General features: G+C 40.5%; 1 protein-coding gene across 1 annotated transcript; it reads left to right on the top strand.

Annotated features, from left to right (window-relative positions):
- The first annotated feature begins 34,045 nt into the window (after positions 1 to 34,045).
- Positions 34,046 to 58,010, top strand: LOC104230790 (uncharacterized). The gene is made up of 3 exons (XM_009783670.2): positions 34,046 to 34,476; positions 54,063 to 54,254; positions 57,281 to 58,010. Exons 1-3 carry the CDS (start codon positions 34,046 to 34,048, stop codon positions 58,008 to 58,010), a joined length of 1,353 nt encoding a protein of 450 aa, XP_009781972.2.
- Positions 58,011 to 72,089: the final 14,079 nt, after the last annotated feature.

Genomic DNA, 72,089 nt, shown 5'->3' with positions numbered 1-72,089 from the left:
CAAAACGTAACATCTTTGTAATGTAATACTGCAGGACGTAACATTATCGTAATATATTACTGTAGAGCATAACATTGTAGTAATATAATACTGGGGGATGTAATATTGACGTAATATTGTGGGGTGTAACATCATTCCCCCCTTTGGAACATTCGTCCTCGAATGTTGACTGATGCTCTTATCATTTTCGTAACTTATAGCTCTTATAAACACATTAATACTCTTATTTCCATTCAAGCAGTTGCTCTGTGAATAAATCCAAAGTCTAGGGTATTGCCCCCTTTAGTCTTTTTGCTCATATCATGACCTGTGGTCGAAATCTTCCTAATCTTGCAACTTTTATTACCTCTTGTCATGCGGCTTGTATGACCCTGGCTTTGTAGGTTCACTCATGAGATTCATCTTTCCTCTTTCCTTTTACCTTTCAGTCAATATGTAGGCCTTACTTTGTATATACAAGGCTTAATAGGATGCCTCTCCGAGCCTCTATAGGTATACTGAAATCCTTTGCTCGATACTTTGTAGAACTTGCGAATATGGCCATATCTTATTTCATAATGTATCAATGTGATTCACCTTATGGGGTATCCTAATTTCGTGTCGCGAACGAAATATTTTATCCTTCTCTTCTTCTATTTTTTTTTCAAATCAATATTCAAACGAAGGCCCAAACGTCATCCTTTATCTGTCACAATTATACCTTCATTTTATTACTAGGTCAGCATTTCATTCTTTCTAATTGCTATTAATCTTAGATTCCTTTGAGTTCATTCAGGCTATACTGAACTTTCACTAACTTAGAGAAACAATTATCTCTCTTGTTTTCATGGACTTAATCCTGAGAACTTATCCATTCACATCATCATTTCACTTGACTTTCCTCATCCTTACTCATGTTTTCTTAAAATTTTGTCGTTCTACCATACTTTAGCTTGCAACATATAATACCACTTTTGTCACAACCCAAACCGATGGGCCGGGACGGGTACCCGGTACCTTACTCAATTGAGTACCAACGTAACGTATCTTTCTTAATACATCATCATATACACATGCATACGGGCCTAATAGGCCAACATGATCCTTTATAAACTCAAAACATAGGCTGACAAGGCCGTACAATCTTTTATGTACACGACATATGTCTACAAGCCTCTAAGAATACATAAATGTCATAAGGGTCGGGAAAGAGTCCCGCCATACCAAACAATACACGTCTAAATCATACTAACTAAACGAGCAACTTCGAAGCAAATGGAGTGCACCAACATCTTTCGCTAAGCTGATAGCCTACTTGGAGGGCTCTCGACCTGTCTATCGGGACCCGCGGGCATGAAACGCAGCGTCCCCAGGCAAAAGGGACGTTAGTATGATTAATGTACTGAGTATGTAAGGCACATAAATAAATACATGAGACATATGGAATACATATAGAGTACATGACTCAACGTGTAAGTCTGAATAACTTTGTAAATCATGCATATGCGTATGAATGTCATGTTGTGCATAGGTACATATTTCATAATATCATCAGCCTCTGAGGGCATCCCAGCATATCATATCGTCCATTGTGGGAAAAATCATCATCGTATACCAGCTGATCAGGTGGTGGTGCGTAGATAACGCCACAACCTTTTTCATATCCCATATACATATATACATACATATATACGCGTATATAATGCTGTTTGATTTATACTTACATATATATGCGTATATAACGTCGTTTGAATCATATTTCGGCCACTGTGAGCAACATCATCATCATATACCAGCTAATCAGGTGGTGGTGCGTATATAACGCCGTAATCTTTTCCCATTCCATATACATATTTATACATATATATGCGTATATGATGTCATCTGGTCATGGGTCAATGCACATTAATGCAATGCATGAAAAGTACGTCAATAAAATCATTCGGAAGGTCATAAGACCACTTTGCCTCTTGAGCACTATCATAAAGTAACATCTTTTCAACTTTCGTATTTTTCTGAGACCCATGAACACATGATAAAATATTATGACACATGAGAATTAAAGAACATAGATATTTCTATTACTTCTATGAGTAGAGTCACTTATGGAATTTGTGTATTTGCACGTTTCGTTCATATCGTATGGATCATGCCAAAAGAAAGAAGGGATATCCTTAACATACCTGGAGTAGGGAAAAATTCGTATGATATTCTTGAAAAAGGTTGCACCGTACTTCCTTAGAATCGCAAAATCCCGTTGTTATTATGCAGTGTAACATTGTACGAAAATTTTGCCCATAATCCGTCACTTTTCCTAATCAATTCACGTTCCATTGTGAATTACAAGTCTTATAATGAATAAGGAGATTCTTGAAAATTTTGAAATTTGTTATCTCCACCCGTGAGTCTATGAATCAAGATTTAAAATGGGTAAAGAGTCATCCATCTTTTTTAAGATCAAACATGTCCATTATTTTATAATATACATATAGATTACTTCTAATATTTAAACCCAAGAGTTCTCAAATCTTGCCACATTAACAAATGACATTATGAGTCATTTAATGTATTATCAAGGGCTGCCACATTTTAACTTTGACACTTATCCAAAGTTTACAATTAATTTAATTAGGTAATTTTCCGCTACCCGGTAATTAACCAATTACCCGCTTAATTAAGAATTGTTTCAAATTACTTAAAATTCTACTTATTTTTAATACACTTTATACATCCCACTATCATGGTCGTATGGTACCTTGTATGACACTAGTCCATAAGTACCGAGTATATTAGCTCGGGCCGTATTTTATCCCAACATGTCAAACTTGGACAAAATTTATTTTCTTTGACTTGCTTCCCCTTTTACCTTCACGAATTTACTCATCATTTGTTTGAAATAATATAATCCTTATATTCTCAAAATAATCTTTACCTTGGACTAATGTCAATTACCTTACGACAAACGCAATGTACAATACTACAGGGTGCAACACTATCGTAACTTATTACTGCGAAGCGTAACATCTCCGTAATGTAATACTGCAGGACGTAACATCATTGTAATATATTATTGCAGAGCATAACATTGTCGTAATATAATACTTGGGGATGTAATATTGACGTAATATTGTGGGGTGTAACATGTACCCAATGTTGATGGGCTTGGGGAGTTAATTCTAGAGGATTCCCATAGTTCGCGGCATTCCATCCATTCGGGGGCCGAAAAGATGTACCGAGATTTGAGATAACACTATTGGTGGCAGCGAATGAAGAAAGATATAGTTGGGTTTATAGCTCGGTGCCTCAACTATCAGTAGGTGAAGTATGAGCACCAGAGACTAGGTGGTTTGCTTCAGTAGATAGAGATTCTTGAGTGGAAGTGGGAGCGAATCACCATGGACTTCGTAGTTGGACTCCCACGATCTTTGAGAATGTTCGATGCCATTTGGGTGATTGTGGATCAGTTGACCAAGTCCACGCATTTCATTCCTGTGTGTACTACCTATTCTTCAAAGTAGTTGGCATAGATTTATATCTAGGAGATTGTTCGTATGCATGGTATTCCAATTTCCATCATTTCAGATAGAGGTACTCAGTTCACAACTCAGTTCTAGAGGGTCGTACAACATGAGTTGGGTACTCAGGTGGAGTTGAGCATAGTATTTCACCCCCAGACGAACGGATAGTCCGAACGCACTATTCAAATGCTTGAGGATATGCTTCATGCGTGTGTAATGGAGTTTGGAGGTTCTTAGGATCAGTTCTTGCCACTGGCGGAGTTTTCCTACAACAACAGTTATCAGTCCAGCATTCAGATGGCACCGTATGAGGGTTTGTATGGTAGGCGGTGTAGATCCTCAGTGGTTGGTTCGAGCCGAGCGAGGCTAGATTATTGGGCACAGACTTGGTTCAGGACTCCTTGGAAAAGGTTAAGGTGATTCAGGATAGACTTCGCAAAGCCCAGTCCAGATAGAAGAGTTATGCGGACTGGGAGGTTCATGATGTTTCCTATATGGTTGGGGAGCAGGTCTTGCTTTGGGTCTCGCCTATAAAAGGCGTTATGAGATTTGGGAAGAAGGGGAAATTGAGTCCGAGGTTTATTGGTCCTTTTAAGGTATTGAGACGTGTTGGGGAGGTTGCTTATGAGCTTGCCTTACCTCCCAGCTTGGTAGGAGTTCATCCAGTATTTCATGTTTCAATGCTCCGGAGGTATCATGGTGATCCGTCACATATGTTGGTTGTCAGTTCACTCCAGTTGGACAAGGATCTATATTATGTTGAGGAGCCAGTGGTGATATTGGACAGGTAGGTTCGAAAGCTGAGGTCAAAGAATATTGCATCAGTGAATGTTCAGTGGTAGGGTCAGCCGGTCGAGGAGGCAACTTGGGAGATCGAGCAGGATATGCGCAGTCGTTACCCTCATCTTTTGACCACTTCAGGTATGTCTCTATGCTCGTTCGATGACGAACGAATGTTTTAAGAGAGGGAGGATGTAATGACTCGTCCGGTCGTTTTGAGAATTAATGCCCAGATCCCCTATTAACTGCGTCCCCCGTGTTTATTTCTGCTATTGTGAGTTGCTGCAAAGATTTGTTCGGAGTTTCGAAGTGTTTTGGTACACTTAGTACCTAAATGAGAGCTTAAGCTTTAGAATTTGGACCGTGGTCGGATCAGTGTGAAGAAGGCCTCAGAATGGAATTATGTCAATTCCGTTAGCTCCGTTGGGTGATTTTGGTAATAGGGGCGTGTTTGGATTGTGTTTTGGAGGTCTGTAGCTTATTTAGGCTTGAAATGCCGAAAGTTGAAATTTTGAAGTTTCCGGATCGATAGTGAGATTTTGATATTGGGGTCGGAATACGATTCCGAAAGTTGGAATAACTCCATAGTGTTGAAGGTGACTTGTATGCAAAATTTGGGGTCAATCGGACATGGTTTGGTGGGTTTCGGCATTGGTTGTAGAATTCTTGAGATTTCAAGTTCATTAGGCTTGGATTGGAGGGTGAATCATAGTTTTAGCGTTGTTTGATGTGATCCGAGGGTTGGACTAAGTTCGTATGATGTTTTAGGACTGGTTAGTATGTTTGGTTAATGTCCTAGGTGCCTCGGGTGAGTTTTGGATGCTTAACAGAAGTTGAATTGCACTTGGCATTTTCTGATATTACTGAACCTGCCATAACCGCACATGCGTATCTGGTACCGCAGGTGCGGCACCATAGAAGCGGCTTGATGATCAAAGAAGGGGAAATAGGCCAGGGCTTCAGGAACTGCAGGTGTGGCTGGGTGACCGCAAATGCGAAACCGCAGATGCGGCCAAGTTATTGCAGATGCGCTCCCAGCCCGGTTAAGTGAATTTCGCACATGCGCTGACTTTTCCACAGATGCGGGACCGCAGGTGCATCCCCCCTTACCGCGGATGTGGTAATCGCTGGGCAGATATAGAAATTTCGAGGGTTTGAAGTTCATAACATCAAATTTGATTTTTTAGCTCGGGAGAAGGCGATTTTGTGAGGATTTTGAAGAGGAAATCAGTGGATTTGGGCCACTCGGAGTTGGATACTCGTGGCAAAACGTGATTTCGGATTGATTTTGAGCCGGTTCGAGGTAAGTGGCTTTCCTAACCTTGTGTGAGGGAACTCCCCTCAGGATTTTGGTATTGTTTTTATATGAGTACTATATACGTGAGGTGATGAGTGCGTACACGTGCTAATTGTTGAAAAAACTCGTTTTCATTAAGTAAATATCTATGTTTTCTTGTAATTGAGCAATACTTGTACTTGAAGCTTCTTGTTTAGTTTAGGAAAAGCATGCTTATGTGATCTAGTTGTCTTACCTGCTTTACTGCTTACTTGTATTTTGTGCAGCATATTTATAGTAGAATTCTTGTTTATTCTCGAATAGAACTGCAGATTCTTTCTTGAGACTATTGTGTGTTTACTTTGGGACTACGGGAGGATATGTCGCGAGATCCCCTACATGTTTACTTTGGGACTACAGATCGGTATTTCGGGAGATCCCCCTGCACGTTTACATTTGGGACTACTGACGACACCTGGGAGATTCCCCTATACTGGATATTTACTTTGGGACTACAAATTGGTATTCCGGGAGATTCCCCTACATATTTATGATTTGGACTACGGGACGATATCCCGAGAGATCCTCTGCACATTTATGTTTGGGACTACGGGACGATATCCTAGTAGATCCCATGTAGCTATCTCTGTGTATTGAGCATATTCTGTCTGTGATTTTTACTTTTTATCGATTGTTTGTATTTTAAATTGTATTGTCGCACTTCATACTATTTTACCTTGTTATATATATATATATATATATATATATATATATATATATATATATAACCCTAGTAGGACCCTGACCTTCCTCGTCACTACTCGACCGAGGTTAGGCTTGGCACTTACTAGGTACCGCTATGGTGTACTCATGCCTTTTCCTGTACATGTTTTCGTGTGTAGATCTAGGATCTTCTGCTTAGCCATTCTATCAGTAAGGCGGGTGACATCAGAGACTTCGAGGTATATCTGCCACGTCCGCAGACCTAGAAGTTCCTCTCTATTCTCCCCTCTAGCTTTAGACTTCCTATATTTTCTTTTGATTAGACATTCTGGAGTTAGAATACTATGTAGTTTCTATAGCTTGTGATTTCATGAGCTTCCAGGTTTTGGGAGTTTGATTTAGTTTGAGAGTATGTATTGTATATGCCAAGCAAAATTTTTTAAACTTTGTATTTATGCTTTTACTCATAACTTGCCAATTTCGTATTTCATTTTCTTTTCTCGCAATTATTTAGGCTTACCTAGTCGTAGAGACTATGTAATGTCATGACAGTTCACGAAGGGAGAATTAGGGTCATGACAGTCCTATTTGACTTTCGTCTCTTGAATTTGGACGATATTGAGTTCACGCGTTATTTTTCACCATGTGAGCCCGATCTGTTCGGATCTTGCTTCACTGTAAGGTTAGGGTTTACAGATCCTCTTTAATTCGAACCAAAACTGGTTCAAGCCTTTGATTTTAAGTATTGTTTCGTCTATATTCTCCCTATTATGTGTAAATCTGTCTATTTCTGTCGATTTTTTTTTACTTACCCTAAATTAGGGTTTCAGATCCTTTTTAATCGAACCAAATCTGGTTCAATTCTGTGATGTTTTTGAATAATATTCCTGTCTATGTTCATTTTGTGCAATATGTGATTCTTTTGCCTTTATCTTCTACCGATTTGTGTATTTTACCTAAAAATTAGGGTTTTAAAATTTTCCTTCCTTACTAATTTAAATGCTTGCCTTTCTAGTGTTTGACTAATAGTTTCCATGTTTATGTGTTCAGTTCCTACACTATTTAAACCCCTCCCCACTCCCCTTTAATTAAGTTCGGAAAAAAATCCTTAAGAACACAAAACTAAGGTTGTGCGCTTCCACTCTTAAATAATCTTGTTCTGTATTCTGATTCTTGGCCGGCTGAATGCCAAGGCTAGAATTTCCAAGTTCTTGCTCTTGTTTGGTGATATTTGCCATACTGTTGAATTCCTTCTTCCTTGTTTCATCTTAACTGGTGATTTACCATACCTTTTACCATTTCATTTTGATTATCTACCATTCCATTTATGTGTTACTTCGATTAAACTATGTTATCTTAAATGCTATTACATCTGAGACATGCTTAAATCTACTGTGAGTTTGTTAGTTCGATTCTACTTAGCCATATGTCATTGATAGCTATCTCTTTAAGTTTAATTCTATTATAATCCTACTCTTTGAACATGTTCTCATATCTCCTTCTATGGACTAGTTAACTATGTATAGATGTATGCATTAATAGAATTACAAGTCTGTTTGTTGAATATGCTATAATGTGGCATGTTTGATTTTGTTTCATCATACTTTGACACCTCTAGTAAATGCCTTAATTAGTTCCTAACATGTCATGATCTATTGTTAATTGGTTTCTTCTTATGACACTAGTTTCTGTACTTAGCCTAATTTGGATCCTCTTTTATCACTATAAATCTTTTTATTGTGACTTTTGATTGACTTCATTTCCTGAAAACTTGACTAAGTCTGCCTAAGTTCAAGCATGTCTGTTATTTGTGTGTATATGCTCAATTTGAATTATGTCCTTCAGTGAAATCCCTTAACTCCATTCTATTCCTTTACTATCTGGTCATTCTGAATTCTTATTCTTAGTCGGCTGAAAGCCAAGGCTATTTAGGTTCTGTCATTTTGCCTCCCTAGTGTGAGTACTACTCAGGATTCATGTGAGACCCTTGTGAACTCTGACGCACTAGGACCTGGTCCCTAGTTTTTTTCCTAAACTGTTTCTGATCAATCTCTCTGGTGTGAGCACTACCATGGGTTCTTGAAGCTCTTGGGAACTCTGACACACTAGGGACTTGGGCTATGTATGCTCAGTCTTGATATATGGGTGAATCACTCAACAACTCGTTATTTTGTATCTATGAACCTGCATTTTAGAGTTGTTGTGAGTTAAAGGCCTGGCCTGTCCAGGTGTGTTTGGGCCTGCTATAGGCTCCTTATAATTATACTTATTCTATAATTTATTACATTAGATTTTGATCTGTAATAATTATTTATAATAACAATTTTGGGGTGTTAGTAAAATTGGGAAGGGCTTCTAGCTTATATTTGCAAAAAATTGAATCAAAATCATGCCTATAGATCCAATAATATGTTATTAAATGTGGTATGTTAGAAATCATGCATATAGGTTTGAATCAACCTAATTATCATTTCTGCCCGTTTGTTCATGAGATTCCAAACACTGTGTTGTTACCTTCACTAGAAAGCATTCCTATAGGATTAAAACAGATAATTCTGGATATGTTTCTGTGATTGCCACTATTTATTATCAAATAAAACTCTGAGCGCCTAATTTTTGCCCCACATGAAAATAACTCCTAAAAATAGACCAAAAATAATTTTAATAGACATTAAGAGTTTTTCTTTATTTAGTTGCATTTCATGCATGTATAAAATCATAAGAAAAAAAACATAAAAATTGTCACATTTTTATTTCATGTCATCTTAGGTTTAATTTGCATTTAGGAATTAATTACATTGAGTTAATTGCATTATCAAACAAAAATCACAAAAATATACATTAGCTTTAATCAATTAGTTTAATTAATTACTTAAAACTCCAATTAGGTCTTTTTGCAAATAATAAATTCAATTACAGTTAATGTGGCCATTTTGAAAGGTCCACTAAACAAAAAAGGGTTAGTTTTGCCTTAAATTCCGAATTAGGCCAACTTCAAAATGACCCAAATCCCTTCAAGCCCAACAACCTGGCCCAATTCCCACTTTATTATAACCCCTACTCCCTTACCCAAAAGGATATAGAGAAAGACCTAAGAAGACTTAATTAGAGGACAATGATCAGACCCCTCCTCTCCAAAAAACAAGAACGACGCCCTCATTCTCCTCCTCTCTAGCAAAACCCTAGTAGTTCCATCACCTCTCTAAGCCTAGCCAGCGTCGTTTCCCCTAGTCTCTCTCTCTCTCTCTCTCAAATCACCTTTCTCTTTGCCAAGCGCCGGAATCCGGCGAGTCAGCAACCACCGGCCACTGTTGCTCGTTCCCCTATTCCCATCTCTTTCGTTCTTACCTCTCACTCACGCCATAGAGACGGATTCCCCTAACCAAAAGCCCGAGCACCCCCAATTCATTTCTTTATTCAAAATAGAGAATCGGATTCCCAATTTGAAACTCAAACAATTTCTCTGAGATATGAAACTGCCCGCATGAAAAAATTAAAAAAACGAACAAATCGAAAATTGAAAGAAATGAAGAAGAAACAGTTTCAAGTGTTCATTTGAAGTCGGCAAAAAAGAAGAAACATCAAAGGTTTTGGTTTCTGTTAGAGACATAGAATGTTTCGTCGGTTCTTTTACTGTTTACTTCAGTGATTACATTTTTAGGGTGAATTTTTCAAAGCTAATAAAAATGACCAAAATTAATCTACAAAACTGTTGTTGCCATCGACTGTTGTGTAGCTGAGCTCCATCCTTACTTTTTCTCAGCCTCTATTTGGCTCTTTCTATTGCTTTGCTTGCTTAAGAGGTAAACTCAAAAGAAACCTTTTGTATTTAGTTATATTTAGTAATGAATGGATCTCTGTTTCCTATTTGAAATCATATTTGAACATTGGTTTGTTTTTGGGTGCCTATGAAGGATTCAACAAATTTTCATGTGTTTTTTCCATGCTCTAGTTATTTTCGTTTAGTGTTGTGGTGTGTTCAAGCTCTACTCAATTGCTCTGACGCCATTAATTGATTTAGGTTGTTGTTTACCGTGAAAATGGTAACAACAATTAAATTTGTAAATGGGATTCTAAAAATACGTGATCTATCCCCGAGCTAGTTGTTAGAGCAGTTGATGCTAATAATATGAAGTTTAATGATGAAATGCAAGTTGAAACGAGATAGTAATCAAACCAAGGGGTCTGCTGCCTTGGTATAGGTCTGGTCGAAGGGGGACATCGGGGTCGACGTCGGGGTCGAGCTCGGGCTATCGGGGACTGTTGGCAATGGGATAACCATTAAGATACGATTTAATAAGGATCTTTATACCTAATACCAGGTGGTAAAATGAAGAACAAATGAGAAAGCGATAAATATTAAAGTGGCCTCGGGCCAGTGAGAGAAAGCAAATTTAGAAAGAAGAGAGAGAGATATATTATTGCATTTATGGAGAAAATGGAGCAACGTCAGCTCTTTACAAGGTAGGGTGAGTCCCCTTTATATAGGAGGGGAACTTGGCTACAAGTACGTGGGCATTAATTACAAAGTATGGAGATGGGATGGCCTGATGCGATGCCTCAGCATAGGCTCTGGATAGGCCGGCCCTGTCAGACTCAGCCGTGTGCCTTGGGAGCTTTCCCCTCTGTCCTGGCTATGATCTCCGTCTTCTCTAAGTCGGGCCTTGATGAGCACTGAGGTTGGGAACTCAACCGTGGCTTCCTGTCCTCGGGGTCTCGAGGCATTCTTGTGAAATGACTTGAGAGCGAGAAATCAAATCCTCTGATTTCGCCGCGTATAAATAGTCTCCGCATTTCCCAAAGCGGAGTGATGGGAAACGATTTTGATGTTTGGATCCTCGAGCTCCTTTCGGCGACGTTATTCCAATGATGTGACTCTTGGCGCGAGCTTTGTGGTAACCGGGGCATCCACGGGCTTGTGTATTTTTTACTTCATTCAATGCACTCCCGATTCCCGCCCTCCAAGGTGAAGGTACCGCCGCCAATTTGGTTTCCCAAGGGTGCATTAACTACGTCCGTCGATCAATCTTTCAAAGCCTCGACAGCCGTGTTGTAACCCCCTATAAATAATGGTGCTTTGGCATTATTTTTCCTATCCCAGTGCTTTTGTTGGCTTATTTGACCATTCCTTCTTATCATCTTCTTCTATCCTTGAACATCATGCTTAGGGCTCATGGACTCAAGCCCGTTTGGTGGAGCTCCCTTAGATCGTGTTGTGGCCATTTGTCGGGACTTCCCTTTGTCGAGCATAATTGTGTTGTCCCATTATTGTTGTGGTCATTGATATGCTGGCCTTTGCTACTGTTGTTGGCTCGAGGTGATGATGGATGGGGAGTCGGTTTCCCCCTTATGTAGACAGTCGTCCAGATTATGCACCGCTTCTCACTCTCCTACCTAGGCCTGGGGTGGTACTTCATCCCTAGGGTTTTTTCTTTCCCAAAGGATAAAGTGGAACTACCGACCGTTGAGGCTGAGGCCCACCTAATCTTTAACCTTTGGCTTCAGGGGGCCATGTCTCTTTTCTATGCCTCCTATGCATCCCCTCCTTTTTCTCTTCTTCATCTTCTCCGGTAGGAATCCCTTGGGGGATTGAGCTGGGAACCTAGAGGAGGTGGTGGTCGAAGGAATCACCCTCGAGGATACCTGCTCGAGGGGGCGGTGCTTGAGGATACTGATACCGGAGATGGATCTTCGATGGTGGACTGGGCCCTCGGGTTTTATCACATGTACATCCTTTCGTTCCTCCTGTAGATCTCTATAAGCTTTTGTAATTTTATGTAAGGATCCCTCGAGGGCTGTTTGTACACGTATTTTTACGAATATGAATATATTCTATTGATTTCTACTTTCGACCTTTGCCTTATTTCTGTATGCTCTCATGCCCTTCGAGGCCTTTCGAACGTCTTCTTTTATTGTTGACCACTAATATCTGACTTGGGTGCGAGCGTTCTTTCCGATCTTCTACCGATCGACACAGCTCTCTTCCGAACCCATTGTCGAACCTCGGACCGATCCTGAATTGATCTGATAAGCTCGGGCTGTCGGGGCCCTCCGAGTTGTATGGAGATAATATGCCGAATTTCGGGGCCTTCGAGGATGTTATCCTGAATGAAGGTTAGCTTTGGGTACTTGGGGGCCCTTTTGATCTTGCTGCAGATGGTCTTCTTAAAATGTATATGATAGACTTCTGCTGAGGAGTTGCTTGTACTCAGGCGCTGCCTCGGACCTTCGTGGAGCTTTCGTGATCGGAGCTTCTTGTGCTTATTCCTCTTTTTAGAAAGGGAACCATGAGATCAGGTACCGCCTCGCATCGAGTGATGGCTTTGAAAGCTTCCCGAAGTCTGACTTCTTTTTGGCGGGGATCCTTGGGGTAGAGTGCTACCTCGAGATTGGAGATAATAGGATGATTCCTCGAGTCTTGGCTTCTCGTCGAAGGATGCTTTCGGGATCGGGTGTCACCCTGTCGATCTGTATCGAGGTTGTAGGTTTCCCGAGGCTCGCTCTAGGTAGGCGAGTCGTCGCTGCTCCTTGCATATATGTGTGGCGGATTCGGCTTCTTCGTAAGACCTCACTATTTTTGGATAGATGCTCTTCCTGCTTTGGCATAAGGTTCTTCATTTCTTCAGGCACAAAAAGTGTTGGCGCACGTCCTCACTCTGATCTGTTAGTTTTACCATAATCATGGCAACCACTTCGGGGCCGGCCCGGCAGGGAGTGGGGAGTGCTGCTCCTGGCGCTCATGAACTGTGAGATTTTGCTCTGAAAACGATGTCTTTAATAAGGGGGGAACATCTAGAGATGGTGATGAGATATTTTGGATGGAGCGAGGGGATAGCACCGCAGGTGCTTTCCCCGGATGAGAGTATTACGGACTCTACTGATGGGTTCCTGAGCGTATACCTATATCCTTTCGCATTTGGTCCCCTTGATAGGGTCGTGCTTGATTTTTGCTTGAAGTATCGGGTTACTTTGGCGCAAGTACATCCGTCGTTTTGGCGAGTGGTATTGATGATGAGATTTTTTGCGGAGAAGGCTGGGCTTGAATTCATGCTTAACCACCTCGTTAGGCTATACCGGCCCTTTCACCACCAAGACCTGCTAAACCTGAGGTGCCATTCGTCCATACCCGTTGTAGTTGATGACAAAGCGTACGGGGATCGAGAGTGGGCTAGTTAGTTTATCCGGGTCCGGACGGTCGAGATTATCCCAGTGGAGCTTTTGCCATTTCCCGAAGGGTGGAATTATGCACGTGAGTGGAGCGTCTGGTGCTTTTTCAGATTTTGCCTATAGCAAAAATTAGTTGAATAATAGTGTTTCTCCCTTGTTGCAGCAACTTCATGGACGCCGGGCAAAATCCTTGACCTGCCCGGCTGGGTCTGAAGGCTTTTGACCCATTCGACATGCGATGAGCATCGGTGGCAAGCTGTATTTTGTGCTAGATTGGGAGCAAAATACCAAGGTATGCGTGCACGCTACCTTTGCCTTGGCCTTCGTATGTTTGAGGTAACATTTCCCTCCTTTCTTTTTACTGGATTTGTCGTTCATAGGTATTAGGCAGTTCTTCGGGATGACGCAGTGCTCTTCCGAAGGGAAGGAAGAGGCGTCGGCCTCCGAGTCGAGGGATGACAGTGATAAATGGGATTGGGACCTGCAGTGTGGTGGAGCCTTTAGTGGCGTCGAACGGACCTGTGTCTTCGAGGAGAGGGCATCGTCCGAGTCTGCTACTTACGGAGTATCTGATTCCCGGGCGGCGGTTCCTCCAAGTGAATATGCATTACTCGAGGTTAGTTCTTCTGGGGCCGAAGAGGCAGGATCAATAGGAGTGTGTTCTGACTTTGAGGAAGTCCGTCGGCTTTACTTCATGGTGAGTTTAGGCGCAGTTTTCCTGTATTTCGCGTCCTCCTCCCCCTATTGTATTTTCCTTGTGCAAGCCTGTGATAGGCTTATGTTTGAGCCACTTCGTCAAGGGGCCAAGCTTCAGAAAATTCTGGATGAGTGCTAGTCCCTTACGCTCCTTAGCGAGGAGAAGGAGGCTGAGTTGCTGCATTGGTGATATGAGGCGTACCGGAGCTCGAATTATGAGAGATATTTGATGAAGCAGGTAACTTTTTGCAGGTCGTGCTTTAATCCCTTTGGACCTTAAGGTTAACCATTTTTTTGTTATATTAGCTGCAGAAAAAGGCGGAGGCCTTTGGAGTTCCTCAAGGGCGACATCGGCCACGTCAAAACTATTTGTGGCGAGCTAAGGGCTTGGGTGCAAGCTCAATCTTTAGAGGAGATGGGCGCCTCGGCCAAGGTCCATGCCTTCGAAGCACAACTTTTCTTGGTTTGTTACAATGCCAAAGTTCAAGTGGATATGATCGGGGAACTTGAATCTAATCTCTCGAAGATCAGGGCTGAAATAATTGACGCCCGGGCTGAAGCAGCACTAAGCCGAACCAAGGCTGATCAGGAGATGGTGATTCGCATGAAGAATGTTGCCGATGCCCAAGCCGAGCTGAAGCAAGCCCTCGACCGGGAGAAGAGGATCGAGGAAGATGTTCGTTGCAGATCCCAAAAGGAGATACTCGATGAGATCGGTGCAAGGGGCTTCGTTCTCTTGGAGGAATTGGCTTGAGCAAGGGCGGATGAGCATGACCCGCGGTCACTTCTTGCTGATGACGCGAAGAGCGAATCCATCAAGTTGCATCCCTTTGGAGCGGAATGTAGATTTCGCCATTTTCCCGCTTTGTATTTGATATTTGTAGAGTATGTTTGTAGATGGGGAGTTCCACTTTTTTGCGTATGTGAAATAAGAGGAGACTTAAAGCTTTATTTCTTCCGCATCTCTTTCTGTATTGCTTTTGACCTGGCGGGCTGGTTTCGGAGTTTGGCGGGATCCTTGTAGGTCCGAAATTTATGGGGCTGGCCTGGAAGCTTTTAAGTATGGTTATTGACGAGAGTAGGCGTCGGGGCCTTCATTTTTTGCCCAGCTGTTTAGGCCTAGTCTCCGAGTCAGGTCTTGACTCGAGCTTGCCTGCCTTTAAATATTCTATGCCCTTGTCTACCTTTAAATCTTCTATGCCCGTGCGGGCAAGTAGTAGTTGTTCTTATTTCTTGCCCTTGGGCATTTGCCGTTTCGACTATTTTGGCTCTAGTTTCTGAGTCGCATTGCGATCCGAGCTTCAATTGACCCTCAAGTTCTTTCCTGCCTGCATGGGCGGATGATGATGGCCTTTTGTGGTTCGGGTCAAAGTGACCTTACAGATGGCCCGAAGGCTCATTCGGCTGGCGATAGTGGAATTTACGTCGTACCCTTAAGCATGTTGTAGTTTAACTATTTTGGATCCAGTCTCCGAGTCGCATTGCGACTCGAGCTTTAATTGACCCTTAAGTACTTTTGATTTTCAGACCGGCGATAGTGCCTCTTATGCTGTTTTGGTCGTTGAGACCTTTTAATATGTGGCCCAAAGGCTTGCATAGTTAACTATTTTGGATTCGGTCTCCGAATCGGGTTACGATTCGAGCTCATTTTAATCCTCAAGTTGTCAATCTTTAAGCTGGCGACAATGGCTCTTACGTTGTTTGGTCGTAGAGACCTTTCAATGTGCAGCCCGTAGGTTCGTTTTGCTGGCAACAATGGCTCTTACACTATTTTTGCCCGTGGGCTTTTTGTAGGCTCTATTTTCTGCTCGTTAAGGTCTTTTGAAATAGTTTTGTCTGACCTATTGTTGGTTCCGAAGAACCTCAATTTCAAGTCGTTATCGGTGATGTTTTGAGCACCTCGGAAGGTTTATAGCTCGTAGGTCAAGTAGATCGATGCCTTGCGATTTGGAGCCAACGTGGTTGAATCTAGTTTTGTTTTTGCCTGTTGAGGGAAGCCTGTTTCAACCGGTTCTTTCCGAAGTATATTCGAAATAGTGGCCTACGATTTTTATTAGCGACGGTCGGGCGTCCCTGAGTAGCGTTAGTTTGGTTGTATCAGTCGTTTTGACCATAGTCATATGTGTTTGGCCGGAGCCATTTTCGATCCCGAGTGATAGTTCAGGCATCTACACTGAGGGTATACCCTTTCGGGACTCTTACAAATGCGACGTACAGCCTGAACTTCGGGATTTTCATGCCTATTGAGGTCTTACAGTTTGTCATGCATGTTGAGGTCTTATAGTTTGTCATGCCTGTTGAGGTCATATAGTTTTTGTTATAATGCAGAATAGACCTGGTTTCCCCAAGTCTGCCCGCTAGGGGTCTTACAGTTTTGGGTTTCCCAGTGCATGGCGATTTTCGATGAATGACAGTCTCCGAGTCATCGAATTTGTTTAAGCTTGAAGACCGCTTTTTGTGAGCTCGAAGTTGCCTTATAGGGGCTTTATGAGCCCGGAGTTCCGACCCTGAGGTCGTACGGGTGCTGAATTGTTGATGCTAAGTCTTCGAGTATCTCGGGGCGCGTTTTGTGGAGAGGTCCCTACCGGGAGTATACTTGAGATTTCCTTGTTTGGAGAATAAGATGTTGAAAAGATATCCTTTTATTGCTTGGTGTAAACATACATTGTTTTATTGTCGTAAGCTTGGCCTGCGAGGGCGCGACTCCTCGGACCATTCGATCAGGTACATAATTCTCGATTGGGTCATAGTCTGTCGTTTCCCGGTCTCCCAAGGGGACGGTGCCCTTAGAAGAAGACCATCGCTCATCATTGGACTGTAGGAGAAGGCCTGCGACATTATCGGATCCTCCTTTGGGGGGTACGTTTCTCCGCTAATAATCTTGCTGACGAGGCCCTCTTCAGGGCGGAAGCCCGATTGAGGGGAAAGAGCACGGCGGGCCCTTTTTTAAGGTTTAGGGATCTCCGGGTAGAGTTAGAACTTTCGAATGTCCTGGCCAGCTGTCTACATATAGGTTAGTGAAAAAATAAGAAAGGAATAAAGCAGTTCTTCCTCACCGCGAGACGCGTAGGCGAAATTTTGAGATTTGGTACGTTCCTACCCTTTTGAGGCGTGAGCCCGATACAGCCTCCAAGGTGTCTTATCAGGCTTGGCCGAAGATGTGGTTTGCTTACCCTTTGATCCTTCCGAGGGTGGGGGCATTGATGCCGGTGATGCTCCATATGGTGAAGAATTTCCTCTCATCGCATATTGCTTTCTATCGACTTATTTTAGTTCCTCCTTTTGCGAGGGATCTTATTCTTTTGGCGAAATGGGGTCGACGCTGTTCCCGGGCCGGGACGCCGAGATTTGTACCATCAAAGAAGGCGCTGACGAGCTGTATCAAGAGAATGGTCTTTGTGGCGACTGTTATTTGGAATTCGCCATGGATTCAGGATGCGGGAGCAATTTGGTCCGTTAGTCTGGACCGCCCCATTGACTTTGGTCCGACATTGTTGTTGTACGTGATAGAACCACCTGAATTCATGAACACATGTTTTATTTGAAATATATCAAGTGAGGGAGAGGGTTACTAATGCGTCAGTGTGATGCCGAGGTAGAGTCTCGGTGTCCTTTCCCCTGGATGTAAAGGTGTCCTCTGGAATATTTCCCTGGACCCATTTTTCCCTGACAGTGAACATTTTCACTTTCCATTTTATGAGTCCTCGGAGGGTGTCGCCGCTCCTTCACTATCGCGATAATACGTCGTGGCTTGTTTGTTTCATTCTTCCTGGTTGCCTTCCTCCCTTGGGGCTGGATTCGAGCATGACCGCTCGATGGTACTTGATGGTGATTTTTATTGGGTAGCATGGCTGTCATCCTTCTGAGCTAGTGGCCATTTTTGATCTCGTGGCCGCGCACACCCTGCGATTCTTGCGGCTGGTCGTGGTTCTTTTGAAGGGGTCTTGGTCAAATAGACCTGAGTCGTTCGGCGTCTCTAGTTTCATTTATGATGATCACGATGTTTGGTATAGCAATGATGAAATCGTACTCCGCAGGCGGGGTTCCCCTGCCGGCTGTGCCTCGACGGATCTGGCTCCACTGAAGATTCCTCAAGGATGTTGCCCTCGAGCTATTTTCCTATCGTTTCGAGGCAGGTTGCATCTTGTGGCATTCCTTCCATCCGTGGTGCATGGATGGTACCTCCATCTATTTAGTATTAGTTTCTTTCCCGGACGATTGTTCACAGCCCTAATTCGTGGCTGGTGCCGGGTGCGGGCATCCGACCAGATCTCGGCTGGGTATCTGATCAAGCTTCATTTGAAATGTCCTGGCACCGTCGGGCATGCTTCGTTAAAGCTTCGGGCGAAGGCTTGTGTTTCCCAGTTATCCGAAACCGGAAGCAATCTCATTCGTCCTATCAGGAAATAAGGCGTGACTTCCCGTAATGCTTCATTCTTTCTTTGTTCAGCCTCAGATGTATCGGGTTCTTCTATTACTGCTTCGATGGCATCGACGTGTGCTTCTGTGGAGGAATCTGCTAGTACGGTAAGCGAGTTTGTGAGGTCAGGCGCTAAGCCGCGGCACCACATCACGGTTTCCTTTGAGAGTGTTTCCCCGAACTTCTCCAATGAGACGGGCTTGAACTCATCATCTTGATGGTTGCTGCCTTTACCTGTGCACACGCAAGCAGCGGCGCGCTCGTCGGGATTCAAAGTCCTGTAGCACCTAGGGAGTTCCGACGTTCCAGATTTCCGTGAAGCGGGTTCTGGGACAGCTTCCCCGAGAAATAACTATTGCATGAACCTCCACGAACCTGACTCGATTCTTCTGGAGAGATCCTCAAGCGTCTTCGTTGTGGGAGGGTCTGTTATCGATCTGTTGTTGCTTGATCTTTCGGGTACTCGTTTGGCGCAGGGAGCTGCTTCCAGTGCTACTGTGTTGGGAGTCTTCGGATGGCTCTGCAGCTGAGCGATAGCCAACTGTTGTGCCTGAAACATTTCAAAAATATCATGAAGACTAACTTCATGTTCTCCCCGGGACGAGGCTTTTTGAGCTTCTTGTCGGTCGTTGTGCCATATGATCCTGCCGGTGTGAGATGTTTCGTCGACTTGGTATGCGTCTCGTGAACTTGCGTCCACTAGAATTGGCCCAGATGCGTTATCGGGGTTCCGCGGCATCGTGCCAACCACTGGAACAGGCTCACCGTTTCCATCGTGATTTTCGGGGTAGCCGTTCTCGACTCTGTTTACCAAGCCAGACATTTTGACCTGAAATCAAGAGATCTTTGGACAAGAAAAAGCGTGAAAGATAGCATGAGTTTGTGCAATGGAACCAGCAAGAAAATAATCACTATTATTTTTAGCCCCACGGTGGGCGCCAAACTGTTTACCGTGAAAATGATAACACCAATTAAATTTGTAAATGGGATTCTAAAAATATATGATCTATTCTCGAGTTAGTTGTTAGAGCAGTTGATGCTAATAATATGAAGTTTAATGATGAAATGCAAGTTGAAACGAGATAGTAATTGAACCGAAGGGCCTACTGCCCGGGTATAGGTTTGGTCGAAGGGGGACCTCGGGGTCAACGTCGGGGTTGAGCTTGGGCTATCGGGGACACTCGGGAATGGGATAACAGTTAAGATATGATTTAATAAGGCTCTTTATACCCAATACCAGGTGGTAAAATGAAGAACAAATGAGAAAGTGGTAAATATTAAAGTGGCCTCGGGCCAGTGAGAGAGAGCGAGTTTAGAAAGAAGAGAGAGAGAGAGAGAGAGAGAGATTATTGCATTTTGTGGAGAAAATGGAGCAACATCAGCCCTTTACAAGGTAGGGTGAGTCCCCTTTATATAGGAGGGGAACTCGGCTACAAGTACGTGGGCATTAATTACAAAGTATGGAGATGGGATGGCCTGATGCGATGCCTCAGCATAGGTTCTGGATAGGCCGTCCCTGTCAGACTCAGTCGTGTTCCTTGGGAGTTTCCCTCTCTGTCCTGGATTCGATCTCCATCTTCTCTAAGTCGGGCCTTGACGAGCCCCGGGGTTGGGAACTCGGTCGTGGCTTCCTATCCTCGGGGTCTCGAGGCATTCTTGCGAAATGACTTGAGAGCGAGAAATCAAATCCTCTGATTTCGCTACGTACAGTTGTCTTGTTTGGAAAGTTAATTTAGTGACTGTTTAAGTGTAAATAGAGCTTTGCCTTCAATGGCTCAATCGAGTGGGTTGTGATTTGATTTTTAAAGAAAAGAACAGTGTTAGGTCTTCAGGATATTTGGTCGTAAAAGTATTTTGGGCTAAAGGGATCATTTTAATAGTTTAGAGTAAGGAGTTTTTCATAAGCTAGTCCACCCTTCATAACTAAGAGATATCAAAATGACTCAAAAATAGAATAGTTGTAAATATTCTAAATGTAGATAATTTGTCAATACTCTAAATAAATAAAATATTTCTTGAGTTCCAAACGCCCCTATATCCATAATTCATGACCTTACAACAATAAGCACTAGTTTAGGAAATAATTAATTTATAAACATTATAGCTTGCTTTATGCGCGATTAATAAATTATCGTGTCCATGGGTACGGTTCTCGTGGAATGGTCACGATATATAAACCCCAATTCGGGTGTGCATTTCATGTAACCCGACCACAACTTCTAATAATAATAAAAATAAACATGTTGTAGATCGTGGGTACGGTTCTTGTGACGCAACTTACAATGTGTACCAAAATGACAAGTGTACGACAATCGTGACTTGTTCCAGAAATAATTCCATAAATAAATAAAAACAGTTATAAAGTTAAAAATGCACAATAGGTCTAAAACTTGTAATTAATCAGATAATTAGGCCAATTATTAATAGTTGAGCGACCGTGCTAAAATCACGAAACTCGGGAGTGCCTCACACCTTCTCCCGGATTAACAGAATTCCTTACCCGTTATTATGTGTCCGCAGACCAAAAATAGAGTCAATTTTCCTCGATTTAAGATTTAAAATTAATCGGTGAATTGGGACACCATAAATATCCCAAGTGGCGACTCTGAAATCAAATAATCCCATTTCGATTATTGTCACTTAAATTTGAAAAACTCCTATATCCCCTCGGGAAAAGGAGGTGTGACAGCTCTGGTGACTCTGCTGGGGACAAGAACCCAAAATCTCTGGTTCAGGGTTCAGAATTTGATCTTAGAATAATTGTTATAGTTGGCTTTGTTTATTATCTGATTTTTACGTGTTTGAGCCTAATATGCTAAATGTCGCTTTTTACCGCTTTGATATTTGAATTGTATATAAATTGTTACAAAACCCTTCTTCTCTCTGAGTCTTCTAAATCTTTTGGAAAGTGCATGCCGGCGTGACTTCTTTTCTGTTAGTGTTATACTTTAATTTAGAATAAGGATCGGATCAGTTACAAAGTCGGATGGCCTTTTGGTTACCGGTACGTTGTCCTCCCCTCCTCCCCCTGACTCAAGTTGTCTGCTCGGGTAAGCCAGGTCTAGAACAATACACCCAGGTTTTAAAACTAGAATAACACAGCCTCATGCCGAATCCATAGTAGGAACGCTTGTTTGCATCATGTGCATTTGACTTTGGAGACTCAACACAGGGGTTGGGTCTGTCTAGGACAGGTGTACCCAAATTAAAAGACCATCCTAATGCATCTTACGTGCTCTTGCGCATCTGTTTGTTTCGGCTTGCATGTTGACTGGCTTCTAGAATAGGGAAAGAAAATGAAAAAAAATCAAAAAAAAAGAAAGAAGAAAAAAGAAAAGAGAGTGAGAGGTAGGTATTTGAATTATCCTGAAACTCTGCTGATATTTAAAAAAAAAAAAGAGGAAAAGTCAATTCAAAATAAGTCATATTTTCTTGTTGCGTCAAAATTGACAGAACTACGTGTGTCTGATTCTCACCGGATGTAAGATACATAGGCAAACCTCATCGGTTCCGGCCCCCCAATTTTTAAAAATTCAAAAATATTTTTCTTTACTTTCTTCTTTAGAAAAGTCTTTCTTTGAGACCTCAATTTTTTTAAAAACAAATCCAAATATTTTCCTTTAATTCCTTCTTTAAAAGTATTTCCTTAAAAAATTCAAAAAAAAAAAGTTTTTTAAACTCAAAAAACAAAGAGTTTCCTTCTTTCCAAAGTCTTTCATACGAAAAAAAAAGGAATCAAAAATCAAAATCTAAAATAAGGTTTCCTTTATTTTGAAGTATTTTTCCCAAAAATTCCAAAAAAAAAACAGAAACAAAAATCCAAAAATGTTCTTTTTATTCTTTAGAAGTCTTAAATGTCAAAAAAAATTAAAAATTGAAGTCCAAAAATATTTTTGCTTTTCTTTAGAAGTACTTTTGTAAATAAAAAAACTCATAAATCCAAAATATTTTCTTAAAAGTCCCTCTTTCGAAAATTAAGAGGCAACATCCAAAATTCAAAAATATTTTCTTTCTTCTCTAGAAAAGAGAAAACAAATGAAAATTCAAGCAAAAAATATTTTCTTTTTACTTTTGAAATTTTCAAAGTTCAAATCAGAAGAAAAGGAATTTTTAGAAGTCTTTCTTTCAAAAATAAAAAGAAAAATTAAAAATAAAAATCCAAAATATTTTCCTTGTTAGAAGCTTTTGAGGTATGATTTGTTTATTTAAAAATTTTGAATAAATTAGAAGAAAAAAAGTTAGTTAGCTCATTTACCTTGTTTCTAGTATACCCGAACTAGGCAAGATCTGATTCATGCGGCGTCATGATACATAGGCAATCCCCATCGGATTCGATCATAGCCATAAAATTAATTGAGTGAAAAATAAACTAAAAAAGAGAAAGAAAAATTGAGTGAAAAAAAATAAAAGAGTGACAAAAAGAAAAAGAAAAAAGAAAAGAGTGTGACAAAAAAAATAAAAGAGCGACATAAACGAAATGAAAAAAAAATCAAGAGTGATTAAAGAGAGGTAGGAATAAAAGAAAAGAGATACATACTGAAAGGGTTAGTTAAGGCCTGGATGAAACATGTAACCGTTCAAACCCATGGTAGAAGCGTTTAACTGTTAGGTGCATTGCATCCCAACGTGCGATTTCCTATATGTTATATGTCTCAAAACTAACAAAGGTTGTGGTATGAGCAAATTAGCCAGGTTCTGTTCAGGTGGTTGGTTTTGTTGGTATGCGATGATGAACACGCAACCTTGCACGTGACCACAACATTATACACAAACCCGAGCTCCACCTCCCATATATGCCCTTCCTTATCAAGATCCACATAATCCCCAATCAAATGTTCTCAAGTACAATCCTCGCTCAAGAGAGCCTTTCAAAAGGAATCAGTTCACCCCTATTGGTGAATCATACTCGGGCTTGTTCCAAAAGCTAGTCAGGCGAGGTCTGCTGCAGCCAGTGGCCCCAAACCAGCCAAACCCCGAGTCCCCCTCGCACCGAGCTGATGCTAGATGTGAATACCACTCTAGAGCATTGGGACACAGTACAGAGGACTGTTGGACCCTTAAAAGGGCGATTGAAGATTTGGTCGAAGCTGAAAGAATCGTTCTTCGGGACGAAGAGGCTCCTGATGTGACAAACAATTCGTTGCTTGCTTACAATGGGGAATTTGATTCGGCACTGAAGGCCATTGCATCCATTACCGAGACAGAATAAAAGCAAAAAATGGTCGCCAAGCCTGAAAGTTCCCTATCAGACGGGAATATCGGCAGCCAGTCTTGCTATCCTTTCTACGTCTGAATTATCTCAGGGTGTGATCCAGATGTTTTAATTTATTCTCCTACTTTCCGATATTAACCCTTCTATCTTTTAAAATTCAAAAAAAAATCATCAAAATAAAATTAAAAAAAATCAAATGAAATTAACATTTCACTATCCAGCAATGTCTCTTTTCTTAATCTTGTCACTTTCCTTATTCTCTTTTCAATTCTATTAAATGCAGATTTCAATAACATGACATACTGCGGACTTCATGCCCAGATCCTAAAACGCTGTCAGACCTCGAAATAATGAATCAAGAATTAGATCGCAATGAAGATAAGTTTAAGGAAATAAAACAAAGAGTTGGAACAGCTGAAGAAAAAATGGTTCCAGATTGGAAAGGTCCATACATTGCAACAAGAATACTGCCAAAAGAGTGCGTTGTACTTGGGATACATCGAAGGTTATGTACCTGAAACAACTGTCAATTCAAATGAAATCAAAAGGTACTATATTGGATCCTCTATATTGTATTAATGTTCTCTGATTGGGATGAAGAAGGCTTACTTTCTCACCATCCAAATATTCAACCCTTTGCAAACCCTTTGAGCCGGTTCCCATTCTTTGATTACCCTCTTTGGAACCTGAAAGTTATTATTGAAAAAAATAATGAATGAAAAATGAAAAAAAAATGAAAAGAGAAGAAAAGAAAGATACCCAAAAAGGGGGAAGAAACGACAAAGAAAATGAAATGAAAAATGAAAAAAAAAAGAGGAAAAGGAAAGGAAAATAAAGAGAAAACAAAACAAAACAGAAAATAAAAGAAAATCAAAAATAAAGTTCTGAACTATGTTCGACTTGATTCTAAAAGGATACGTAGGCATCCTCTCTCTGGGGTTCAGTCACACAAATAAAAATCCAAATTCCCTCAAATTTGAAACTGGGGCAGAAGTTGTAATGGTTCAGCGATGGTTTCGCCTAAAAGGTTCTAAAGTTGTAATTCAATCCAAATTCTTTTTTCTCCAAATCTTGTTCAAGTCCTTCCGATCAATTGGTAAAGATGTTCAAAATTGGAGGATATAGTTACTTGGATCTAATACAACCAAATGAGAGAAATGAAATGAGAGAGTCTTATCGGTAAATACTCCCACGGGCACCGTAAGACGATGGTAAGTAGAGAAACTAAAATGAGAGAGTCTTGTTAGTGAAAACTCGCAAAGAGCACTACAAGCCGATGGTGAGAATAGAAATGAGAGAGGTCAGCTCATGAAAACCCGCAAAGGGCACCACTGATAAAAAAAGAGGATCTTCAGTCACTAACATTGACACAATCTTAGGCAAGGTTTCTCGGTTTTTGAGGAAAAAACTGTGATGAATTTCTGATAATCGGACAGTTTGCAAAGATCAGGCATCTAGTCCAAAAGGCATGTCATGTTCATTAAAGTCCGCATGCACCCCAGATAAGTCCTCTTTTCCTTTCCCCGAAAGGGACACTTCTTGTTTTAAACTCATTCTCCATTTTATTGTTTGTTTTCTTGGAATCCCTTTCGGTCTAACTATGTTCCGAAACTAAGACAAAGAAAGGATGGTAAGATTGATTTACAGGGTTCTCCTTTGATACAAGCTAATACACAAGAAGGCACCTAGTCTCGGCAAGGGCATCAAGTGGACTTCGACCGGCCATGGTGGCTGATGTTTTGAAATTGAAAATTCTTGGAAGGAGAAAATCAAATTGAAGTACATATAAAGGCATATAAAGTGGAAAAGGTTGAGTCCACATGGATAACCGTCTCGGCAAAGGTTTGAAAAACCAAGATACCCCAAATGATCTGAAATTGAAGTTGAAATAAAAAAGCCAAAAATAAGAGTCCTACGAAGGCAAAATAAAGTTGAAAAGGTTGAGTCACACGTGACTAGCCATTGCAACAAAGTTTGAGGAGCCAAAAAGTTCCCCAACGCTCCGAAGTTAAAAGTTGAAACAAAAAAAAACAAGTCAGAAGTGAAAGGTCTGCAAAGGCAAAATAAAGTCGAAAAGGGTGAGTCCCACCGACCAATTGTCATGGCAAAGTCTATAAAAGCCAAAGTTTCTCTAGGGTCAGAAATGCAATCGGTATTCAAGAAACAACTAGTTGCAGATGAAAGGGGGCGAAACCAAGTGGTTAAAACAATCAAGGCCACAAAACCAACCACCGTTTCAAACTAACAATTGTTCTTTGTTTGAAAACAGGAAACAGGTACAATGCACAAGAAACCTTGTAAGAAGCAGGTGCTATAAAAAAGAAACTGCGCAAGAGCTAAAAAACAGCTTTGTAGCAACAACTCCAAAAAGGGAAGTCTCCTCCAAAATTCTTTCTCGCATTTACTCATTCTATGAAAATTTAAAAAAAAAAGAAACAAAATGATGATGAAAATGAAAAAAGAAAAGAGAAAAGGAAGAAGAAAAATTTAAAATCATAGTAGTATAGGGTCTCCAATCCCTAGCTGCGTCTTTTCTAACATAGGGTCCCATTTCCTAGTTGATGCCGGCATAACCCGATGACTTTTCCAACATAGGGTCCCACTCCCTAGTTGATGCCGGCATAATCCGATGACTTTTCCAACATAGGGTCTCACTCCTTAGTTGATGCCGGCATAACCTGATGACTTTTCTAACATAGGGTCTCACTCCCTAGTTGATGCCGACATAACCCGATGACTTTTCTAACATAAGTTTACTCCCTAGTTGATACCAGCATAACCCGATGACTTTTCTAACATAGGGTCCTACTCCCTAGTTGATGTCGGCATAACTCGATGACTTTTCCATCATAGGGTCTTCACTCCCTAGTTGATGCCAACATAACCTGATGCCAACATATGGTCACCACTCCCTAGTTGATGCTTACATAGGGTCTCCACTCCCTACTTGATGCCAGCATAACCTGATGCCAACATAGGATCGCCACACCCTAGTTGATGCCAATATAGGGTCTCCACTCCCTAGTTGATGCCAGTACAACCTGATGTCAACATAGGGTCACCACTCCCAAATTGATGATTTTCCGACAATAGGGTCTCTAATCCCTAGTTGATTTCATTCTAAACATAGGGTCACTAGTCCCTAATCTCTTTTTCCCAAGGATACACAATCCTGACTTTTATTGCTTTCAATAAATAAGTAGTTTAGGAATCTTGTAACTCGTAAATGATAGGCTTAGTTAGTCTTTTTTATTTTGATTTGGTGTAATAAGGAGCTGAACAAGCAGTAACAGCAGCAACAATAGTGAAATCATAGTTATTCAGTAGTCCCAACTACCAAAACATCCAGAACTACACTGACATGATTCCTTATAGCCAAGGATATGTAGGCAACCTCTGAAACAAGGTTAAGTCAGACTTTTTCAAAAAAATGCTTCCCATGGAGTTTCAAACGGGCAAAAATTGGTCGTAATTGCTCACTTTATCTTTGCCCAAAAACTCTTCATGTTTCCGAGCAAAGAGGGGCAGCTGTGAGCACCTAAATTTTGCCCCACATGAAAATAACTCCTAAAAATAGACCAAAAATAATTTTAATGGATTTTAAAAGGTTTTCTTTATTTAGTTGCATTTCATGCATGTATAAAATCATGGGAAAAAACATAAAAATTGTCACTTTTTTATTTCATGTCATCTTAGGTTTAATTTGTATTTAGAAATTAATTACATTGAGTTAATTGCATTATCAAACAAAAATATACATTAGCTTTAATCAATTAGTTTAATTGATTAGTTAAAACGCCAGTTAGGTCTTTTTGCAAAATATAAATTCAATTAGAATTAATGTGGCTATTTCTGAAAGTTCCAATAAACAAAAAAGGGTTAGTTTTGCCTTAAATTCTGAATTGGTCCAGCTTCAAAATGACCCAAATTCCTTCGAGCCCAACAACCTGGCCCAATTTCCCCTTTATTATAACCCCTACTCCCTTAACCCAAAAGGATATAGAGACAGACCTAAGAAGAACTAATCAGAGGAATATGATCAGACCCCTCCTCTCCAAAAAACAAGAACGGCGCCCTTATTCTCCTACTCTCTAGCAAAACCCTAGCAGTTTCATCACCTCTCTAAGCCTAGCCAGCGTTGTTTCCCCTGGTCTCTCTCTCTCTCTCAAATCACCTTTCTCTTTGCCAAGCACCGGAATCCGACAAGCCAGCAGCCACCGGCGGCTGCTCGTTCCCCTATTCCCATCTCTCTTGTTCTTACCTCTCACTCACTCCATAGAGACGGATTCCCCCAACCAAATACCCGAGCACCCCTAATTTATTTCTTTATTCACAACAGAGAATCGGATTCCCAATTTGACACTCAAAAACTTTCTCTGAGATCTGAAACTACTTGCTTGAAAAAATTTAAAAAAATGAACAAATCGAAAATTGAAAGAAATGAAGAAGAAACAGTTTCAAGTGTTCATTTGAAGTCGGCGAATAAGAAGAAACATCAAAGATTTTGGGTTCTGTTAGAGACATAGAATGATTCGTCGGTTCTTTTGATGTTTACTTCAATGATTACATTTTTGGGTGAATTTTGCAAAGCTAATAAAAAATGGCTGAAATTAATCTGCAAAATTGATGTTGTCGTCGACTGCTGTGTAGCTGAGCTCCATCCTTACTTTTTTCAGCCTCTATTTGGCTCTTTTTGTTGCTTTGCTTGCTTAAGAAGTAAACTCAAAAAAAAACCTTTGTATTTAGTTATATTTAGTGATGAATGGATCTCGGTTTCCTACTTGAAATCATGTTTGAACATTGGCTTATTTTTGGGTGCCTCTGAAGGATTCAACAAATTTTCATATGTTTTTTTTTCATGCTCTAGTTATTTTCGTTTAGTGTTCTGGCGTGTTCAAGCTCTACTCAATTTCTCTGACGCCATTAATTGATTAAGGTTGTCTTGTTTGAAAAGTTAATTTAGTGACTGTTTAAGTGTAAACAGAGCTTTGCCTTTAATGGCTCAATCGAGTGGGCTGTAGTTTGCTTTTTAAAGAAAAGAACAGTGTTAGGTCTCCAGGATATTTGGTCGTAAAAGTATTTTGTGCTAAAGGGATCATTTTAATAGTTCAGAGTAAGGAGTTATTCATAAGCTTGTCCACCCTTCATAACTAGCAGATATCAAAATGACTTAAAAATAGAATAGTTGTAAATATTCTAAATGTAGATAATTTGTTAACACTCTAAATAAATAAAATATTTCTTGAGATCCAAACGCCCCTATATCCATAATTCATGACCTTACAATAATAAGCACTAGTTTAGGAATAATTAATTTATAAACATCATAGCTTTCTTTAGGCGCGATTAACAAATTATCATGGCCATGGGTACGGTTCTCGTGGCATGGTCACGATACATAATCCCCTATTCGGGTGTGCATTTCAAGTGGCCCGACCACAATTTCTAATAATAATAAAAAATAAACATGTTGTAGATCGCGGGTACGGTTCCCGTGACGCGGCTTACAATGTATTCCAAAATGACAAGTGTACGACAATTGTGACTTGTTCCAGAAATAATTCCATAAATAAATAAAAACGGTTATAAAGTTAAAAATGCACAATATGTTTAAAATATATAATTAATCAGATAATTAGGCCAATTATTAATAGTTGATTCGACCGTGCTAATACCACGGAACTCGGGAGTGCCTCACACCTTCTCCCGGGTTAACAGAATTCCTTACCCAGTCTTATGTGTTCGCAAATCAAAAATAGAGTCATTTTTTCTCAAATTGGGATTTAAAATAAATCGGCAACTTGGGAAACTATAAATATCCCAATTGGAGACTCTAAAATTAAATAAATAATCTCATATCAATTAATGTCACTTAAATTGGAAAAACTCCCTCATCCCCCTCGGAAAAAAGGAGGTGTGGCAGAAACGCCTAGATATCATGCTAGTAGGTTTAATATCATTACGCTAAAATCGGTAGGCAAATTTATATAGGTCCTGGTAATCGTATTAAGAAACTGGCTTTAAGTGCATAAATATCTGATCATTCATTTGGTACCACATAAAGATCCTGCCTATAGGATTCTGCAATTAATAAAAATCTGTTAAGGTTACCCAGTTTGGCGTGCATTTGTTGTCTAATTGCGGAGGCCAACTTGAGACCTTACTTGCTTATAAGTGAAACTCCAATGTATTTTGTATGTCGCCTAGCTTTTGACTTTCTGAGCAGCCTAAGTTAAAGTCTAGAACCACCCTGAAATAGAGGTCCAAACGCCTTCTGGACCATAGGCATGGGACGAGTATTGCACGTATAGGACACGACTTAGAATTCACTAGTGCGCTTCAGGTAAACAACTTAAAGATAGTAATTAGGTAGCAGGAGATGATAGTCTGTGCCTACTGAATAATATGAGTAACACCCCATCTCGAGGGAGTTACGAAGTATTATTTATGTTGTACGGGGTGATCTTTTAGGCTAAAAAACATAGGACCCCCCTCCCACCTTGTCTTTCAATCGAGTATTCAGGTTTAGTAATTCCTTATTTCTTAGCTTTGATCACATAGATTAATTCATATAAATGAATTCGGTCGGGACCCACAGTTGTGGACCTTGAAGAGTGCCTTACACCTTCTCTTCGAGGTAATTTCGAGCCCTTACCCGATCTTTGGTGACGCAAACTGGTTAGAAAAAGTTATTTGCATATAAGTTCCCTAACACACCTTAATCCGTTAGGTGGCGACTTTCTCTTTTAAAACATCTTCCTTAAAAGAGTTGTCACATGTCAAAACCCGATTTCACGAGAAAAAAGGGCGCGACAGCATGGCGACTCTGCTGGGGATATTTTTAGGCTCTTACCATAAATGAACTTGATCTTTGTGAATTAGTCTTCTCTGATAAGCGTGTCTTTGTTATTTTGGTATTACCTGAACCTCCCGCTCCCATTTTCCCTTCTATTTGCTACATGCACATCCTCTTCCCTATTTCCCTTTTATATGAACTCATATGCAACTCTTCGTTTAATTTGATTACAATGTGTGTTACCCCTTTATTTCCTGATCATGTTCACTTGCTCCAAACTTTTAATTTTTCTATATCATGTCTCTCCCTAACCCTTACCCCTTTATTTGCTTTATTACAATTCTTTCATTATGCGAACTAACTTCTTCCCTATTTTCTTTCTTTTATGTCTTTATGTTCATTCAATACTGCATTTATTGCTTTCAATATGTAAAATACTTGACAACGTGTTATTTTATCGTTGCATAAGCATACTCCACATCATATTCCACTCATGCATATTGATACCACAACGGCACTTGATGAGTGTCTAAGCTCTTCCCAAACTACCCTTTAAATTTGGAAAGGCTTATTTGTGGTAAAACTAGTCGATCAACGGTGCAATAGATTGTTCCGTGTCTTTCCCTCTCAAGTTGTCCACTTGAGGGTACCGGTTTAGACTCTTTTAGAAACCCCACTCTAATATCAACTGTACATGCATCATATCCAAACCTAGTACGAGTTAGAATGTTGTCCGCGTAATAACTCCTAAGGCAAGCCTTGTCCAAAGTCTGCCGGGATTTCCATAATCCCAATGGACATAATCACGATATGTGCATTATTTGGAGAAAACATGCCAATGTGTTGATCATTAACGTGTAAATAGCCGAATCTGGAGGGGGAAAAGGGCTAACTTTATCTGTTTTGCAGAAATGAGGCACGAGGTCCCCAGGTTCGGCGTGGTTTGGAATATCCCACCTTTGATGCTGGATTGGTGGGAAAATCTCGCACCAAGTAACAAAAACCATGGGAAAAAAGTTCTTGGGAATATACCTTCTTTGCTAGACATTCAGCCGAACAATGTACTAATCAAGGCTGCTACTATGTTCTGGGATGAAAAGAGGGTTGTTTTCCATTTCGGTGATATAGAAATGACTCCCCTTCTAGAGGAAATAGGGGGATTTGCTGGACTTCCTTGGGATAGCCTTGGTCTATTGGTACCTGAGAATCGCACTCCTCGAAGGTTTCTGAAATGATGGGTTTTAGAAAGAATGATGAGTTAGTCTGCCTGAAAAAGTCTTGTATACCCTTAAACTTCCTTTACGAACGTTATGGACACAACAAATCCTACCGCCTTTAGCATGATGAGTTTGCTATTATTTCGTTGGGTTGGACCCACCGTCGGGTTTTTATGTTTATTATCTGTTTTCTGGGTATGCTGGTATTCCCAATACAAGGAGAAAGGATTCCCACCCGTTTAGCTATGGTTACCAAGACCCTAATAGAAGGAATGGAGGGATAGACATACATTATTGTCCCAATGATCGTAGCAGAGATATACTGAGCTTTGGACCACTGCAAGAAAGGATATAGGCATTTTGAGGGTTGTAATTTGCTACTACAAGTATGGTTGTCGGAACATCTTCAAAGGGACAATACCAGCAAGAATTTCCGTGATGACCGTGGAATGACCACATAGTTTTTCACCACCCAAAAAGAATGACTTTTATCCCGAATAGGTTTGCACAACTAGGAAACGCTGTGGGATGGGTACACTTCTTTAGCAATTTGACTGACGACAAGGTCCATTAGATGTTTGAATGGTTCCCTACTAGCGAGTTCATCATTAGGTCAAGAGATGTTCTTTATCTAGTGCTAATCGAATTAAGGGGTATTTATCCTTGTGCTCCTATCAGAGTCATAAGGCAAGCTGGGAGGAAACAAGTCATACCCCGAGTCTCCAAGATGGTTCACTAAAAAGCATATTTCCAAGTGATGCTATTCCATTCAAGTATGAGGCACAACATATGTGGCATCTAAAGGTCATAGTGGAAAAGGATACCATCGAGCCAGATCGATATCATGCTGGCCATGTATGTTTCTACCCCTCATGGTTGGTCGGCAACATAGCAGGAGAAGTCAAGACAGGGATTGATTTGGGAAATAGGGTCATAAACGACACTGCCGAAGCCCAAGTCAAATATAGGAGATTACGCAAAAGGATTTTTGAATCTGAGGCAAGACATTTGGAACAGCACAAAGCGGACATGGAAACAACCAATGAATGGAGAGAAATCGCTACCAAATCAACAGAGAGGTTAGAATATTTAGAGCAGGGATTGATAGAGCTAGAAGGGAAGATGAGAAACAGGTTACAAGCTGTCAAAACATGGATGGAAATGAAGGAGGTCTCCAAGCAAGGGCGTATCTGATGTTGGACATGCACGACCTAGGGAACTTGATCGATGGAACAAAGAAGGACAAGCATGGAGAAGGTCCTTCTGGGACCAAATAGATTAGAAATTATATTTTACTTGCTTTCTAGACTCGTTATAGGCTTTGGTTGTAATAAGGCACATGCCACTAGTGACTCTTTATCATTATTGTCATTTTAGTAGAGATTCGGTTTATTTATCATATTAATAAAATGACGCAATTATTGGCATTAATTTTCTCCAAGTCTATATGTCGTTTAGGCCTACCTCGGGCAAAATGATGTCCCCAAATTAGGAGGTGAATTTATAATTCCGCAATTTGTGTTTAAATACAGCAGACATCCTTTTAATACTCCTCACTGACTTGTTTACCTTTTTTTTCTTCTTTTCTTGATTTGTTTATTCCCACCCCCTAAGGTTGGTTCGTGCATATTGGCATTATCAGCATATTATACCATATCAAGAGTCTTCCACCTCCTCCTCCTCCAAACGATCCTAAAAGCAAAGGAAAAGCCAGAATGGATGATACAAGTAATATCAGGAAAGACAATGCTACGCATGAAGAGAATGTCAAAACTTCAGATGGATGAAGCACTCCAGTGCAGAATAATTTGGTTTTACTACTGAAACAAAATATACTGGAGTTACAAGGGGAACTAGAACAGGTCCAGAACTTGGCAAACCTTTCCCTTACCCTTAACGTCTCCGGTGTCAACACCAAAAACCCAGCACCTCCCCAAAATACACCAAACTATCATCCAAAAAATCCTCCTGCACCTCACCAATATGCCACATCGCCTCAAAATCCCAATTCCCCACCAGTACCGACTCCTTCACAACATCATCATCAGCCAACCCAGTATCCACAAACTACTACCTATCACACTCCTTAGAACGCACCACAACCTATCCCCGATCCTCAAAACCCAACCAACGATCATCATTATGCCAAAATTCTTAGAGTCCATCAAAGCAACCCCATATACGTAGAAACTTTACCACACACTCCACAATAGACCTTATACATACTGGAGTCTACCAAGAAGGACCTTCTCATCAAGAACATGGCAGAGGAGCTCAGGAAGCTTACTAGTCGAGTCCAGGGTGTTGAAGGCGTTAAAGTCATCGAAGGTTTGAACTATAAAGATTTGTGTATTCATCCGGACGTAAAATTGCCAAAGGGTTACAAACCTCCCAAGTTCGAAATGTTTGACAGAACAGGTGACCCAAAAGTACATCTAAGGACATACTACGACAAGCTCGTAGGAGTTATTAAGGATGAAAGAATCTGCATTAAGTTATTCATAAGGAGCCTCACCGGAGATGCCCTGTCTTGGTATATATGCCAAAATCCAAAGATGTGGGTTAACTGGGTAAGCATGGCGTCAGATTTCATGGATCGGTTTAGATTCAACACAGAGAATGCACCAGATGTCTTCTATATACCGAATCTCAAGAAAAATCCAACAGAAACTTTTCGTGAGTATGCTACTCGGTAGATATCGGAAGCTGCAAAAGTAAGGACGGCATTAGAGGAAGAGCAAATGAACAAATTCTTTATTCAGGCCTAGGATCCGCAATACTATGAGAGGTTAATAGTTATTGAAAACCAAAAAAAATTTAACATCATCAAATTAGGAGAAAGAACAGAAGAAGGAATTAAAAGCGGAATGGTGACAAACTTTTAGGCACTCCAAGCTACAAACAAGGCCTTGCAGTTGTCACACCTCCTTTTTACCTACACCCGTAAAGGGTATAAAGGAGTTTTTCCAATTAAAGGACAATCGAAACGGGATTATTTATTAAAAGATTCAGAGTCGCCACTTGGGATAATTTATAGTGTCCCAAGTCACCGGTTGAATCCCGAATCGAGGAAAAGCTTGACTCTATTAATAGTCCGTGAACCATAAATCCGGGTAAGGAATTCTGTTAACCCGGGAGAAGGTGTTAGGCATTCCCGAGTTCCGTAGTTCTAGCAGGTGTTAGGCATTCCCGAGTTCTGTGGTTCTAGCACGGTCGCTCAACTGCTGTAAATAGCTTATTATCTGATTTTAAACATATTTATCCTATGGTTCAATTTTCACCTTATAACCGCTTTAATTATTTTTAGGAAAATTGCAACATTGTTAAAACACGTCTTGAACCACGTCACATATTTTGACATTGTTGAGATTTGGATTTGGGTCACATAAATACGCACCCGAATTTAGGAAGATAATATTATTAAATGACGTGCCTAAAGCAGCTACACGTTTGCAACTTTGCGAGGACCATGAAATTTTGCTAAATGGCGCGCCTCGAATTCTAAGGATCAAAATGACGTCAATTGAAATGAAGGCCACGCAATTGTCATTTTATTTGATACGACTCACCTCATAATTAAATACTAATCAGTTCAGGCAATAAATGAACTTGAGAATTCTAGCTAAAAAAACTTTGGGTCGAAATCCTACACACAGGTGCCTTCAGATTTGGGCCCAAACGTGAACCCAATTTCTTAAGTGAGATAACTGTCCAAGGTCATACACCAAGCGGACTCAGCTGGCCTTGCCTTTCGTCAACTGGTCCCGTATCAGGCCCCTAATCTCAGAGTTGACGTTTAAGCCCAAGTCGGCTGGCTACAAATCACTCAAAATTATAAGCAGAGCGAGATCGGACTAACAATTATTTCTGAACCTTAACTAATCAACACAAATTGACTAACTAAATGTATATTTCTTTTTTTACATGTATTACACAAATCCGCTTATAAAGGGAAACATCCAATGAACCAAACGAGCAAGCTACTGGGCTAAAAAAGCAAGCCCAAGTAGCGGCAGCAGGCCTTTTCTTTGCAAAGGACTTCAGTATCCAAGGCTCAATGAGCTCAAAGCCTTTAAAGAACAAGGCTGAAGATCCCAGACTCAATATCGAGTCTACGCTAAAGCAAAACAATCACAATTACAAGTAAAACACGAATTGATAAGTCTCATCACTAACCAATAACTAGTATACCCAGAAGCTTTGAATATTGTTAACAGTACATGTCCGGAAGTAACTTGTAAAGAAAAAGAAAACTGACCACAACCTAGAACCCATTCAATTAGCTATTTCGTGAATCTGAATGTTGTTTAAACATGACACGTATGACATGACAACTTAAGTGAATCATACAGCAAAAGATAGCTCTAATATAGTCCTTTTACTTAAATACATAAGAGGACGTAGGATCCAACTTCTGACTCATTTAGCACACACTACATCAGGTCCAAAATGTTCTGCATCAAATAGATTCAAACAGGACCATATTTAAATCCTAAAGTACACATGTAACATTTAACAGCATGATCGACTATACATGAGAGAACTTAGCTATGAGAAGCATGAAGCAGAAGAGATTCATATACAAAAGAAATAAAGCTAAGCTACGAATCAGTAACTTAAAAATTAAACTTCATCATTCCATTTTCATTTTCAATCTTCAATTTGAGTATCACATTGTATGAGTCTCAGGAAAATGTACCTGGAATTTGAAAGGGAAAAAGAGGTGAGGTAACAGTAGGCAGCAATAGAACTAGAATTTCAGCAGCAGGAAATAACCAGTAAAACCAATTTCAAACCAGAAACAAGATGTGCAACAGTCTAAAAAACACAGTTCAATCGAACAATCACCCAGCAAACTTCAAACCAAACTTTTACAAACCCAAATTCAATCCATTTCCACCCCAGATGAATCAGAAATTGAAAACTTCAAAAATCACAGAAGAAGTTCAATGAAACAGTGATTTTATTGAAATTTTCAACCATTTTTTTTCTGGATTTGTTATCTCTGAATTTCTTCCTTGAATGCCAAGTTAGAGAGCTTTTATAGACAAGGCATTTAGGGTAGCTAAAGGAGGATCAGATTTGCACCTAGACCCTTTTGCAATTTTTATTTTTGCTTAAGAAACCTTAGTCTAAAAATCAGATTTTCAAATTAGCCCCCTCCCCAGCTTCCTAGAAAATTCCTCAATCAGTTTTCAAAGATTCCCTAAACCAGAATTCCTAACTTACCATTTAGGACCCTTGTTATTACCCCTGGGCCAGGCAGAATATGGGCCAAATCGACCCAATTCAGAGTGTTAATGGGTCTGTTAAAAAAAACTAATTCGATTCTCTTTTGGGTTCTTTGATTTCCCAACTCAAATCAAGACTGAAAACTCAGAAAACTCTTGAATAATCAATTACAAAGTCTTAAGACTTGAAAAGTTTAGGCCCAAACAGAAACAAAACCTAACAAATCTGAACTTAGCACTAGAATATAAATAATAACTAAACACATCCCAAAACTAACATGCAAATGGACGGTGTGAAGAAAATGACAGAAAGATGGGAAGTAAATTCAGAAAACTAACAGAACAAGTAGGAGAAAATGAGAAAAGAACAAAGAAACAGAAATTAAATAGCAAAAAGGTAAGGAATAGAAAGAAAAACGACCTAAACAAACCAGACCAGTAAAGAATGGCGACAAGTCTTTAAATCTTGCAAATTTCTGGCCAAACCTGATACCAATCGTGTGTTCTTTACGAACAAAATCAGGCTAGACCCAAAATTTCAACAGAATCTCGATTTGCAATTTTTAGGGCTTCTCTTAAAATCCAGATTCGATGAGTCTGGTGAGGATTCGAGGGAAACCAATCAGGGATTTGGAACGAGGGGGACGTGGTGGTCTTGTGGTGTAATTTTGGAGTGGTTTGGGAGAAGTTAGGTTTTTGGTCTGACTTTTGATTGAAGATTCGACAAGTTCAAGTAGGATTAGAGGGGGGGTTTGGAGATTTGGGAAGAGGAAAAGGAAAGGAATCTATGGTGTTAATTTGGTAGTAATTGGACCACTGGAACCGTCGTGAGGTGATTTCCGGTGGGCGGAGTAAGGCGGAGCAAGGTGGGGGCGATGGGGATTTGAGGGCGGAGGTCTCTAGGGTTTGGGAGAGGGAAGAGACGGGGGGTTCTGAGAGGGGGGTGGGCTTGATTGGACAGATTTATATTAAATCCACCCCTACTTCCCAACAGTTGGATCAGACCAACCTCGACGGCTCAGATCTGTTAGCCATCTAAACGGGGTCGTTTGGTTTTAAGGGGAGACGGATCGGGTCAACAGACGGGTATTGGGCTAGGACAGGCGGGTTTGGACGGATATTTGATGTGTAACATTTGGGCTCCGAACCAACGGCCCAAATCTGATTCTCCTATCATTTTAATTCCTTTTCTTTTCATCATTTTTCACAAATTCTTTATCTTCCTTTTCCAAATTAAATTAAAATCTAAATTAATTCCTAGAATCTAATTAACCTAAAAACACTAATTAGACCTAAATAATAATTAACACAACTAACAAATTAAAAGGAAACTAACTAAAATCAAAATTAACATTAAAAGGTGCGAAATAACTATTTTTGTGATTTTTCCATTTTTATAAAACACTAAATTACTAATTATTTCAAGAATGCAAAATTAGATCCAAAATGCAAATGCAGTGTATTTTTTGTATTTTCATGAATTAAATAAAATAAACATGTATGGACAAATGCAAACAATTAGCAAAACTCCTACAAAAAATCTACAAAAATTGCAAATAACGGGAAAATTTATTTTCTTGAATCTATGGGAGTAATTAATATAGGGCAAAAATCCCGTGCTCACAGCTGCCCCTCTTTGCCCGGAAACACGAAGAGTTTTCGTGCAAAGATAAAGTGAGCGGATACGAGCGATTTTTGCCCATTTGAATACTCCGTGGGAAGCATTTTTGAAATATTTGACCGCACCCTGCTTCCGAGGTTGCCTACATATCCTTGGCTAAAAGGGAATCAGGTCAGTGTAGTTAAGGAATGTTTGGTAGCTGGGACTACCATGAAGCTGTGATTTCACTGTTGCTGCTGCTGCTGCTACTGCTTACTACATCCCCTTATTACACCATGATAAAATAAAAAGAAGCTAGACTATACTATGATCTATGCATTACGAAATCCTATCTATATCTTCAAACTTGCTCTTGTGGTTCTTGTTGCCTTGTTGACTTGTATTCTTCCGGTGGAATCCCTTTGTTGCCGCCTTGAATTATAATTTGATATGTTTTCCTTTTCTCCAGGTGGATGCCTGACTGCCAACTATACTTTGAGATGTTTTTCTTTTCTCCAGATGGACGCTTGACTGCTAAACTTGAATGTATCCCGTGCTCTCCAGGCGGGCTCCTGATTGCTGAACTTGAAATGTATTCCCTGCTCTCCAGGCGGGCTTCTGACTTTAACAAAATAGACAAAAATAAATAAAATTTTCTGCCCCCGTTTGGGTATCTGGGCACGCATGTAAGTGTAAAACGGATCACATTACCAAATATCAATAAGAACTTGAAAGCTAAAACTTGAATTGTACTCCTTTGTTCTCCAGGCGGGCTCCTGATTGTTGACTTGAAATGTATTCCCTGCTCTCCAGGCGGGCTTCTGACTGCTGACTTGAAATGTATTCCCTGCTCTCCAGGCGGGCTCCTGACTGCTGACTTGAAATGTATTCCCTACTCTCCAGGCGGGCTCCTGACTTTAACAAAATAGACAAAAACAAAGAAAATTCTTCTGCCCCAGTTTGGGTATCTGGGCACATATGTAAGTGTAAAACGAACCACATTACCAAATATCAATAAGAACTTGAAAACTAAAACTTGAGTTATACTCCCTTGTTCTCTAGGTAGGCTCCTGATTGTTGACTTGAAATGTATTCTCTGCTCTCCAGGCAGGCTCCTGACTGCTAAACTTGAATGTATTCCCTGCTCTCCAGGAGGGCTCCTAACTGCTAGACTTGAACTGCTTCTCCCTATTTTCCAAGTGGGAACCTGATTTCAACAAACAATAGACAAAACAAAGAAACTTTTCTGCCCCAGTTTGGTAACTGTGCACATATGTGAGTGTTAAACAGAATCATATTACCAAATATTATTAAGAATTTGAAATCTAGGTCCTATTATCCAGGGGGGTCCTGACAACTCTTAATTAAATGACAATTTTAAATCTAAGTTATATCTTCTAAAGGTGTGACTTATGCTAAGTTTTGCTATCCAAGCAAGTTTTAAAACTACATCTCATTATCCAGGAGGGTCCTGAAACTCAAAATCAAGTCTTGTCCTAAAAAATAACACTTTTACGCCTGAATTATGCTACCCTACGACAGAATTTACGATACATCTTGTGGTCTAATGGAAATCTTAAAACTAGGTCCCATTATTCAGGGGGAGAGGGGAAATCCTAAAAACTCCTAATTGAATTCTATCTTAAACATGCAAACTTTGAAACCAACTTACCTTCCTCTATGCTATTCATGATTGTTTTGAATTTTAACTAAGCCACATTTTCCAAGAAGGTCCTGAGAGTTTACGGTCAAACCTGTCTGGTGCTTGTTTTTCCTTGCGAAGGGTTTCTCCGAAACAAATGAAATTTCCTGCCCCTGTTTTAATCAAAGAAAAATCTTGTCAGTTTAAAATGTGGTGGTTAGTTGATGGCATTCTTGCTGAATATCTCTCCGCTGCATTGTTTGTTTTGACTGGCTTCCCCGCAATGGCCCTGAACCGCTTGAATTTTTGACTGACTTTCAAAACCCCATGACTTTGGATGACCCGAGTGTTCTGTACCCGAACCGTTGTTTCATACCTCTGACCCCTTTAACTGAACCTCTGCATCTCCCATGAAATTACTAAATCATTCTACCGGTGAAACTTTGCTGGCACTTTATCCCACTTCACATCATGCTATTTTTGGTATGCTCTGGCCGCACTGTGCTTTGCAATCTTGAGGCTGGTAGTGAGCTTTGAAATTCCTTCTTATTTGCTTAAACAGGACTGATATTGGGAACATCTTAGAGAAATATACCCAAAAGAAATGAAATGCAATGACTTAGAGAGTTAAGGATAAGAAAATTCAAAACTAGAAGACTATCTAAAGGGGAAAAAGAAAAAAAAAAGACTTATCTGAGTGGAACAGCTGGCACCAATGATCATGACATGCATTTCGGATTAGTCCGCCCAATCTGTCCAACCAAATCAGCTTCCAGTCTCCATACTTTGTTGCCTCAGAGTTTCCATAACCTGATTTCTTTACCAAAACCTTGACCTTGTTCGGCCTACGGTTCCTTGAGGGGTTTTCACCAACAAGCCTCTCTCATTTTTTGATTTCTCTCGTCGCCTTATGGTGCCCACAAGGGTTTTCACCAATAAGACTCTCTCGTTTTTATTTCTCTCAGCTCCCGTCGCCTTACGGTGCCCGTGAGGGTTTTCACCAATAAGACTCTCTCATTTTTTATTTCTTTTTCCTATTGGGACTAGAGTGTTTCCTCTGATATGAATCACCTCTACCTGCTTGACTTGGCATTTCTCGAAGACTGATCGGAAGGTCTTTCTTTGGACTGTAATGTGGCTTTTGGATGGGTTTAGAAAGAAAGGGTATAAAAAGCTCAAAACAATTCGAATGGGTTCAAAATTACAACTTTCGGAATCAGATTTCTGATAACAACTTCTGCCCCAGTTTCTTGTTTGGAGACTTTTGGATTTTTACTTTGATGGGACCGAACCGTGAGGCTGCCTACGTATCCTTAAAAAAGGAATCAGGTCGAACGTAGTTCATGACATAGGAATTGTTCTGTTGTTGTGATTTTTCTTTCTCTTTCTTTGCTTTCTCTTTTGCATTCTTATCTCTTTTGTTGTTGTTTTTTCATTCTTTTCTTTCTTTTCCATTCTTTTCTTTCTCTCTTCATTCTTTTCTTTCTATTTTTCTCTCCTTCCTTTACTTATCTTCTATGCTTGTGTTTCTGATATTTGTTACTGATTCTGAAAGAGGGTATGAAAGAAAATAAATAAGGCTCAAAATGGGTGACAAGGGATGAAGTGTTTAGATAGCAACAAAATGCCTTCGTCATTTTAATATTCAAAACATGCCAAATACAAACAAGTACAATCAAACAAAGAAAATCATACATAGTATCTCTTGACTGCATCAGAGTTCATAGACATTTCTACACATTTGCCTTCTACATCTGTCAAATACAATGCACCATTGGACAACACTCTAGTTACAACGAATGGCCCCTGCCAGTTTGGGGCAAACTTGCCTTTTGCTTCAACCTGATGTGGAAGAACGTGTTTCAATACTAACTGACCCACTTCAAACTTCCGTGGATGCACCTTCTTATTGTATGCTCTTGTCATTCTCTATTGATACAACTGGCCGTGACACACTGCTGCCAATCTTTTCTCGTCGATCAAACTCAATTGTTCCAAGCGGGTTTTGACCCACTCATCATCATCGATCTCAACCTCCGCGACAATTTGAAGGGATGGAATTTCCACTTCTGCGGGTATCACTACTTCGGTACCATACACCAACAAATAAGGAGTCGCCCCTACTGAATTACTGACAGTAGTGCGATAACCCAGCAATGCGAACGACAGCTTTTCATGCCACTACCTAGAACCCTCCACCATTTTTCAAAGTATCTTCTTTATGTTTTTGTTGGCTACCTCGACTGCTCCATTCACCTTGGGGCGGTATGGGGTGGAATTGCGATGTGTAATCTTAAACTGTTGACACACCTCTTTCATCAGATGACTATTGAGATTAGCACTGTTATCTGTGATGATTACCTTCGGTATCCCGAACCGGCAAATGATATTTGAGTGCACAAAATCAACCACCGCCTTCTTGGTTACAAACTTGAATGTTTTAGCCTCAACCCACTTGGTGAAATAATCTATGGCCACCAGAATGAACCTGTCCCGTTCGATGCTGATGGCTCAATTGGCCCAATGACATCCATACCTCATGCAACAAAAGGCCACGGTGCAGACATCGTGTGTAATTCAGATGGTGGAGAATGAATAAAATCTCCATGCACTTGGCACTGATGACATTTACGCACGAAACTGATACAATCTCGCTCCATAGTAAGCCAATAATAACCTGCCCGGAGAATCTTCTTTGCCAGCACATACCCACTCATGTGCGGTCCACAGACTCCAGAATGTACTTCAGTCATAATAGTTGTGGCCTGCCTAACATATATGCATCTCAGTAATCCAAGATCTGGAGTTCTTTTGTACAACACTCCTCTACTGAAGAAAAATCCACTTGCCAACCGTCGAATTGTTCTCTTTTGATCACCTGTGGCTTGTACGGGATACACTCACATCCTGATGTACTCCTTGATGTCATGAAACCAAGGCTCCCCATCGAGCTCTTCTTCCACCATATTACAATAAACATGCTGATCGTGGACTTGAATATGCAAAGGGTCCACATAAGCCTTATCTCGGTGATGTAACATTGACGCCAGAGTAGCCAAAGCATCAGCGACCTTATTGTGAATTCTCGAAATATGCCTGAACTCTATTGATTGGAATTGCTGACAGAGATCATGTAAACATTGTCGATACAGTATGAGTTTTAAATCCCGTGTTTCCCACTCTCCCTGAATCTGGTGCACCAGAAGGTCCGAGTCACCCAAGACCAAGACTTCCTGGACACCCATATCCACAGCCATCCTCAAACCCAAAATGCATGCCTCGTACTCAGCCATGTTGTTAGTACAATAGAACCGAAGCTGAGCCATAACAGGGTAATGATGCCCTGTTTCAGAAATAAGTACCGCTCCTATACCAATGCCTTTCATGTTAGCGGCCCCATCAAAGAAAAGTTTCCATCTTGTACTTTCAATTTGTTCCAACTCTTTAATGGCATTACCTCTTCATCAGGGAAATACGTCTTCAAGGGTTCGTATTCTTCATCCACGGGATTCTCAGCCAAATGGTCGGCCAACGTTTGTGCTTTCATCGTAGTCCGGGTCACGTAGACAATGTCAAATTCTGTGATCAAGATCTGCCACTTTGCAAGCCTTCCCGTGGGCATATGCTTCTGGAAGATATACTTCAATGGATCCAAGCGAGAGATGAGGTAAGTAGTATAAGATGACAAATAATGTTTCAGCTTCTGGGCTACCCAAGTTAGGGCGTAACATGTCCTCTCAAGATGAGTGTACTTAACCTCGTAAGATGTGAACTTCTTGCTGAGATAATATATGGCCTGCTCCTTCCTGCCAGTGATGTCATGCTATCCTAGCACGCATCCAAATGAATTGCCCAAGACTGTCAAATACAGAATCAAAGGTCTCCCTGGTTCCGGCAGGACCAACACAGGTGGGTTTGACAATTATCCCTTTATCTTATCAAATGCCTCCTGACATTCGTCTGTCCACTAGCCTGCAACATCTTTCTTTAACAGTTTGAAAATAGGCTCACAAGTTGTCGTGAGCTGAGCGATAAACTGACTGATGTAATTCAATCTCCCCAACAGACTCATCACCTCAGTCTTGTTCTTTGGGGGTGGCAACTCCTGGATAGCTTTGATTTTTGATGGGTCTAATTCAATACCTCGGCGGCTGACTATGAATCCCAACAACTTTCCAGACGGAACACCGAATGCGCATTTTGTAGGATTAAGCTTGAGATTGTACTTGCGAAGCCTTTGAAGAACTTTCTCAGGTCTTTGACATGGTCAGACTGCTTTCTAGACTTTACAATCACATCATACACATAAACCTCGATCTCCATGTGTATCATGTCGTGGAATATGATCGTCATTGACCTCATGTAGGTTGCCCCGGCATTTTTCAGACCAAATGGCATGATCCGATAACAGTACGTTCCCCATGGCGTGATGAATGTTGTCTTTTCTGCATCCTCCTCATCCATTAAGATCTAGTGGTAACATGCATAACAATCCACAAAATAACCAATTTCATGTTTGGCACAATTATCGATCAATATATGGATGTTTGGCAATGGGAAGTTATCCTTGGGACTTGCCTTGTTGAGATCTCGATAATCAACACACACCCTGGTCTTACCATCCTTCTTCGGTATAGGCACAACATTGGCTAACCAGATGGGATACCGGGTGACCCGAATGACTTTGGCCTCAAACTGTTTGGTGACCTCTTCCTTAATTTTCACACTCATATCAGTTTTAAATTTCCTCAGCTTCTGCTTGACAGGGGGAATGCTGGATCAGTGGGCAATTTGTGAACCACCAAGCCAGTGCTTAGACCTGGCATATCATCATAGGACCATGCAAAAACATCTTTATACTCGAACAGTGCTTTAATTATCTCCTCTCTGAGTTGTGGTTCAAGATGGACACTTATTTTAGTTTTTCGGACATTATCTTGGTCCCCTAAATTGATTGCTTCTGTATCACTCATGTTAGGCTTAGGTTTTTCTTCAAAATGGCTTAATTCTTTACTAATCTCTTCAAAGGCTTCATCTTCGTCATATTCTGATTCAACATCACACTCTATTTCTTGAATTACTATTTCAAAATTAGATTGGGTTTTAAGATTGGGTCGGAGATTCCACATGCATGTCATATCATTGAGCATAAAAAGAACTGTACAAAGAAGAAAAGAAAAACAAAAATAAAACTATCAGGAAGGGAGAAAAAGGAAAATTGCATTTCATTGAAATTAGAGATAACAAGGCTTATACATCCAAACAGACAGAATATAGAATCTGTACTACAACCCTGGGATAATCCAGATAAACTGAAAGAAAATTAAAGCAAACTACCAAAACTCCTTCCTAGTGGGGAGAGGAGTAGCTTCCCAATTGTTAATCTTTGCACTGGGCCCAACAAATTGCACATCCGCCTTGCTAGAACCCTCTCCAGCTTCCACCGTGTTCACTTCGTCGAATATCCTCTCGAACATTTCCATCAAATCTCCATCCATATCAACCACCGAACTGGGAACCGTCGTCATTGGGTGCTTTCTGGTACCAGGTCTGACAAATAATCTGGAAAGATGTGGGACTGGCTTTGGAAGGGCCCATGCTCTCTGTTTCATTTTTCTAGCTCTTCTCACGTCTGCGACTGTGGGCTTGAACCCCAGACCAAATGTATCCAGGTTTTTAGGAAGAGAAACCGGTTGTATGATACCTTGCAGAGATGCACCCAAACCCTTGCCCGGTACAAAACCATTTTTCAACATTTCAACGTCTACCGTGACTAATGCAGCAGCTACCGTTGGAGTCGGCACGCACTTCCCTTAAGGAATTTTCTCTACTGATACCGTGTTAAAAACCTGATAAACCCATGGCCCCTTGTCGTCTTCAAACTCTATGAACGAAACAATGGCATCACTGGGAACACACAAATTGTCTTCGCCATGCACAACAATTTCCTGTCTATCCTATTCAAACTTAACCATTTTGATGCAAAGTGGACGGGACCGCTTTGGCAGCATGAATCCAGGGTCGACCTAACAACAGATTGTAAGAAATAGCCACATCGAGCACCTAGAATTCCATAGTAAATTCAACTGGCCCTATTGTAAGCTCGAGCACTATGTCCCCGACTGAACTTTCCCTCGACCGTCGAATCCCCGAACGCAGATACTGTTCTTGTGAATTCTTTCATCATCCACCTTCAACTTGTTCAGAGTGGAAAGAGGGCAAAGATTTAAACTGGAACTGTTGTCAACCAGTACCCGAGTAACCACGGAATCTTCATATTTCACCGTCAGATAGAGGGCTTTATTGTGCTCAGTACCCTCCACGGGCAACTCATCATCAGAAAAAGTGACTCTGTTTACCTCAAATATCTTGATAGCTATCTTTTCCAAGTGGTTTACTGAGATTTTGTCAAGAACGTGGGCTTCATTAAAGATTTTCATCAAAGCCCGACGGTGCTCGTCTGAATGGATCAATAATGACAATAGCGAGATTTGAGCCGGTGTCTTCCTTAACTGCTCTACAATGGAATAGTCCTGAACTTTCATCTTTCTCAAAAATTCCTCTACTTCTTCCTCGGTCGCAGCTTTCTTCACCAACACTGGATTATCTTTGGAGATCTTAGCTTTACTCAACTCTTCGGGGGCAAAGCATCTCCCCGATCGAGTCAAACCATGGGTCTCATACACTTCTTCTTTAACCTCTTTCCCCTTGTAAGTCACTGTCACTCGTTCATAATTCCATGGGACTGCCTTGCTATTGACTATCGGTAATTGAGTTACCTGTTTGATAATGATAGGATCTGTGCGAGCGCCCTTCACAATTACCACAGGCTTGTTCGTCACTCCTGGCACAACCACTTTTGCTCTTTCATGTTTTCCTGCAACGTCACTTGAGGACCCCTTCTTGACCTCCACAAATGGTTTATTATTTGCCCCGTTCAACTTGATCACAGACTTCTCACTTGTTAACTTTTCAAACAGCTTGGCTTCACTAGCCCGAATCATCATGACGGTTTGCGAAGGCTTCTTAGGCTCCCATCCCTTATGCACTATCTTAATCATATTTGTCTCATGATAGGCCGGCAACGGGTTCTGGTTGATATTGGGTGCCTCCAGGGCTTGGACCTTAATCCGATTAGTATCAATGAGCTCTTGAATAGCTGTTTTCAATTTCCAGGATTTCTCTGTATCATGACCCAGGGCCCCTGAATAATACTCACAACTCACCGAGCGGTCAAGATTTCTGGGAGGGGGATTTGGCAGTTTAGCCTCAATCAGATTCAACATACCCAACTATCTCAATCTATGGAATAGATTGGTATATGATTCCCCCAATGGAGTGAAAGTCTTTTGTTTCTTCAACCTCGCATTCATAAAGGCTTGAATTGGCTGAAAACCTGTTCCTAAGGGATTTCTATAGGCTCTTGGGGGTGGATGGGCATTTTATGGAGCTGGGTATGGACTTTGTGGGGCTGGCGCATGTCATTGTGCGTGAGCGGGAGGTTGGGTTTAGGTTTGTGCGTGATGGACGGAAAAATGGGAATCTGGCGGTGGGTAGTAGTATCGTGGTGGGCTATATGGAATGTGGGGGTATGTTTGGGGATAAGGTCGAGGCTGGTTGTAGTAATGAGGGAGGCCCCTGGACCTGACCCAAGCTCCCGATTCAATTGCTGCAACATCCTATTTCTTCTTTTTCCCGAGTACATCCCTAGTACCGTTTTGAATAGCCTATGTGGTCGCTTTGATTGCTGAATAACTCATGATCTTATTGGACTTGAGTCCCTCCTCAACCATGCCTCCCATTTTTATAACCTTATTAAAGGACTTGCCCACTGTTGACACCAAATGACCAAAATAGGTGGGCTCCAAAGCCTGCAAGAAATAATCAACCATCTCACTTTCTTTCATCGGAGGGTCAACCCTCGCGGCTTGTTCCCTCCAACGGAATCCATACTCTCTGAAACTCTCACCAAGATTCTTCTCAATCTTTGTTAATGACAGACGGTCTGGGATAATTTCAAGATTGTACTGAAAATGGCAGGCAAAGGCTTGGGCCAAATCATCCCATGTGTACCGCCTGTTGTGATCTTGTCTGGTATACCATTCTAATGCCGATCCACTCAAACTTTGGTTGAAATATGCCATCAGCAATTCATCTCTTCCGCCTGCTCCTCTCATCTTGCTACAAAATCCTCTTAAGTGTGCTACTGGGTCGCCATGCCCGTCGTACAGATCAAACTTAGGCATCTTGAACCCTGCTGGTAACTGAACATCTGGGAACAAACATAAATCTTTATAGGTCACACTTACTTGACCCCCAACCCCCTCGTATCTCTGAATGATTGTTCTAAGCTTTTGACCTTTCTAATCATCTCCTCATGTTCGGGATTTTTGGGTGGCTTCTCGGTCTCTGTCGTGAGATCAAGATGAGGGGTGTAAAAACATGGTTCCGGGACTTTGAAGGTGGGTTCAGGGGGATAATACTGGTTGTCGTGAGTTTGGAATAGAGGTTCACTAGAAGATCGGTGTAATGCAGCAGGTGGAGGTTCCACAAAAACGGAAGTGACTGGTGGAGGAGGATATGGGACTTGTTTGGGTGGTGGAGCTTGGGAAGTGGTTCCATAGCATTGTTAGTAGAGGGGAAAGGCTGGAGATGAGTTCGCAGTGGGAGGCTCCTGAGGTTGGGCCGATGGTGGGATATAAGCTGGGTTGGCGGGATAAACCGGTGGTGGATGACCATTTGCCCAGGCCTGGTACATTTCAGTCATTTGCTGCTTTAACTTATACATCTCTTCCTTCATCGCATTAACATCCAATTATTCCACCTCTTTTGACGGATCAACAATATTTGCCTCCAATTCTTGGTTGGCCATATTCTGCCTGTCTTTTGATCGGGTGTTGTATGAGTGAGTTGGTAGAATGTCAGTCAACTAACCACTTGCCTGGACTCAATATATCAACAACAACCTTGTTAGTGATTAGGGCTTTAAAAAATTGGTAACCGCACATTTTGGGGAATGAATGCACCTAAGCAGTTAACCGTTTCTATTATGCATTTGATCGGCTGCTTGCGTCATCCCGGCTTTTCTTTTTCTTCTCTTTTTTTCTTTTCATGTTTTCACTCTTGACCTTGCTTTCTCTTTGTTTTTATTTTCTGATTTCCCTCTTGTTTTGCTATTGCTTCTTTCTCTTGATTTTCTTATTCTTCTTCTTTTTCCTTTCTTTTCCTTTCTTGTTTTTCCTCTCTCTTTTCGTTTTTCTTCTTTTTCTCTTTTCTTTCTCTTTTTTTTTCTTTTGGTTATGGTCAAATTCTATGGAGATTGCCTACGTATCACGACCCCGCATGAATCAGACCGAGCGTAGTTCTGGGAGATAGGTGTGAAAGTAGATAATAAAACATTTTCTGGGATTTTCAATTTTCATAAAAGCAAATGCTTTGATTACAAAGACTCCAAACTAACAGACTCCAAGAGAAACTAACAGATGCTGATGAAGAGACGAAATATAAACTCCAAAAATAAACTATCATACTCCAACAAAAGAAAATACAGACTCGAACACAATTGACAGACTCCAGCAAAAGAAAATACAAAATCAACACAACTGACAGACTCTAATGGAAAAGGAAATACAGACTCAAATGAGAAATCCTAAATACATCAATGCTCCTGGTGCAGCGGGACATCATTTGGTCTCGTCGCGGGCCTATATGCAAGATCCTTTTGAAGTCAATCCAAGTCACTCATTATCTGCTTAACAAATATCATCACTGCCGCGAAGAAGGTGGTGCAAGTCATATTCTCACAGACTTGGAACTTCATAACAATGTAATCGGGTATGTTTCTAATTCTCTCTCTTATGACACCCTTTTCTTGTAACAAACGCCCGATCTACTAGACCCTGGCCTCCAACTTTTGCTCGGACACTTGATTCTGCTCCTAAAGTTGTTGCAAATCTATTTCTATTTGTGCCAATGTTGTATAACAATGCTCTCTTTCAACCTTGAAGTCTTTAGCCTATTTGATCATTTTGTTTTCCGTGGCAATAACCCTTTTCTTTAATCCCGCGACCTCATTGTCGTACTTTTCTTTCAACTGCTTAACCAGGCGTGCTCGTTCATCCGCATTTTTAGCCAATTGCTTTTGAACTCTGGCTAGCTCACTTTCTATTTTGTTCAAATCAAAACTATAGTTACTCACTTTCTGCCTCAGGTTATTTATGAGTTTTTCAGCTTTGGCACTTCGGACGGGGTTCTCTGCCTCTATTTTCATTTTTCGAATTTGGGCTCGAAGGGCCTCATTTTCTTTGGCTAGCTTTTTATTTTCACCTTCATCTGCCGCTGCTTGCAAGCTATTCTCGAATTGAAGTTCTTTAACTTGTTTTTCCAACCTTCCTATTGTGGCCCTGTACTCATTCTCCTTATCCAACCAAGCCCATTGTTTTTGTGACGCCTCGACAAATTCCTAAAGATGGGGTCTTTTGGCCGGCCTCCCAAACTCAATTTCTCTCTTATACCAGGCAAGGTATCCTGGTGAAACCTCACCTTTTGATCGATCAAGTACATAGGTATTGGCTGTTAAGTATTAACATTCGCTCCAAATTTGGCGGACTGCTGCTTCATGAAACTGACTGTTAAGTCCGATCTCGACTACTTGGGCACTAAGATCTTCATTTCTCGGAACTATCTGGCATCTTCCCAGCTGCCTCAAAACCCGATATGGGGCATAAGGCTGGATACTCCTGAGTCCCAACAGGAGGAAATGAGGCCCAGTGACTGGCATATATATGATCATATCCACAGGCATCCATCCAAATGTCCACTCTATTTGGTTTGTAGTGATGGAACGGAGGCGTGCTATCCACTCTGTAACCCCTTCTGGCAGACTGATCCCATCAACCCTCGTATAAAATTCCTCTATATATGTTTTCTTTGTTGACCCATAACTCATAAATTGAGGACGATGGTGTAAGTGTTCGATCATCCACATCTGCAACAACACGTTCCACCCCTCGAAAAAGTCTCCTCCGGCTTTGCAGGTTGTGAGAGCGCGGAAGATTTTAGCTACTATCATGGGTGTGAGGGTGTTGTTGGCCTGAGTGAGCAAAGTGCTGACAACCCCAGCTACTCGTATGTCAATGTTCCCATCTTTTCTAGGAAACACCAAAAGTCCCAAAAAGACCACCATAAATGCAAAACACATGTGTTCTTCCCACTTAAGGCGGTTTCCTTTGCTGCAGATTTTGTTTTCCGGCTTGTTGAACCCCCCTATATGACCATATATGTTGTATATAAACTGCAAAGTACAGAAATCAGCTGCCAAATCTGGGTTGTGGACCCCCTGCTTATTTTTAAAGAGTCTAAGAACCTGTGTACGGCTACGGCCCTTGGAGCAATCAGGTACTGGTGTCTCAGAGGCACTTTGGGACCCCCAATATATCCGGATATTTCCTCCAATGTTGGGGTAAGTTCAAAATCTGAGAAATGAAATACGTTGTGGGTCAGGTCCCAGAATGTAACCAACGCCTTTATGATGTCTCCCCTAGGATTAATCTTTAGCAACTCAGTGAGGCCTCCCAGGTATAGATTGACCGTGTCTTGTCCCAATTTACCCAAATCATTCCACCACATATGCAACTCCAAAGGGATCTTGTTCAAGACTGTTATTGTCAAATTCTGACTCGTGCTCATTCTGCACATTTATTAGGGTGATTAAGCAAAATAATGACTCAATTGACTCCAAAATAAAGCTGACACTTTTTTCAGATTTTCATTTCGAAAGAAAAAACCCGACTTTGTAAATACGGCATTTCAGCACTTCCGGAGGAAGATTTTAAGGTCGTGCAAAGAGAACAAAGGCGGTTGTTCTTGCAAAAACAGCCTTTCGGCGTCCTTTTGGGGACAATCAGCTATTTTGACAAAAATGGCATTACCTTAACCATTACAATAAAAACAAAATTTTGTTTGTTTTTTTTCGTTTTCTCTTCGGGCTATTTTTGCAAAAAGGAAGTTGGACTCGATGGGGGTTTCCTACGCATCTCACACCCTGTGAGAATCAAACTAGCGTAGTTCGGGCAAATTTGTCAAAATAAAACCAACTATTTTTTCCTTTCAAAAACACAAAAGATTTTCTTTTTCTTTCTTTTCTTTGAAAACTACAAAATTCTTTCTTTTTTTTTCAAATTTTCGGCAGAGTTTCGGTATGTTTGGGACATTGGTTTTACAAAACAGGCACTTATCCCTCTCAACCATCTAAGTTTTCCTTGTAAGCCGGTCAACATGAAAATCTGAAGCAAATGAATGCACGAGTAGCAAGTAAGATGCATCCTAATGGTCTTTACATTTCGAATACACCTGTCCTAGACAGACCCAACCCCTGTGTTGACTCTCCAAAGTCAAATGCACATGATGCAAACAAACGTGACTACTAGGGATCCGGCATGAGGCTGAGTTATTCTAGGTTCAAAAATCTGGGTATGTGTGCTAGACTGTGTACCCGAGCTAACAACTCAAGCCGAGGAGGGGGCTACGTACCAGGAACCAAAAAGCCATCCGGCTTAGTAACTTATCCGAGCCTCTTTCTTATTTCAAGGTATGACACTAACAGAATAGGGAGTCTCGACCAGCGAGCACATCCCCGAAGACGAGAAGAGAAGGGTTTCGTAGCAGTTTATATACAATTCAAATAATATCAAAGCAGTAAAAGCAACATTTAGCACATTAGGCCCAAACATGCGAATAAAATCAGATAATAAATAAAGCCAAATACAACAACTATTCTAAGCTCGAATTCTGAACCCTTAACCAGAGATTTTGGGTTCGATCCTCAGCAGAGTCGCCAGAGTTGTCACACCTCCTTTTTACCTACACTCGTAAAGGGTATAAAGGAGTTTTTCCAATTAAAGGACAATCGAAACGGGATTATTTATTAAAAGATTCAGAGTCGCCACTTGGGATAATTTATGGTGTCCTAAGTCACCGGTTGAATCCCGAATCGAGGAAAAGCTTGACTCTGTTTAATAGTCCGCGAACAAGAAATTCGGGTAAGGAATTCTGTTAACCTAGGAAAATGTGTTAGGCATTCTCAAGTTCCGTGGTTCTAGCACGGTCGCTCAACTACTGTAAATAGATTATTATCTGATTTTAAACACATTTTAGCCTATGGTTCAATTTTAACCTTATAATCGCTTTAATTATTTTTAAGGAAAATTGCAACATTGCTAAAACACGTCTTGAACCACGTCACATAAATGCACCCGAATTTAGGAAGATAATATTATTAAATGACGTGCCTAAAGCAGCTACATGTTTGCAACTTTGCAAGGGCCATGAAATTTTGCTAAATGGCGCACCTTGAATTCTAAGGATCAAAATGACGTCAATTAAAACGAAGGCCACGCAATTGTCATTTTATTTGATACGACTCACCTCATAATTAAATACTAATCAGTTCAGGCGATAAATGAACTTGAGAATTCTAGCTAAAAAAAATTGGGTCGAAATCCTACACACAGGTGCCTTCAGATTTGGGCCCAAACGTGAACCCAATTTCTTAAGTGAGATAACTGTCCAAGGTCATACCCCAGCGGACTCAGCTGGCCTTGACTTTTGTCAACTGGGCCCGTATCAAGCCCCTAATCTCAGAATCGACGTTTAAGCCCAAGTCGGTTGGCTACAAATCACTCAAAATTATAAGCAGAGCGAGATCGGACTAACAATTATTTTTGAACCTTAACTAATCAACACAAATTGACTAACTAAATGTCTATTTCTATTTTTACATGTATTAAACAAATTCGCTTATAAAGGGAAACATCCAGTGAACCAAACGAGCAAGCTACTGGGCTAAAGAAGCAAGCCCAAGTAGCGGCAACAGGCCTTTTCTTTGCAAAGGACTTCAGTATCCAAGGCTCAATGAGCTCAAAGCCTTTAAAGAACAAGGTTGAAGATCCCAGACTCAATATCGAGTCTATGCTAAAGCAAAACAATCACAATTACAAGTAAAACACGAATTGATAAGTCTCATCACTAACCAATAACTAGTATACCCAGAAGCTTTGAATATTGTTAACAGTACATGTCCGAAAGTAATTTGTAAAGAAAAAGAAAACTAACCACAACCTAGAACCCATTCAATTAGCTATTTCGTGAATCTGAATATTGTTTAAACATGACACGTATGCCATGACAATTTAAGTGAATTATACAGCAAAAGATAGCTCTAATATAGTCCTTTTACTTAAATACATAAGAGGATGTAGGATCCAACTTCTGACTCATTTAGCACACACTACATCAGGTCCAAAATGTTCTGCATCAACTAGATTCAAATAGGACCATATTTAAATCCTAAAGTACACATGTAACATTTAACAGCATGATCGACTATACATGAGAGAACTTAACTATGAGAAGCATGAAGCAAAAGAGATTCATATACAAAAGAAATAAAGCTAAGCTACGAATCAGTAACTTAAAAATTAAAACTTCATCATTCCATTTCCATTTTCAATCTTTAATTTGAGTATCACATTGTATGAGTCTCAAGAACATGTACCTGGAATTTGAAAGGGAAAAGGAGGTGAGGTAATAGTAGGCAGCAACAGAACCAGAATTTCAGCAGCAGGAAATAACCAGTAAAACCAATTTCAAACCAGAAACAGGATGTGCAACAGTCTAAAAAACATAGTTCAATCGAACAATCACCCAGCAAACTTCAAACCAAACTTTTACAAACCCAAATTCAATCCATTTCCACCCCAGATGAATCAGAAATTGTTTCAGAAATTGAAAACTTCAAAAATCACAGAAGAAGTTCAATGAAACAGTGATTTTATTGAAATTTTCAGCTGTTTTTTTCTGGATTTGTTATCTCTGAATTTCTTCCTTGAATGCCAAGTTAGAGAGACTTTATAAACAAGGCATTTAGGGTAGCTGAAGGAGGATCAGATTTGCACCTAGACCCTTTTGCAATTTTCATTTTTGCTTAGGAAACCTTAGTCTAAAAATCAGATTTTCAAATTAGCCCCCACCCCAGCTTCCTAGAAACTTCCTCAATTTCAAAGATTCCCTAAACCAGAATTCCTAACTTACCCTTTAGGACCCCTGTTATTACCCCTGGGCCAGGCAGAATATGGGCCAAATCGACCCAATTCAGAGTGTTAATAGGTCTGTTTAATAAAACCAATTCGATTCTCTTATGGGTTCTTTGATTTCCCAACTCAAATCAAGATTGAAAACTCAGAAAACTCTTGAATAATCAATTATAGAGTCTTAAGACTTGAAAAGTTTAGGCCCAAACAGAAACAAAACCTAACACCTCTGAACTTAGCACCAGAATACAAATAATAACTAAACACATAAAACTAACATGCAAATGGATGGTGTGAAGAAAATGACTAAAAGATGGGAAGTAAATTCAGAAAACTAACAGAACAAGTAGGAGAAGATGAGAAAAGAACAAAGAAACAGAAATTAAATAGCAAAAAGGTAGGAATAGAAAGAAAAAGACCTAAATAAACCTGGACCAGTAAAGAATGGCGACGAGTCTTCAAATCTTGCAAATTTCCGGCCAAACATGATACCAATCGTGTATTCTTATAAAGAACACATGAACAAAATCAGGCTAGACCTGAAATTTCAATAGAATCTCGATTTGCAATTTTTAGGGCTCCTCTTCAAATCCAGATTCAACGAGTCTAGTGAGGATTCGAGGGAAACCAATCAGGGATTTGGAACGATGGGGCGTGGTGGTCTTGTGGTGTAATTTTGGAGTGGTTTGGGAGAAGTTAGGTTTTTGATCTGACTTTTGATTGAAGATTCGACGAGTTCCAGTAGGATTCGAGGGAGGGGGTTTGGAGATTTGGGAAGAGGAGAAGGAGAGGACTCTATGGTGTTAATTTGGTAGTGATTGGACCACTGAAACCGCCGTGAGGCGATTTTCGATGGGTGGAGTAAGGTGGAGCAAGGTGGGGGCGATGGGGATTTGAGGGCGGCGGTCTCTAGGGTTTGGGAGAGGGACGAGACGGGGGGTTCTAAGATGGGGGTAGGCTTGCTCGGACAGATTTATATTAAATCCACCCCTGCTTCCCAGCTGTTGGATCAGACCAACCTCGACGGCTCATATCTGTTAGCCATCTAAACGGGGTCGTTTGGTCTTGAGGGGAGACGGATCAGGTCTGGGGACGGGTATTGGGCTAGGACAGGCGGGTTTTGACGGATATTTGATGGGTAACATTTGGGCTCCGAACCAACGGCCCAAATCTGATTCTCCTATCATTTTAATTCCTTTTCTTTTCATCATTTTTCACAAATTCTTTTTTCTTCCTTTTCCAAAATTAAATTAAAATCTAAATTAATTCCTAGAATCTAATTAACCTAAAAACACTAATTAGACCTAAATGATAATTATCACAACTAACAAATTAAAAGGAAAACAACTAAAATCAAAATTAACATTAAAAGGTGCGAAATAACTATTTTTGTGTTTTTTTTATTTTTATAAAATACTAAATTACTAATTATTTCAAGAATGCAAAATTAGATCCTAAATGCAAATGCAGTGTATTTTTTGTATTTTCATGAATTAAATAAAATAAACATGCATGGACAAATGCAAACAATTAGCAAAATCCTACGAAAAATCTACAAAAATTGCAAATAACGGGAAAATTTATTTTCTTGAATCTATGGGAGTAATTAATATAGGGCAAAAATTACGTGCTCACAGCAGTCAGGAGGGATATCCAAGAAGAAGGAAGTAGGGTCGTGATGGTAGCCCAAAGCCCGAAATCTCCTCTCACATACCAAACTCCCCCACCCACATATCAGCCTTCACCTTCCAGATACCAACAACCTGCCGCCACCTACCATACTTATAACACACAACCTGCATATTACCACTCACCACCACCAGCCTACCAATACTACCAGAAACCCAAACCAAATTTTGACCGTAGACCACGCAGACAATACACTCTTATTACTGAACCCATCGATCAGCTTTATGAAGACTGAATGTTGCCAGTTATGTAACCCTCATTCCCATTATTGCTGTGGAAAACTCTTCCCAGTGGGTTAATCCGAATAAGACATATGCCTATCACTCGGGCATGAAGGGACACATTATTGATGAATGGCACACTTTGAAGGATAAGATCCAAACGTTGATTGACACTAAAGTTATACAAGCAAAAAAGGCTGCACCAAATGTCTGCAACAACCTCCTCTCGGATCATAGGGGCGAGGGGGTAAATGTGATCGAAACTAATGAAGAATGGGATCCGGAAGGATCAATTGGACTCATTCGTGAAGGAGATGAACCCAAAGTACCTCTAGTCACTCTCAGATCTATTATAGTGCAAATACAGTCACCAATTGAGGTTGAAATAGCCACACCAACTCCGTTTGAGGTTAAAACAACAACGCCCTCAGCCGCACCAGCTCCATTTGAGGTGGAAGTTACCACACCCTTCACTGTGACGGTAGCACCCACACCATCCTTTAATTTCAATGCTATACCATGGGACTATGTTGTAGAGGCGAGAAGGAAAGGAAAAGGGAAAATGGAAGATACAGGTGTCGCACAAAGCATGACCAGGACTGGTAGGGTTTACATGCCAGAGCATTTGGGAGGAACAAGTAAAGAAGCTGCTCCCAAGCAGCTTATCATTGAAATAGGCCCGGATGATCTTTGGAGAAAGGTGCAAGCAATAGAATACTCTGTGGTTAATCATTTGAACAAAACCCCTACTTAGTCATCCATTCTATCACTACTACAGAATTCTGAGATGCATAGGAATGCATTAATGAAAGTATTGAATGAAGTTTACGTACCTAACAATATCACCAGTGGAGAGATGCCAACATGGTAGGGCAAGTATTAGAGAGCTACAAGATCACTTTTCACGAAGACGAGTTGCCACCAGAAGGGCTGAGTCACAACAGGGAACTGCACATCACAATACAATTTGAGGACAAATTCATCACTAGGGTCCTAATAGATGGGGGTTCGAGCCTCAACATTTGTCTGTTGACTACTTTGAAGAGGTTGGGTAAAGGCTTGCATGAGATACGAGCAGGAACCATGAATGTGAAAGCATTCGATGGGTCTCAAAGGGCCACAATCGTGGAAATAAACGTGTGTCTGCAGATGGGTCCAACTTGGTTTGATGTTGAGTTTCAAGTATTCGACATATCCGCCACATACAATCTGCTGTTGAGATGACCTTGGATATATGATGCTGGAGCTGTAGCCTCTACGCTACACCAGACCGTGAAGTGTGAATGGAATTATCAGGAAGTGATCATTCATGGAGACGGAAGTAATCCCATTTACACCAATCAAACTGTTATGTTTGTCGAGAATAGAAGGAAGTTAGGTGGAGAAACATACCATCGCATTGAGCATGTCAATGCAATAGAGAAAGACAAGTGGTGGAGTAATAAGATTGAAAGCATACTGTTATGGACAGGGTATGAACCCGGTAAAGGTCTCGGCAAGAATCTCCAAGGTATCACTAAACCAATACAACCAAAATGCCATGGTACCACCTTTGGACTTGGATATCAGTACACCTGGCAGGAGTATGATGATTGGTCGCCGCCATGCAATGGTCCATATTACCCTCTTCAATAGCCAATATCGCATTTGCATCAAACATTTCAACAGATTGACGTGATATGGGGATCTAAAGAAGATGAGGCTTTAGCTGGCCTAAGGAATCTGTTTCTGGATGATGATTACATGGACTACAATGCAATAGTTGAGGAGGAGGAGGAAGAAGACCTTACCATTCGGACCATGGAGAAAGGAGCTATTTTCAAGAATTAGACTTCTATACCATCCCGGGCATGTCGAGTTCCTTGGTAGCCTAGCAATTAGCATGATCTATTTTTAAGCAATTTTAAGCATTTAAGACATTTTTAGTATTTTGTTTTAGACGCGTTTTGTTTTGAAATAATTGCTCGAATCTTCAAGTCGTACTTGTTTCAACGTTTCCAGATTTATCTAATGTATTGCTATTTTTAGTATTTATTATTATTGTTTACATTTTTTTCTATAGCATTATTATTACTTACCCTGATGAACTGACGACTGTGACATGTAATGAGACAATGCAACATAAGGATAGTGATTCAAAGGAAATAGAAGAAGAAGACGAAGATATAATCCTTGAGAAAATTGTCAGAAAGGTGGAAAATTTTGAGAATAAGACTAAGTCAAATTTGGACAAAACCGAGATAGTCAACTTGGGAGATTCTGAAACAGTCAAAGAAACCCGCATAAGTATCCACTTGTCACCATCAGAGAAAGAAGGATACACCCATTTCCTAAAAGAATACAAAGATATCTTTGCATGGTCTTATGATGATATGACCGGGTTGAGCACATCTATCGTAGCTCATAAACTACCTACCAATCTAATGTGTCCGCCTGTAAAACAGAAACTCAGAAAGTTCAAGCCTGATATGAGTCTAAATATCAAAGAGGAAGTCACCAAGTAGATCAAAGCTAAAGTTCTCGGAGTGGTCGAAAATCCTACTTGGTTGGCTAACATCGTGCCAATTCCGAAGAAGGATAGGAAGGTCATAGTATGTGTTGACTATCGAGATTTAAATAAAGCAAGCTCCAAAGATGATTTCCCATTACCCAATATACACATACTGATCGACAACTGTGCCAAGCATGAACTCCAATCCTTTGTGGATTGCTTCGCGGGATACCATCAGATCTGGATAGATGAGGAAGATGCCGAGAAAACAGCCTTTCTCACTTCGTGGGGGATGTATTATCATAAAATGATGTCGTTTGGCTTGAAGAATGCTGGAGCTACTTACATGAGAGCCATGACGACTGTTTTTCATGACATGATTCACAAAGAAATAAAGGTATACATGGATGAAGTCATCATTAAATCTAGAAGAAGCACAAATCATATAGTAGATTTGAGGAAATTCTTTAATCGGCTTCGAAGGTACAATCTGAAATTGAATCCTACAAAATGTGTTTTCGAAGTCCCTACTGGAAAATTGCTAGGTTTCATCATCAGTCGCTGAGGGATTGAGTTGTACCCTTCAAAGGTCAAAACTATCCAAGATTTACCACCTCCGAAGAGCAAGAAAGATGTGATGAGCTACTTGGGGCGTCTCAATTACATCAGTCGATTCATAGCACAATTGACCGTGATATGTGAGCCAATTTTCAAAATGCTAAAGAAAGATGTTGCAACAAGATGGACTGAAGAATGTCAAAAAGCCTTTGACATAATCAAGGAGTACCTATCCACACCACCAGTCTTGGTCCCGCCGGAACCTGGTAGACCTCTGCTACTCTATTTGTTCGTACTAGACGGAGCTTTCGGTTGTGTCTTGGGACAACACGATGAGACAGGAAGAAAGGAATAGGCCATATACTATATGAGTAAGAAGTTCACACCCTATAAGGCACGGTATTCTCTACCGGAACGCACTTGATGTGCTCTCACATGGATAGCTCAGAAATTGAGGCACTACTTATGTGCCTATACTACATATCTCATATCTAGTATGGATCCCCTGAAATAAATCTTTCAGAAACCCATGCCTACAAGGAAACTAGCAAAATGGCAGATACTGTTGAGTGAATTTGACATTGTCTATGTGACTCAGAAGGCGGTCAAGGGATAGGCATTAGTAGATCATCTTGCAAAAAATCCTGTAGGAGGAGCATATGAACCACTGAAAATGTATTATCCCGATGAAGAATTGTCGTTTGTAGGAGAAGATATCACTGAAACCTACGACGGTTGGAGAATGTTCTTTGATATGGCCGCAAATTTCAAAGGAGTGGGTATTGGAGCTGTTTGGTGTCAGAGACAGGGCAACATTATCCAGTATCCGTAAAGCTCAGGTTTCCCTGTACCAATAACATCGCCGAATACAAGGCTTGCATCATGGGTCTCAATTTGGCCATCGACATGAATATCCAGGAGTTGCTGGTAATTGGCGACTCGGATCTCCTGGTACACCAGGTTCTAGGGTAGTGGGCTACCAAGAATACCAAAATATTGCCATATTTGTACCATGTTCAAGATTTGATGAAAATATTCACAAAGATAGAATTCAAACATGTTCCGAGAATCCAGAATGAGTTCGCAGATGCACTAGCCACTTTGTCCTCCATGATACAACATCCGGACAAGAATTTCATCGATCATATTCCAGTAAGGATCCATAATCAACCAGCTTATTGCGCTCATGTTAAAGAAGAAATGGATGGGAATCCATGGTTCCATGATATCAAGGAATACTTGGCAAAAGGAGAATATTCGGAGCATGCAAATCATACTCAGAAATGCACGCTCCGGAGATTTTCCAATCATTTCTTCCAAAGTGGAGGAATTCTGTATAGAAGGACTCCAGACCTAGGGTTATTACGGTGTGTTGATGCCAAAGACACTTCCAAACTACTTGAGGAGATACACACTGGAACCTGCGGGCCACACATGAATGGTTTCGTTCCTGCCAAGAAAATACTAAGAGCAGGGTACTTTTGGATGACTATGGAAGCAGACTGCATCAAGCATATCCAAAAGTGTCACCAGTGTCAGGTACATGCAAATATAATAAAGGTACCACCAAATGAACTCAATGCAACAAGTGCACCTTGGCCTTTTTCCGCTTGGGGAATGGATGTCATTGGTCTAATCGAGCCCTTCAAACGGGCACAGATTCATTTTAGTAGCCATAGACTACTTCACAAAATGGGTTGAGTTTGCATCTTACAAGGTTGTAACCAAGAAAGTTGTCGCAAATCTTGTTAGGGATTGTATTGTTTGCCGATTCGGAGTACCACAATCCATCATCATCGACAATGTTGTCAATCTCAACAGCGACTTAATGAAATCCAAGTGTAAAACCTTAAAAATCAAGCATAAGAATTCCACAGCATATAGACCTCAAATAAATGGAGTCGCGGAGGCCACCAACAAGAACGTCAAGAAGATTCTAAGGAAAATGGTGGACAATCACAAGCAATGGCATGAGAAATTCCATTAGACTTATTGGGATATCATACTACAGTCCGTACATAAACTGGAGCAACTCCCTACATGCTGGTTTACGGTACTAAAGCTTTCATTCCTGCCGAGGTCGAAATTCCTTCTTTGAGAATTATACAGCAAGCAGAACTCAGTGATGCAGAATGGATAAGGAGTCATTATCAACAATTGGCTCTTATTGATGAGAAAATAATGAATGTGATATGTCATGGTCAACTTTATCAGAAAAGAATGTCCAGAGCTTTCAACAAAAGAGTCAAACCTAGATAGTTCACATCGGGGCAGCTGGTGTTGAAATGAATCTTCCCGCATCAAAATGAAGCCAAAGAAAAAATTTTGCCCAATTGGCAAGGGCCTTACATGGTTCATAGGGTATTAACAGGAGGAGCACTCATACTTGCAAAAATGCATGGAGAATTTTGGCCAAAGCCTATCAATTCGGACACAGTTAAGAGATACTATATTTAAGTTGCTTACATTTCTTCACTTGATGTAACTGAACTATGCTTGACCTGATTCCCGTTTAAGAGGGAATACGTAGGCAGCCTTGTGGATTCGGTCACATCTCAATAAAATTTTTATTTTCCCCAAAACCAGAAACTAGGGCAGAATTTTGAAGAGGACCCTCAAAATTCCGGAGCGAGTTCAGCCAATGGCATCGTATGCAGATCAGCTAGAAAAATTGTCTGAATAACTAGGGCCGAATTTTGAGGACCCTCAAAATTCTATGGCAAGAAGGTCGCAATATCTGTGATAGTGTCACAGTTACTGGTTTATCTAATTAATTTAATATTTGCATATTACTTTATTTTGAATAATTATGCAAGCATATTTTTTCGAAAAACTTTACTTTATAAACATCCAGATGCTACCCATAGCAACTTGAGCAAGATCTCGATACAGAGCAAAGCAAAACAAATCAAGCAGGCGAAGGCACGAACCAACCTTCCCCACAAAACTCATGATTTTTCTTTGGATGCAGGAACAAGGAATATTCGCAAATACCAACACACATCAAAATCACTATCTTCATAATAACAAAGCTGCCAAACGCAAAGATAACTCTAGATAAGAAATACTCTGCTATCACTCATTATCTTTTCTTTGCATGAGGCTAAGTATTGCCTCCCATTTTGCATGAGGCTAAGCCCTGCCTCCTCAATTGCATAAGGCTAAGCATTGACTTCCATTACATGAGACTAAGCCCTATCTCCTTTTCTTGCATGAGACTAAGCATTGTCTCCCATTTTGCATGAGGCTAAGCCCTGCCTCCTCAATTGCATGAGGCTAAGCATTGCCTCCCATTTTGCATGAGGCTAAGCCCTGCCTCCTCAATTGTATAAGGCTAAGCATTGCCTTCCATTACAAGAGACTAAGCCCTGTCTCCTTTCTTGCATGAGACTAAGCATTGTCTCCAATCATGCATAAGGCTAAGCCTTGCCTCCTCAACTGCATAAGACTAAGCCCTGCCTTCCTATTGCATGAGACTAAACATTGTCTCCAATCTTGCATGAGGCTAAGCCCTACCTCCTCAACTACATAAATCTAAGCTCTGCCTTCCCATTGCATGATATTGAGCATTGTCTCCAATCTTGCATGAGGCTAAGCCCTGCCTCCTCAACTGTATAAGGCAAAGTTTTGCCTTCCCATTGCATGAGACTAAGCATTGTCTCCAATCTTGCATGAGGCTAAGCTCTGCCTCCCTAATTACAAGGCTATGCATTGCCTTCCACTGAATGAGACTAAGCATTGTCTCCTCTTCTTGCATGAGGCTAAGCCCTCCCTCCATAATTGCATAAGGCTAAGCATCATCTTCTACTATTTGAGACTAAGCCTTGTCTCCCCTTCTTGCATGAGGCTAAGTCCTGCCTCCCTAATTGCATAAGGCTAAGCACTGCCCTCCATTGCATGAGACTAAGCATAGTCTCCTCTTCTTGCATGAGGTTAAGCTCTGGCTCCCTAACTGCATAAGGCTAAGCTCTGCCTTTTCTTATCTAATGCTGAATGCTACGCTACTTGAAATCTAGCACTATTTTACCTTTTTCGGGGCTAAGCTTTGTCCCAATCGTACGCAAGACTAAGCTCTGTCTTGTTTTGCTTATATGATCCATCATCATGTCTCTGCATTTCATGGACTGAAACAACTCCACCTATCCGAAGGCGCCATAGTTCGAAGGCATCATCCTCATAGCCTAAAGACACCATGTCATGGTATGAGGATCTCTCAACGCTGCATATCATTATTCAAAGGCATCATGGTTCAGAGCATCATTCTCATAGCTCGAGGACATTATTTCATGGCATGTGAATCCCTTACTCACGATTCATGGCCCATGACGTCATGGTCTAAGGACATCATCCTCACCGTCCAAAGACAACCTTCATGGTCCAAAAGGAATTTGCATCACGTTTAAATTCTCGCAATAACCTATATATATTTGAGTGCATTGTGTTTTAAGTTTTTGCAGGTAATCCAAGAAATAATCGTTCTTAAAACAGGAGCAACCTTCGCTCTGATTTCTGCTCATATCATTCACACCATACTATTATTGCAAACGTAACCGACTCCCATCAATTACTCACTTTTAATCTATGACCGTTCAGATATTTGCCCTGTGATACATCTATAACATCTCGGATTCACATTCATAACTCTGTAATCGATATTATCCTTCCAAAAAAGAACCTTTTCCAAAACACACGATCATTCCTATAACAATTCCATCGGTCGCATTCATCGTTGGTTCCGGAAGTACACATGGCCTGATTCCTGAAACCAGGGATATATAGGCAGCTCAAAAACCAGGGTTCGGCCTATATTTTTAAAAACCACTCCATTCAGTCAAAATTGGTCATCAGTTTTTTACCCGATAACTCTTTCATCCTTCCCGGGTAAAGAGGGACAAATGTTGACAACCAATTTTTCCCTCATATATATAGATATAGATATAGATATAGATATAGATATACATACATACATAAATACATGCATACATACTTTCAAAATAGTGCATATGCACCATCACTTGGTTACGAGCATACACAAGTATTTTTCATAATTTTTAAAGGCTTTAAATCAATTTATTTCTGCATTTTATTATATAAATATCCAATAATTATCCTCCAAATTATTTTTATGATGATATAATTATCTAAATTCATAATTTATACCCATATTAGGTTTTAAATATTTTTAGTACATTTGTTATAATTATATTTGTATTTTTAAGGGCTAAATTGCATATTTTGCAATAATAGCCCATATGTACTTATATTTATGCAAAAAATAATCTTTTATATTTTATAATGTGAAATAATTATTTTAATCATTTTTATGCACAAATAATATTTTTGTTGTTTATTTATTATTTTTATAAATTATTTATTTGATAAAATTAGGTATTTAAAATTTGGCCCTAATTTCACAATTAATTTTGGACCTAAACTACCCAAACACAGCCCAATTACCCCAAGCCCAACCCCATTAGCCCAGTACCCTTACCCACTTATTAAACCCGACCCAACTCTTGCCTAAACCCCAACAACCCCACATTTTCCTCATATCACCTGTCTTCCAAACCCTAACCCCATTCCCCCAAACCCGCCGCCTCTCTACTCTCTCCCCCCTAAAGGACCCTAGCCCGCCACCTCACATAAAACCCCTCTCCTAATCTCGTTTCTAATGGGATTTTTTCCCACTCACTTACCATTTCAATATATTTCCGTTATTGGGTAATTCTCTACGGTATTACCTAGTACTTGCCTAAACATGGCAAGTACTCTTACTCTGATTCTGTCCTATTTGACTTTCGTCTCTTGAATTTGGATGATATTAAGTCCACACATGTTATTTTGCACCATGTGAGCCCGATCTGTTCAGATCTTGCTTAACCCTAAGGTTAGGGTTTACAGATCCTCTTTGATTCGAACCAAAATTGGTTCAAACCTTTGATTTTAAGTACTATTTCATCTATACTCACCCTATTATGTGTAAATCTGTCTATTGTTGCCGATGTTTTTGAATAATATTCATGTATATGTTCATCTTGTGCAATATGTGATTCTTTTGCCTTTATTCTCTGCCGATTTGTGTATTTTACCCAAAAAATTAGGGTTTTAAAATTTTCCTTCCTTACTAATTTAAATGTTTTCTTTTCTAGTGTTTGACTAATTATTTCCATGTTTATGTGTTCAATTCCTACACTATTTAAACCCCTCCCCACTCCCCTTTGATTAAGTTCGGAAAAGAATACTTAAGAACACAAAACTAAACTTGTGTGCTTCCACTCTTGAATAATCTTGTTCTATATTTTAATTCCTGGTCGGCTGAAAGCCAAGGCTAGAAATTTCCAAGTTCTTGCACTTGTTTGGTGATATTTGCCATACTGTTGAATTCTTTCTTCCTTGCTTCATCTTAACTGGTGAGTTACCATGATTTTTACCATTTCATTCTGATTATCTGCCATTTCATCTATGTGTTACTTCAATTAAACTATGCTATCCTAAATGCTATTACATCTAAGACATGCTTAAATCTACTGTGAGTATGTTAGTTCGATTCTACTTAGCCATATGTCACCGATAGATATCTCTTTAAGTTTAATTTTGTTATGATCCTCTCTTTGAACATGTTCTCATATCTCCTTCTATGGACTAGTTAACTATGTATAGATGTATGCATTAATAGAATTACAAGTCTGTTTGTTGAATCTGCTATAATGTGGCATGTTTAATCTTGTTTCATCATACTTTGACACCTCTAATAACTGCCCTATTTAGTTCCTAACATGTCATGATTTGTTGCTAATTGGTTTCTTCTTATGACACTAGTTTCTGCACTTAGCCTAATCTGGATCCTCTTCTATCACTATAAATCTTTTTTTGTGACTTTTGATTGACTTCATTTCCTGAAAACTTGACTAATTCTACCTAAGTTCAAGCATGTATGTTATTTGTGTGTATATGCTCAATTTGGATTCTATCCTTCAGTGAAATCCCTTGACTTCATTCTATTCCTTTACTATCTGGTCCTTCTGAAATCTTATTCTTATCCAGTTGAAAGTCAAGGCTATTTCGGTTCTATCCTTTGGACTCCCTAGTGTGAGCATTGCTTAGGGTTCATGTGAGACCCTTGTGAACTCTGACGCATTAGGACCTGGTCCCTAGTCTTTTTCTTAAACTGTTTCTGATCAATCTCTCTAGTGTGAGCACTGCCTTGGGTTCTTGAAGCCCTTGGGAACTCTGACACACTAGGGACATGGGCTCTGTATGCTCAGCCTTGATATATGGGCGAATCACTCAACAACTGGTTATTTGGTATCTATGAACCTGAATTTTGGAGCTATTGTGAGTTGAAGGCCTGGCTCGTGCAGGTGTGTTTGAGTCTGTTGTAGGCTCCCTATAATTATACTTATTCTGTAATTTATTTCATTAGATTCTGGTCTGTAATAATTATTTGTAATAACAATTTTGGGGTGTTAGTAAAATTAGGAAGGGGTTCTAGCTTATATTTGCAACAAGATTGGGTAGAAATCCTACCTATAGGTCCAATAATATGTTATTAAATGTGGTATGTTAGAAATCATGCCTATAGGTTTGAATCAACCTAATTATCATTTCTTCCTGTTTGTTCATGAGTTTCCAGACATTGTGTTGTTACCCTCACTAGAAAGCATGCCTATAGGATTAAAACAGATAATTCTGGATGTTTCTGTGATTGCCACTATTTATTATCACATTAAACGCCTAGACATCATGCTAATAGGTTTAATCTCATTATGCTAAAATCACTAGGCAAATTTATATAGGTCCTAGTAATCGTATTAAGAAACTGGCTTTAAGTGCGTAAATATCTAATCATTTGTTCGGTACCACATAGAGATCCTGCCTATATGATTCTACAATTAATAAAAATCTGTCAAGGTTTACCAGTTTGGCATGCATTTGTTGTCTAATTGCGGAGGCCAACTTGAGTCATTACTTGCTCATAAGTGAAAGTCCAATGTGTTTTGTATGTCGCCTAGATTTTGACATTCTGAGCAGCCTAAGTTAAAGTCTAGAACCACCATGAAATAGAGGTCCAAACGCCTCCTAGACCATATGTTTGGGACGGGTAGTTGCACGCATAGGACACGACTTAGAATTGACTAGTGCGCTTCAGGTAAACAACTTAAAGATAGTAATTGGGTAGCATGAGATGATAATCTGTGCCCGCTAAATAATATGAGTAACACCCTAGGGAGTTATGAAGTATTATTTATGTTGCACGGAGTGATCCTTTAGGCTAAAAAACTTAGGACCCCCCTCCCACCTTGTCTTTCAATCGAGTATTCAGGTTTAGTAATTCCTTGTTTCTTAGCTTTGATCATATAGACTAATTCATATAAATGAGTTCGGCTGAGTGTCTAACACCTTCTCTTTGAGGTAATTTCGAGCCTCTACCCGATCTTTGGTGATGCAAACTGGTTAGACAGAGTTATTTGCAAATAGGTGCCCTAATGCACCTTAATCCGTTAGGTGGCGACTCTTTCTTTAAAAACACTTTTCTTAAAAGAGTTGTCACGTGTCGAAACCCGATTTCACGAGAAAAAGGGGAGCGACACCAACCAAACCGCATGATGGGCTAACTTAGAAAATCTCATCTCGTACTGCGTCACAGTCATATCATCCTGACGCAACTGCTCAAACTGTCTACGTAGCTCCTCTCTGCAAGACTGCGGCACATACTTCTCCAAGAAGAGAAGGGAAAACTCTTTCCATGTAAGTGGCGCTGCACCGACCAGCCTACACCTCTCATAAACCTCTCACCAGGTGAAGGCAACCGTAGAGAACTGAAAAGTAGTGAATGAGACCCCACTTGTCTCCAGAATACCTGTTGTACGGAGCATCCTCTGACACTTATCCAAAAAGCCCTATGCATCCTCTCCCTCTGTACCAATGAAAGATAGAGGCTGGAGTCTCCCAAACCTCTCCAATCTACGCTGCTCATCATCAGGCATCACAGGAACCACATAGTCTTGAGCAGCTACAACCGGCTGGGCTGGTGGTGCCCCCGGTGTCTGGAGTCCCTGCATCACCTGCTCTGGTGTGCGGATGGTGGGAGTTTGAGTACCTCCCCCAGCCTGAGAAATAGTTGTTGGGGCCGGAAAAGAGACCGCCTGAGCAAGACTAGTGCATACGGTCAAAATCTAAGCTAAGGTCTCCTGAAGGCTTGGAATCACAATGGGTACGGCAGTGCCTGAGCTGGCCCCACTGGCACATCCACAACTAAGACCTGCTCCTAAACTAGGGCAACTGGTGGATCTGTAGGTGCTACCCTAGCTGTTGTGCGAGTTGCACCTTTGCCCCTACCGTGGCCTCTACCGCGACCTCGGCCCTGGCTGGTGGTACTGGTGGTTGTTCATCCTGCCTAGTAGTACGTGTTCTCACCATCAGTGAGAGAATAGAATAACAGAAGTTTAGTTGCCAGAATCAACAGATTCGCACGACAAGAATTCAAGAATGTGAAGTTTCCTAAGGTTTCTGCAACCTCTTGAAGATAAGTACAGATGTCTCCGTACCGATTCGCAAGACTCTACTAAACCCGCTCATGACTTGTAAGACCTATGTAACCTAGACTCTGATACCAACTTGTCACGACCCAAAAATCAACCGTCGTGATGACACCTATCGTGGAACTAGACTAGCCTCTACTTAACAACTCAAAACAACAAATCACTTTTGATACTAGAGACGGAAGCAGTTAATATTAAAGAAAAGCCTTTTTGAAAATAGAAATAATCCAAAATATGATACAATCCATCCCAAAATCGGGGTGTCGTAGAGTAGATGAGCGTCTGATCTAGGATACAGTCCAATACAGTGTCTAGAGAATAAAAACCAGAATATAATAAAGATAAAGAAGGAGAGTCAAGGCTCGCGAACGCCATGCAGCTACCTCGATAGTCTTCGAACTTTGATGCCTCAATCAGCAGCCGCCGTGACTAGAAGTGCCTAAATCTGCACACGAGGTGCAAGGAATAATGTGAGTACATCCAACTCAGTAAGTAACAAGTCCAACCATTGGACTGAAAGGTGGTGATGAACTCAACCAGTACAGTTAACACTAGTATTAGCTGTGCAGAAGAATAGACGTGCTCTCAAATTAAATAAACAGCTCAAACAGTGAAGTAGACCAGATCCGAACAATGTAAAGAATATAACTCTTCTATCTCTATATGCCCATGCACATGTTGTATGTGATGCACCATGCTATCAGTCTCATGTGCTCACACTCTCAAATGCTCAACCACTCAGTACTGTATATGGCACATTCGGCCCGGGGAAGAAGATCCATCCCGGAATATATACATCACTGACTATAAATCACCTAGTAACGAGGAAAGCCAATTCAGCCCTGTGGAGAAGATCCATCTCCAGGTATCAAGTACTTTAGACAAGATCCATGTCCATGCAAGATCCATCCCTCAATAATATCATCTGCGCTCACTAGGGGTGTTCAAAAACTCCGAAGGGATCCTACAGCCCAAGCGCTATCATAACATCAATATAATCGTTGCGACGTGCAGCCCGATCCCACAACTGTCACTAATAATCAGGCTCTCGTCCTCACTCAGTCATCAATCTCTCCAGTCTCACTCACGGGCTCAAAATATCATGAAAACTAGCCCCAAACAATAATATGATGAATCAATAAATAATAACTAAGACTGAGATATGATATGAATGTATGTACATGACTGAGTACGAAATATCAATAAAATCAGTAAAGTGACAGCAAGAAACGACCACTATGAGTCCCAACAGTACTAGCATAAAGCCTAAACATGATATCTAGCATGATTGACAGCTCAATTATTTTATCATATGATAAAAATACGGATATCAACAAGATAGTACTACTAAATAGTGCCATTGAACCAACCAGGGCACCACTCTCACGGTGCACGCTCGCACGCCCATCATTTGGAATGTGCATCACCTCAATACCAACCGTACAACACATAATTCAAGGTTTTGAACCCTTAGAACCAAGTTTGAAAGTGTTACTTACCTCAATCCGAGTAAAATTCTACTCCAAAATTCCTTTTCCTCTCAGGTCGGTCTCCAAACGTCCCGAATCAAGCCACAAGCAGTACACACAATCAATAAGGCTAAATGGATCAATTCCACAAGAAAAGTACTAAATTATAGCCAAAATCCGAAATCGGCTCAAACCCGACCCCCGGGACCACATCTCGAAATTCGACAAAAGTTACAAAACCTGAAAGCCCAATAACTCATGAGTCTAACCATACCAAATTTACCCAAATCCGATAATAAAATCTCATTCAAAAGCTCAAAAATCTAACTCAAGGACTCTTCCTCTTTTTCCCTAATTTTCCACCCAAAATCACAAATTAAATGATGAAATTATAGGCATAAACATGGAATTTAGCCGAAACCAAGTAAGAATCACTTACCCCAATCAACCCCTCAAAAATCTCTTCAAGAATCACCCAAATACGTGGCCTCTAGCTCAAAATATGAAAAATGGTTCAAACCCTCATTTTTAAAATTTAACACGGCTGCCCAGATTTTCCTTCTTCGCAAATGCGGCCATCCTCTCGCGTTCGCATAGACCAATTCTGACTGCCTCTCAACTTAACCATTTGCGAATGCGACCAAATCTTCGCGAACGCAAAGCTTTACCAACTCTAACCTTCGCGAACGCGACCCCTGCCCTGCGAACGGATAGACCAAAAGGCTGGGGTCCCCAGCTGCCTCATTCCTCGTCGTGAATGAATTCCACTTCTC

Source organism: Nicotiana sylvestris, chromosome 2 (assembly GCF_000393655.2).
Source record: "Nicotiana sylvestris chromosome 2, ASM39365v2, whole genome shotgun sequence".
Taxonomy (NCBI): domain Eukaryota; kingdom Viridiplantae; phylum Streptophyta; class Magnoliopsida; order Solanales; family Solanaceae; genus Nicotiana; species Nicotiana sylvestris.
This window is presented reverse-complemented; position numbering and strand designations above follow the sequence as displayed.

Excerpts from the sequence above, each read along its gene's own strand:
- LOC104230790 (XM_009783670.2), top strand. The coding sequence starts at position 34,046 with ATGGCAGAGGAGCTCAGGAAGCTTACTAGTCGAGTCCAGGGTGTTGAA. Across the intron at positions 34,477-54,062 it reads TTTCGTGAGTATGCTACTCG|GGAAACATCCAGTGAACCAA; the intron begins GTAGATATCGGA and ends TCGCTTATAAAG. Across the intron at positions 54,255-57,280 it reads CAAAACAATCACAATTACAA|TTATGTAACCCTCATTCCCA; the intron begins GTAAAACACGAA and ends GAATGTTGCCAG.